Source organism: Amblyomma maculatum, chromosome 6 (assembly GCF_055883805.1).
Source record: "Amblyomma maculatum isolate TAMU_Amacu chromosome 6, ASM5588380v1, whole genome shotgun sequence".
Lineage (NCBI taxonomy): Eukaryota > Metazoa > Arthropoda > Arachnida > Ixodida > Ixodidae > Amblyomma > Amblyomma maculatum.
Window position 1 is genome coordinate 127,820,908 of NC_139349.1, and position 72,089 is coordinate 127,892,996.

Genomic DNA, 72,089 nt, shown 5'->3' on the forward strand with positions numbered 1-72,089 from the left:
TGGAGAAGTTAATTATCACTTCATATCTTTGAGAAGCAAACTAACTGACACAAGAGGTCTCATTTTAGATTTTATTCTATGCAAAAATATATGCCTACTCAACACAGGTAAGCAGACGTACTGCTGTCCTATTTCTGGAAGTATGAGTTCCTTAGATTTGTTCTTCTGTTCATCATCAGTTTTTAGTGATTTTAAACTGGATGTCTTAGATATACCCGAAGGGAAGCGACCATCTCCCTGTATTTATCAGCGTTTCATCTTCGCATGAATTAACTGTTATAAGCCACGTCGATGGAAGCTATACTTACGGACTGGTCTCTGTTTAGTTCGGTAGCGAGTCTGACCAAAATATAACCAGACGACCTCATGTTTGGCCAACTAAATAGACAATTTAGAGCTTGTATCTTTTAGGCTGCCATTTTGCCTTGCCACGAAATCGAGAGTGGTAAAAAAATAACAAATTTTGATACACACAGGAATGCAGGATGACAAAAAAAACTAAAGCCTGCAGTAGCTTCCGCAGATACCAACATACGAGAACTTGTTAGTTTTTAAACAAGCCGGAGCTAAAGCACCGTATATACGCAGCAACGCAGAAAAACGATCATAAAGTTATGTTTGATCGATAACTATCTCAGTCACGTCAAGAAAACGCTGGATGAGGTCCAGAAAATAAACGGCATATTTCGTTCCTTCACAGTGCTTTTTCTCACAGCTCAGGGGTTGCAAGGTATAGAGCAGCAGGCGGATATTAATGGGTAAGCACTTCTACAGACTATCGAAATCTTTACAGTACACGCAATTGTATTTAAATTATAAAAACCACAGCTAAAAGCAACGACTTCCTATAAGTGGCAGTAGCAATGAACCGTTAAATAATAAAATTACAATGGAAGGGATGTGGAAAGTACTTTCGGCTGGCTTAAAAGGGAGGAGCTGGCTTCGACAATATACAATATGAAATGCTGGCTCATCTAACAAACCGTCTGTAGAAGCAATTCTAAACTTTTATCAAGATATGTGTATTGGAAAACAGCTGTTTTCGAAAGATTTCTGAAAGCTTGGAAGTCGCCAACCAATCCAGGCTGCCATAGACCAGTAGCCTTGGCGAGTTGCCTTCGTAAATCATTTGAGAGCATTTTGAACATTAAGAACATTAGAATTCCGAGAAATCCTTGACGTCCACCAATTTGGCTTTGAAGGGATGTTCAACAGTCGATAATCTTATCTGTCTCGAAAATACTGTACGAACCTCATTCATAGATAGGCAGCATTGTGGTGTTTTTCGGACTTGGGAAGGCCTACGACACAAAGTGAAAGCTTGGAATACTACGTGATCTGGCATACTTAGGCATTCGTGGGAGGAGGCTGAACGTTTTGAGCTATTTTGTTGCCAACCGCTCGCACGCACCTTAAAACCCTCTATTCTGGAAAGCGGGTTCCAAAAAACTGCATCTTAAACATCTGTTGTAAAATGAATACCGAAGCAAAATTATTCCTGAGGTCGATTATGTATTCAATAAATGTGGATAACCTGTAAATAGCCTACACATCGTCCAGCATACACGTGTGTGAGAGGCAGATACAAACAACAATAAACAAACTCTTGGATTGGGCTACAGAACCCGGGAACGCAGCGACTTGATATTCGAGTGTCAGCGTATGAGGCCAGATACTCCGACTTCTCAGTCACTTGTCGTCGTGTAGCTCGTTGAACAGTTAACGTAGAAAGACGGGCTAGTTGGTCTTGAAAAGTAGAGTGCATATTTTGTCAGCGTAAAATTAAAGACAGGACTAAAGGAGAAAGACAAGGGACAAACCATTGAACGACTGAACTGAACTGGCCAACAAGAAAACACCAATCACCACATAACTCCAGACGCTGTTAATGCGTATGCGTATGGTGAAGAGAAAAACAATGACGAAGTGGTGCTATGGAGCTTGCGCAGTTCTCCAGCCGAAAGATATCGGTGTTCGTTACCGTACTATCAAATTAGACAGATTTGAGCTTGGGCGAACATTTCACTTGCCTCGTAGTTGATGTTTCTCCCCTGCAACACCAATGAATGGAGCTAGCGTTTTATTACCAAGCAAACTGAAGGGGTTATTTTCTTTTGGCACTTAAGCTAGGAAAGTGGCTTCTCTGTAAAAACGTTTAACAAGTATGCAGTGAATGCTCAGGCACTCATGAACAAATCTGGTGACTGTATTCTTCCTCTGTAATTCATTCAGGAAGTGCTTTGATTTTTCAATCGAGAGCGCACCGTGTAAAAATTGATCTGCTGTTTTGTGCTGCTGGTTCTAGGTAATATATATGGCGACCAAAAAGTACTGTAAGGCGAAAAAGAAACTCTTGAACAAAGAAAGGAATTGAGGCGCACTTCTGAATGAACGCAATGAATTCTGCTATACAGTTCACATTTCATAATAAAATTGTCCGCCTTCTTATTTTAATCAGGCTTCCACACGCATTCGGATGTTATTTTAAATTAGCGCAATGTCTTCAAGAGTTCCGTGATACCCCAAACAACAAAGTCCAACGGATTGAGATCAGGGGAATATGATCGCCAAACACCCTTCCCAGGAAGGCGAGAATGTTTGTTCACGCCGCTTGTGAGTCTTTGCTTCGTGGGCAGGTTGCTGTCTGGTTTCAGCCGCCATTCAATATTTCTTGCATTGTGCTGACCTTAAGAAATGGCTGCACCCTCCAGGAACAGCTTGCGATATGTCTCGGCGTTTTTTGGTGTTTTTGAAACAAATCGAGCTTGGTCTTCCGAAGCCTTGAAATTCCGTTCCAAATCATGACGCTTTTGGTAAAATGGGCTTTTCTACTCTTACGTTTTGAAGAGACCCCATTGCCAGAAATTCTCGATGGCTTTGAGAATTACAGGCTGAGTCAGTTGTGAAAATGTCTTCTGTGAATAAAATCAAATATTGCGGCCCAGATGTTTACTCTTGTGGCGCTTTTCTAGCCAGAAGAGCTTCATTGTGTCCATGAGTAGCCTTCGATAATGCTACAATATGCTAGATGATTGAGTGGATGCCTGGTTACAGAAATGAGAGAGAAAATTTTGCCAGTTTTTGAATGTCTTGGGAAGCGGCCATTTTGTTGTAGGTAGCTTAGAGCGCATACCATGTTATTTAGCGTTCGAACTTTCTTTAAGGTGACGGTTGTGACCTAGATAAAATTATGACAACTCTCTGGTCAGAAATGTAAGCACTCCACAGTCACTTCCCGGAAACATTCTGGTGATTTTTAGCTGCGGCGGAGCTTCGAACTGTAAGTGCCGAGTATTCAATTGTCTTGTAAAATTAAAAAAGGTCTCCAAGGGATGACAGTTACTTCCAACTGAACCATGTCACATTGTTCTGCAACATCAACAACCCGCCAACAAGCCACATGACTGGCGGATTCCATAAACGAAACAGCTATGAGCAAGAAATTAGCCTACGACCTGTCAGTGCCTGGCCACATTACGCGCCAGCTAGCATTTGCTGGAAACATGCTTGTGATATTTCTAGGCTGTAAGACGGCATTCGACGCAGATGGCGCCGGACAAAAAGGGCTACTCACGCTCTTACACTGAAAGCCTGAAATGGCATACTCGGAATTTTTTAGCGTTCTTAGGCTTCAAATGGTCACTCTGCCACTATGTGCGAGGTCTGGAATGTGGCCTACTGCGCCAGCAAACACCACCAGTAATACATAACCAGCCGCTAAAGAGGTGCCTGCACTGAGACACAAATTAAGAGATTCGTGACCAATCTAGCAGTGAAGGGTGGCTACCGTAGAGAGGATTCGATACGGGATTCGCCAAACCGGACCTATCAGCGCTGCCAAGTAATACTGTTAGAGGTGCAACATAAGTGTGTGTGTCCCTCCATTTTGTGACAATCTTTGAAGACGCCATCAGCGTTCACTGGCCCTGTCGATCAGCTTGAGAGTTCAAACCACTCTAACGCTATTTTACAAGAATATCGGTGTGAAGTCAGAGTAGGTGTTCCAGTCAGCCGCGATCAGCTGCAGCCAATAACAACAAAATGGACCACCTAATAAATTAGCGGCCAGAAACCTATAGCAATGTGTCCACACTGGTGCATCTACATTGCTCTGCGGGTCTCTATTTGGCCGCCTACACCCATGACCATCACTCAAATGCAAAAACGATACTATCATCAAGGTCAAGAGCACAAGTATGGACGTACAGCCGCCCAGATCTTTACCTGGCGTGCGTGATGGCCGCCTTTTCTGTTCTCTTGCTTCGTAGGACAGGTAAAACTTGTCGGAAACTGAAGCTGAAGCAATGGATTGGTGAGCCGTCGCTTATACATGTACTTTTCAAAAGGTGGCTCCTCTGCACCACTCACAATCACATAAAATGCGGCCGTCAAGCACCCCCATTAAAGATGTGGATGGCTGTGTGTACATTGCAACCACTTGTTCAACATTCCTCTGCACGGAATTTCCCCATACGAAGTTCACATTCAGCATGACCCACAGTAACGAATGCCGCAGAAAAAATTAGGTAAGGTTTGATTCCATTTAAGTCAATTGAGACGTGCGAAATTTTGTTTGGGAAGGTTTTGCTTGCACAATTCCATTGAGGGTGTGAGAGAGAGTATGGTACAGTGTTCATCTTCAGTCGGGTTGGTTTTGGCGGAAAGGAAGACGAAGCATTTGTCTCACTCAGTTGGGGCGACTACAAAAGAAAGTATTTTGTTAGGCTCTCACAGTGGTATCGGGGCTTTCACACTAAGGAACGCAGACAGCAGAGTGGCGCTGCGTACGTGCGCATGCGCACTTGTGGCTCTGAAGAGCTCGTGCTCGCAATCTGCTGGCCTTTGGCTGGCCTCTGACCAGCTCGTTCTCGGCCGCCGGCGGACCGGAGAGGACGACGACGGCCGGCACGCGGCTTTGGGTCCCGAGAAAGACAACGACGATCAGTGCTCCGCGCTTCCCTTCAGTTTCGTCCACGCAATGGCGTCCTTCAACGAAAAGCTCGTTCAGGAGGTGAAGAAGCACAAACAGCTCTGGGACCAGCACTCTAAGCTGCATAAGGAGGTCGGCTACCGTGAGGCTGCCTGGAGTGACATCGCCGCCGTACTGGCTGTCAGCGGTAAGCCATGGCCACCTTGCACAAATCGCTTCCCGCACACACGACCAGTCCGTACTCTGACCTCGAACATGTATGTATCCGCCAGTCTTCCCCTCAACCTCGCTGCTGGCTTCGTCGTGGACGCTCGGTCCGGACTGCGTCTTACGGATGATCGACAACCGGCATGAATATTTTTACAGCAGCATGCATATATCCACGGTGCCGCGATCATTGAGCTTTCTGGGGTTACATTGACATGGTGAAGCTGGTTTGGTTTCACTTGTAAGGTTTAATGTTCCAAAGCGACTCAGGGAATATGAGACGCTGTAGTGGGGGACTCCGGATAATAATGCCTCAGCATTGTATGGCTATGTCGACAGTTTCAGGTCACTAGAATTTGTCATCATGATTACGTTCGAATGAAACGAGTTATGAAAAGAATGGTTGCATTTGATATAGGATGAAAAACTTCGCTCGTTAATAATTGTGGTGCACGTAGATTAATTAGGTGAATTATTAGAGCCAATTAGGTCAGTCAGGCATTGAAATAGTCTGGATGGTTAATGGCGACGCCCAAACAGGATCACGTGGTACTTGATCGTGTGGCCGGAATTGTGAAATGTTTAAGCGTGAAGGAGTTGGAATAATATTTGGTTCACGGAAACAGAAAGGAGCAGTATCTGTCACGACACCACAGTTGTTATTTTGGACACCTGACCCGCGTCATAAGGGAAGGGGGGAAGGCTGGACTGAACGTGGATAGAGAGAAAGAGGTGCCATGGGGGTGGAGGTTGGTTTGTCGGTTTGTGGAGTTTGACGTACCAAAGCGACTCAGGCTATCAGAGACGCCGTAGTGGAGGACTCCAAAAATTTCGACCACCTGGGGTTCTTTAACGTGCACTGACATCGCACAGCACACAGACGCCACTCTGTTTCGCCTCCACCGAAACGCAGCCGCCGAGGCCGGGATTCGATCCTGCTTCCTTGGGCACAGTAGTCGAGCGCCGTAACCACTGCGCCACCCGGCGGGCGTTAGGGTGGAGGGCTACGGAGAAATTTCGATCACCCGAGGATCTTTAACGTGCGTGTATAAATGATGAGAATGGCTAGAAAGTGTAAAGAGAGAGGTGGTGAACCAACTGCAGTCTGAAAAAATTCCGAGAGCACTGTAGAATCTGCAGTGCGGTAGTACGAAAGCCTGAGCGTTGCTGCTACACGCTGTACATCGCGCGCCCCTTGTCGAACACAACTAGCGTTCCACTCAACGCATCAATGTTCACCATGGTCCTATAATTGGTTTACAGGGAAGAAAAGGCACGGTATACGTATACGCGAAAACCCGCTGACGCATCTCGCGTACAATACAGCAACTCTCAGGTTTACGCATTTCACCAGTGCAGGTTCTGCAGTGTTTGCGGAATTTTTTCTATCACCTGGTGTTCATTAATGTGGAATGACATCTCACAGATAGTGATAGAGCTGATAGTGCGCAAGCAGGACATGTACTCTGGACAAACACTAGTTGTTGCCGTTTGCGCTATAGGAAATGTCATGTTAGGAATCAGTGCAGTACCGGAAATTGCTAACTCGTTGCCGGAGCGCCTTCATATCGTTCTCCCACGTCGTTGTTCACCCTGGTCCACTGCATTCAGGCGTCCTTTTTGATGGCGTAATAATGCCATGTGCTATCTTCTCTGGTGTGATGTTGCTCTTGCCACTTGAGGTCTCTTGTGCTCGAAGTCTGTAAAATATTTCGTTGTGGTCGTAGTTTTTTCTCCTAAGCTGCGCTGTGCTGTGCTGGAAGCTTTTTATTTCCTCACTGCACGCAATGCACTGCGTGCAGTGCAGCGTCAGCGGTGCATTTCCTTCCATCAGGCGGTGTACAATACAGACAAGGGCACAATGGATCCAAAAACTATTTTGTCAGGCAGGTAGCCTATTCCACGTCTCTGGTCTAGACTACCGTGCCTGAGCTAGCCAACACGGCCTCCCACTGCTCGAGAGAAGTATCCCGCTTAATATCTGTAGGCCCCACCTGTAAGGAGCAGTCCCATAAGACATGTTCATAGGTTGCCAGCTAATGGCACCGTCTGCACTTCGACCGAATCTCCTCCGAGTATTTTTTCTCATTGGATAGGGATTGAGGAAAGACGAGTTCTGCAATCTCCTTCAGACGCATTCCTGTGCTTTGGCCAATGACTGGCTCAGGGGCGGATAAATCCTCCGCTCCAATTTACAGGGATTTTTGATGTCGTGCAAGGACACAAGCCCATCTCTCGTGTACCTACTCGGAACCTCTGACTCACCTGTTCGGCTGGAGAAACCTCGATCATTCATGTGAGCCGCCTCGTTCCCAGATTTCCCAAAAAGTACTGGTTACCAAACAATTAAGACCTCTCTTCGCTTTTTTCCCGTGTCCTGATTAAGCACTTGCGTCGCTGTAACAGAGTTTTTTACGCTGCAAATTTCGGATGGTGGTTTTTCATTTATTCATTTCATTTTCATTTCTTGCACCCTAAAGGCTTTCGCATTAAAAAGCGTGGGAGCAATGAAACAAAACAAACTCAAGTACAAGACGAAGCGTGACACAAAACGATACTGTTGAAAATAGCTCAAAACGAAATTCAGCAAATAACAACACAGGTATGCACTAGTCAATAAAAAGCAACCAGCCAAAAACATCCCAAATAAGTTCGTCTGAAACCTTGGGATTAATCAGATTTCAACAGTCCCATTAATGTGACTCTGAAACGAGCAGGGTCGATGATTCAAGTAACTGAAGATGGTTCATGTCATTGCATGTGCTAGGAAGAAAGAAATTCGAGCAGGTCATTGTCCTACAGTGGGGAACAGCAACTTTTTGAATGTGGTCGACGCGAGGCGAGATGAAAGATGGCTCTTTTACACAGGTAGCCTTCAACTGCGCGTTGTGGTAATATAGCTTGTAAAAAGGACAAATGCGTGAATGTTTACGGCGAGTAGATAGTAATTGAAGCTTGAAGTTAGATTTCATACTTGTAACGCTTGCTGCCAGATGATAATTTCTAACTATGAAACGGGCGCTTCGATACTGCACTGCCTCTAGTTCATTTATTAATGTGATATTACAGGTGTTCCAGATGGCGGATGCATACTCGAGTTGGGGACGGATAAGTGTAGTGTACAATAATATTTTCAATAAAGGTGGCGATGAAGAGATATTATGCTGGCATACCCAAGCACTATCACTATCGCTGACTATCGGGTCGGCGTTAAGGTCAAGTATAGCTAATGCTAAAGATGCATCCTTTGCAGTTTCTTATGACCGCCATCTGACTGATCAGGGAGCACAAGAACTGCGAGGGGGGCTTACTTTTGGAAGTGCCCGAGCAACACCACCTAGGCAACACTGGAGAGCTCCCGTCATGACGTCACGCTTAGATGCCCGCGGGGACATGGAAGGAAGAAAGCGCAGAGAATAATTTTAGAGGAGTAAATAGCTTGCTGAAAAATGCGCTATAAATCGCCAAAAAAAATGCATTTTGATAAACTATTCAAAACAAAACTGTTTACAAAAGACGAAAAAATTTATTCACTTTTTTAGATTTCAGCTTCCGTCTTTTTAGATTTGTTGTAGTAATCAAAAGCTTTGTCATTCATTCAGCTAAAATAGTGTTTGAGAAGAATGCTAGTGCTGCACCGAAGAATGTGTTTCAGTACAAATTCGTACGCGTGGCAGCCATCATAGGCTTCAAATACGCATTAGTAATCGTTTTGCATTATATCCATTCCCAGCTACGTGATGAGCAATTTACAAGAGAGCATGAAATCACATCGCTCGTGAAGTCACAGCACTTTAAAAGGTGGGTGTTGCGACGTTCGTCTTAACTGTCATCCATTCCTCTCATGTCAATATTCAACTCTTCGATGTCCGTACAAGGAGGGGTGTGTGGACTAGCTTGAAGCAGTTGACGGGTCCTTGGATTTAACGCGCGATACTGTATAGGATTCAATTGGCAGAAAACCGTCGCATCACCCTAAAATTGGCATATATCCAAATGTGTCTCAAAAAATACGCATGTTGCGGTGGCGCAATATTTAGGATCTCCGACTACTGTGCTGGAGTATTCGGGTTCAATTCCGACCTCTGGCGGCTGCGTTTCGGTAGAGGTGAAATGGATTGACGTCCGTGTCGTGTGCGATGTCAGTGCACCTCCCTTTAGGCGTCTCTCAAAGCCTGAGTTGCTTTGGGACGTTAAGCACCATAAACCTTTTTTATTTATTTGCAGTTTTGAGGTCAAACCTTTATTCCTTCATTGTTGCTGACAGACGGTTATCAGCAGAGGTGTCACGCTGTCGAGAGCGAGAGTTAAAAATAAATAAACCTTGTCTCCACCGAAAATCGAAATCCCCAGCCCAGCGCTTTACGAACAGCGCCACGCCCCAGATCGCGAAACGCTCTTCATAATTCCCCTTGGCTAACGTAAGGGTAATAGCTGGATTCCACGAGTGACAGACACTACGCCTTTCCTCCAAAAAATTATAGAAAGCCGGTATACTTTGATGCCTTCCATGAAATGCTGGTTGTGTTCGACAAGGGGCGCGCGATATACCGTCCGTTGGTTGGTCGGTTGCACAACGGGGAGTTGTGCGCCCGCGGATTAGAGGCTGGCTGTTAGCCTTTGGCTTGTTGCAGCCTCTTCCGCCAGATGGACAGGGCGGTGCTAGATCGCCTGGTCCGCTCTTCGCAGCAGGGTATCCCAGGCTTCTCTATTTGTATTATTTTGTCCTATCCTTGGAGACTGTGGGCACTCCCAAATTATGTGGTCGAGGGTCCCTCTCGCGCCACAGTATTTGCACAGATCATTGTCCCTGAGGTCTGGTAGTACGCGAAACGCCCAGACCGGGTTCATGAACGTGTTAGTTTGTAGACGCATCCACGCGACAGCTTCCCGATTATTTAGGCTAACAATAGGTGGGAGTACCAGTCTACGTCCGTCCCGATTTATAATGGTTGATGATTTCCCCGTAATTTTGCAGACACTCGTCGCATGCCCAGTGTTCGGGGGGCTCGACGGCTAGGCAGCGTTAGCGGGTGTCCAAAATAACGGCATTTTCCTATTTAGGGCTTTTTGGGTGAGGATTTTGGCTGCCACCGGCGTTATTCTATCCTTTGCAAAATTTGGGATGGCAGCTTTGCTGTCGCTAATTATGACCATGGCGTCCGTTCCTGCGCAAGCTAGCGCTATCGCAACAATTCCTCCTCTGTCTCTACGTTGCGGCCTGCCATGGCTGCAGCGGATATCGGCGCACCTCGGCCATCGATTACCGAGGATACCGCCACACCTATTTTGCCACTTGCTGCATCAACATAGACTACTTCCTTCGCTCCCATGTTCTTGAACCGTCGCTGTAGAACTTGGGCTAGTTTGGCCCTTCATTCGACATTACATTCTGGGTGCATGTTTCTAGGGAAGGGGGAGGGGGGGCTACCAAGGCGTTCCTGTTTTCCCTACTAATTGCAACTTTGTTTTGAACTTCTCTGTCTGGCTAGAGGCCTACGTTTGTAAAGATTACCCTTCCCGTCTCGGGCGTGCTTAGTCTCTCTAATTAGGAGACTCATACTGCCTCCGCCAATTCTGCCCACGTGTTATGCACCCTGAGTTTGAGCAGTCGTTCGCTCGAGGTAACAATGGGCAGTCCTGGCACCTTCTTAACGCGTCTTCGGATCAGGCAGTCTAATTTCTCTTTTTTTTTTCCGGCCTTGATATCCAGGTAGGCTTTGGCATAATTTATTCTGCTTATTACGAATGGCTGGATTTGTTTTATTAAAGTCATCTCCTTGAGGTCTCTTCCTTTAGTGGCGACCCTCCTCAAGAGCCCGAGGGTTTGCATCGCGTAACTTTCTAATTTCTTCAGGACCTCTCCGTTATGGCTATAAGATTGGATGACCATTTCCAGAACCCTGATCTGATTCTTTTGGCACCGATTTGCCCTCTACCCAATTATGAAACTCACATGTTATTCGTGCAGCGGGGGTAGTTTGGGTTATATGCGAACAACTCAGATTTTTGCGGGGAGCACGAAAGTCCCCTTTCAGATGCGTAATCGACAATGATGTCGGTCGTTGCCTGTAGGCGTTCCTCCATAATCGCATCGCTCCCCTGTTTAATCCAGAGGCTGATATCGTCCGCATACAAGCTCAAATTTGCTTCCTTGATTGGGTTAAGTTTACCCGGGAGGCCTCTCATCGACATGTTGAATAGGAAAGGCGATTGCACTGAGCCCTGCGTGGGAGATTCTAAATTTTTTAAATATTATGCAGGCTTTTCTGCTCGATAAGAAGTTTTTTATGTAATTGTACGTTCGCTTCCCTGCTCCGAACAACAGATCATGACGTCACCAGGTGGTTCATACATAAATGAAGCTGACCCCGACGGAAGTCCGATCCAGGCGTCCGTGCGGCGCCTCTCATTTGCCGCTTCTTCGAAAGCCGCACAACACAACAAACAGAAGCAGACTCATAAGTCTAGGGGGCGTTAAAGCGATGCGGATAGCCAGTGGATCGCCTTTAGTGGTGGTCGGGGACTTTAACGCGCACAGCTACCAATAGCGATACCATAAAGAGGACGCAAAAGGGAGGAAGTTAGCCGCGGCCATAGCCGACGCGCACTAACCACCCTCGCGGACCCGATGTACCCTGCAAGAATATGAAATAGCGTCTTCCGGGACACGTGCCCGGATCTTTCGCTTGCCCGGAACGCTATCAATTATGAATGGCACAATACAGGAGAAACTCTCGGGAGCAATCCCTGCATCCTAAAAATCAAATATTATATAAACAAAATTCCCAAAAAGAGGGGAGCAGCTTCCGTCATCGATTGGACAAAGTTTAGGAAAGTGGCGACTCCGGCACTCGGTGCCGACGCATCAGAATATAAAAATTGGGCCAAATCGCTATTTCAAACCAAGAACCGTTTAATGCGCAAACTCCAGACCACCGAAGAAACCACGGCAGTAGACAACTACTCCCTACACTTGTGGGAAGCTAGGAGATTTCCTACTAAGCGATGAAAAAAAAAAACAGAAGCGCAACCGTAAGTTTAAAATGAGAATTGGCTACATAAACCAAGCAGGCGGAAACATACGCGAGGTCTCTAGCAAAAACTAACTGGATATGCAGATGCGATTCCTTGGCACTCTCAGCACGAAAAGCACATGGAGCCTTCTCAGGTGCCTCATTGAACCTAATAACTCTAAAGGTGAACAGAGCAGGAACTTGAGGAGAGCACTCAATGACTTCAAGGGCACAGATGAACAGCTCACCGACAAACTAAAAGAGAGATACTTATGTACGACCGTAGAGAAAGATGAATTTAAAACTCACATTGGAGAGCAACACCCAAAACTAGATGCAGAAGTCACCGCCGGGGAAATAAAACCGCATTATTGAATATGAGGCGAGGAACGACACTGGAAGACGACCAGATAGCAGTCGGCCTTCTGGCCAACCTCAACTATCAAACTCTACAAGATTTTACGACCCCCATTAATAATTTCTGGGACTCGGGAGTGCTACCGAATGACTCAAAAACATCCATAATAACGTTCATCTTCAAGCCCGGCAAAAAGGTAAACACAGACAATTTAAGACCAATCTCTCTCACGTCCTGCGCCGGTAAGCACATGGAGACGGTAGTGAGGCAAAGGCTGTCCGACTACTTGTAACAGCACGAGCTGCCGCCCTGTATGTTCGGCTTCCAAACACATATATCACCGCAGGATGTACAGCTCCAAATCAATGGGGAAATCATTGAACCTTTGGGCCTGGATGCGAAGGGGGTCTTTGACAACGTTAACTAGTAGAATTCTGAAAATTTAACGCCATCAGTTGCGGTGAGAAACATTTAGCTGCATTAAAACGTCTTAGAAAGTCACAAGCAGACCAATTCAGGGGAAATCAGGGTGCTCGTTATAACACATGAAGGAAAGAAGCCAACAGTCGGCGAGGCCAAGGAAACGTTGGGGATGGTACTTTGTCTTTTTTTTTTCTTTTTAATGTTTACTTGGGTATTCACAGAAATTAGTAATGTAATCTGTGTAGGGGAAAGATAATTAAACACAAAGTAGAAGAAAAAACAACGTACCGATGGTGGGCTCCGAACCCACGACCTCTGAATATCGCGTCCGGTGCTCTTCCAACTGAGCTACATCGGCCGCTGTCTCCCCTGCTACTTGCTTGGGTATTTAAGTTGTCTGTATACGAACCTTGAGAGTGTTCACCAGCGCCACCCTCAGCCATAGCGGCGGACTTGGAACGTCTTTTGTTACCGCCATTAAAAAGAAAAAAAAAGACAAAGTACCATCCCCAACGTTTCCTTGGCCTCGCCGACTGTTGGCTTCTTTCCTTCATGTATTATAACGAGCACCCTCATTTCCCCTTAATTGATCTGCTTGTAGCTTGCGGGGGTCTCGGTTCTGGCAGTCTTGAAGCCATAGGTAGCGTAAGAGGGTTCTAGCACAGCTTTTGCCCTCGCTCTTGATCACGTTCTACGTGACGCAGGCGGTAACAAAGGACGTTCCACGTCCGCCGCTATGGTTGAGAGTGGCGCTGGTGAACACTCTCAAGGTTCGTATACAGACAACCTAAATACCCAAGCAAGTAGCAGGGGGGACAGCGGCCGATGTAGCTCAGTTGGAAGAGCACCGGACGCGATATATTGAGGTCGTAGATTCACTTCCCACCATCGGCACGTTGTTTTTTCTTCTACTTTGTGTTTAATTATCTTTCCCTAGCTACACAGATTACATTACTAATTTCTGTGGTTATCCAAGTAAACATTCAAAAAAAAAAAAGACAAAGTACCATCCCCAACCTTTCCTTGGACTCGCCGACTGTTGGCTTCTTTCCTTCATGTATTATAACGAGCACCCTCATTTCGCCTTAATTGATATGCTTGTAGCTTACGGAGGTCTCGGTTCTGGCAGTCTTGAAGCCATAGGTAGCGTAAGAGGGTTCTAGCACAGCTTTCGCCCTCGCTCTTGATCACGTTCTACGATACGCTGGCGGTAACAAAGGACGTTCCACGTCCGCCGCTATGGTTCAGGGTGGCGCTGGTGAACACTCTCAAGGTTTGTATACAGACAACTTAAATACCCAAGCAAGTAGCAGGGGGCACAGGGGCCGATGACGCTCAGTTGGAAGAGCACCGGACGCGATATTCGGAGGTCGTGGGTTCGGTTCCCACCATCGGCACGTTGTTTTTTCTTCTACTTTGTGTTTAATTATCTTTCCCCTACACAGATTACATTACTAATTTCTTTGATTATCCAAGTAAACATTAAAAAGAAAAAAAAAGACAAAGTACCATCCCCAACATTTCCTTGGCCTCGCCGACTGTTGCCTTCTTTCCTTCATGTATTATAACGAGCACCCTCATTTCCCCTTAATTGATCTGCTTGTAGCTTATGGGGTTCTCGGTTCTGGCAGTCTTCAAGCCATAGGTAGCGTAAGAGGGTTCTAGCACAGCTTTCGCCCTCGCTCTTGATCGCGCTCTACGTGACGCTGGTAACAAAGGACGTTCCACGTCCGCCGCTATGGTTGAGGGTGGCGCTGGTGAACACTCTCAAGGTTCGTATATAGACAACTTAAATACCCAAGCAAGTAGCAGGGGCCACAGCGGCCGATGTAGCTCAGTTGGAAAAGCACCGGACGCGATATTCGGAGGTCGTGGGTTCGGTTCCCACCATCGGCATATTGTTTTTTCTTCTACTTTGTGTTTAATTATCTTTCCCCTACACAGATTACATTATTAATTTTTGTGATTATCCAAGTAAACATTAAAAAGAAAAAATAAGACAAAGTACCATCCCCAACGTTTCCTTGGCCTCGCCGACTGTTGGCTTCTTTCCTTCTCAGAAAGTCGGAAATCTTATATCATATTGGGCAATAAAACATTCGGACCCATCGATTAGAAAAACCGAGGAACACCTAAGAAGCTGTTCTCTCTCCACTTGTCCTTAACGTTGCCCTCATAGGCCTCGCAGAGAGGCTCAAAGCTTTTGCATAGCGTACACCAAGCCATCTATGCGGACGACATTACATCTGGTCGCCCCGGGGCAACCTCGGGCAGATGGAGGAGGCCCTCCAAGAGGCCACCTCTGTAGTAGAAAACTACGCTCAGGAGTGTGTTCTAGAGTGCGCTCCCAATAGATCTGAACTTTTGAACATTGCAAAGCATAAAAGCCCAGGACAATACATACACATTTACGTTAACAGCATGCCGATACCAGAGGTGAACCCACTTCAGGTATTTGAATTGCGAATTGATAACCGGGGTAACAATGCCACAGCCCTGAAGTCCACCTGCGAACAATTAGTAGGATGATCGGCAGGATATCCGGCAAGCACGGTGGACTTCTTGAAAAAGAAACCGCTCGCCTGGTTCAGCGTTCATCGTCATTTGTGTAGTGTACGTGGCGCGCAACCTCAGGCTGAGAAAAAGCGACCGTGGGAGGCTCGACGCGATGATTTGGGCGGCGGTTAAAAAGGCTCTAAGGCTCCCGGCCAGAGCGACACGGAGCGCATGCTCAAACTTGGGAACCAAATGCAATAGGGGAGCTGATTGAGGCCCACAGAACAAGCCAAATTGCTAGGCTTTCGGTGACCAGCACCGGCAAGCAAGTCCTCCGAGACCTCAATCTCGGGCTTCTTCCCACCACAGAAAGCATACTGGACGTCCCGGAAGTGTGGAAAAATACTTTGATGGTTAAGCCGCTCCCCAAAAACAAGAATTAAGAATAACATCTGGGAAGCGAGGGCAAAAACTTGTACAAAATAACTATGGCAGTTAGACAGGCACATATTACGTGGATGCAGTGGGTCCCATCGAAAATGGCATCTGCCCCATTGCTGATGTGCACGAAGGAAGGTAGGTGAACGGGCTCTCGGTAAAAAGTAACGACTCGCTAATATTGGAGGTAGTGCACTTCCTCCAACAATAGCGCCGTGGCGATTGCCCTGGCCACCCCCCACAGCGATGCAGCCTAGATAATGTCGGACTAGCAACAGGACTGCCGAAATTACGTGCGGGTTAGGATAGCGCCACTCACCCGCAGAATATTAATTGCACATTAGAAATATTCATATTCGGCTGCTAACAAAAACCGGTTATATCGATGCCCGGTCACCAGGGGGTGGAGGGGAACGAGACCGCTCACGCGGCTGCCCGAGCGTTCCTCCCCCGGGGTTCCGCTCAATCCTACGGTTCTGCAGAGGTAACCATACCAATCCCGCCCATAACTTTTGCGGTCATTCTAAATTATTTATGACTCTGCAGGAGGGCACTCTCGGGACTGGCACACGTTGCCCCGACAATCACAATTCTGCGGGCAGCATGCTGACTTATACCACATGGTGTAGGCCTGCCAGCAAAATACAAATATAAAAGTTAAAAAACAGCCAACGAAGGAGGGCTGGGAGGCAGTCCTGTCCAGCTCAAGATTTGGAGGCCCAGCCTGCCCTGGTCCAGAGAGCTCGGGCATACGCGGCGGCCAAAGGCGTCCCGGAACAGGGTCTGGCACTCCAGCTCCACAAACAAACGCCCCTCCCTTTCCAAAATTATTTGACTGTATATAAATGTTTTCTAATCCTCTTTTATATACAATGAAATAAATAGCAGAAAATAAAATGTAAGTAATGGAAAAAAATTCTAGAGCACCGCAAAATTTGCTCTGGAGAATATTCATTTTTACTTGCCACTGTAGAATGAAGGAAAAGAAAGTGCACGGGCTAAATGCTTTCTCCTCCTCTTTTCACTTTTCACTGCCTTGCCTTACGGCGCGGTTCAGGTGTCCAAAAAACACGTGTGATAGATACTGCGCCTTTCCGTTCCTGTGAACCAATTATTATTAATTATTTTCTCCTCATCCCAGTGCAGCAGTCATCAGCGGCTTTCGAATTTGATTCACAGGATAGAAAAGGGGCATTATCTGGCACAATTTTTCGCGGGCACATGTAACACGCCGTAAAGAAAGGGAGGAAGGTGTGAGTGAAAGAAGAAAGGGAGATAGAAGTGCCGTAATGGAGGGCTACGGTCCATCGCGCCATATGGTTTTCGCCTCATCGCACTTAAGGGGTCCAAGGTGCCATCTAGAATTTTTTATTGCGAAAGTAATACTGCTAGCAATTTTCTGCTGTCGGTGGAGGTCGTTCCTTCGCTCCGGCTACCACGTGACAGCGTGACGTCACGACCAGAGGAGAGCAGGGGCCCCAACTCGTCTCTTCGGCCGTAGTCGTTCCTTCGTTCGGCGCGGCGGCTGCCACGTGACGGCCTCCTCGGCCCGCCGCCTGAAGGTGCTCGCTAGGAGAGAATAAACGGGGCGCCGCAGGCACGCTCCGCTTAGTCGTGTAATTACTAGTGTTAAGACCAAGAGTCACTTATTTACGGACCACCAAAGCGTGTTCATTGGAATAAACAAACAGTAGAAACCATGTTGTGTCCAGAGTAAATCCTTTAGTTGCACAAAAGACGAAGCCATGCCAAACCACCAGCAGAGCCAAGCGCAGCCAAGGGAGGTATTGCTTTCGCAATCACACGGGCTTAACCAGAGCTAAGCCACAGCTAAATTTTTTTTTCATTTTCATTAGTCGTATATATTTCTATTTTTTTATATTTTTGCATTTTGTATTTTTGTACGGCGTTTAGCTACTCAGAACCTAATGTTTGGCACTTCAAGTATTTTAGCTATTGTTGGCTTTTTATGCGCTGGATTGGCTATGGATCTAACTCGTTTGACTCATTCCTTATAAGGACATTATAACCAAATATGACTCGAATCAGTATTTTATCTTCTTTGGCATGTTATGTAGATTGCATTGGACTGGCTTTGGATCTGTCTCCTGGTCACACTATTCGCGTACCATCACTTACCGATGGACCAAGAAAGGCCTTCCCCTTAACACAACTAGCATGCCTACGAATGTTGGTAGTCTGCAGTTGAGGGGCTGGGCAGTGACTTGGCCGGACTCTGATTGATTGGCCTGTTTTGTGAACTCATGAGCCCACATGACGTTGCCGTGTTGGCAGGAGCAAGAAGTCGGGCAGTTATTTTGACACAGGAGGTTGAGATGAGAATTGAGCTCCACGAAGGGCGCAGCCACGTTCGTACAGTATGATAAAGCAGGGCCTTGCACCTTTGTGGCATGGTCTGTCAAATTATACGGTCGCTCGCGACTGCATGGTTATGTGTATGCGTGAAATATATTAGAGCACTCATAAAGAGATTCGAGCCTATGCGAGCAGCAAAATCGGTCTACTCGAACTAGAATCTGTGGCTCCATACTGAACGCGAAAGACGCCAGCTAAGAAAGAAAAAGTTCTGTGAAGAATGGGGACACCCCGTGATATTTTTCAAGGAAGACAATGGAAACATCGAAGTGAGATTCCATAAGATTTGCTCGCGTCAGGCTTTGACCCGCCGGGGTGGGGCGTACGTGGTGCACTTGCACTGCGACCTCGCCCCGGCGGGTATAAGCCAGATTGCATGAGCCCCTCTGCTGTCCAAATCTCGCTCCACGGAACACTCTCCCCCTCCCTACACCCTTGTGGTGCGGGAGGCCTTGCCTGGGGTGCGTGTAGGATGATGATGGTCGCTGGTTTAGGTGTTTATCCTCACAGGAGGACTGTACCTGGTGCAACCTCCCTTCCATCTGACAAGGCAAGGGAGCGGCAGCATTGTTGTGAGTGGCGTTCTTCTGCTTTTACATCCGCGCTTTTATTCAGCAGTACGAAATGAAGTTGCGTTCTGAACATCCCGCCTATTCATGTTATCTGGTCGTTTATCGATACCATTTTCGTCGACAGACTGTCTTTCTACTTCATGCCTGTTAGAGGCATAGTCATCACCCGTGATATAAATTAAGCCCACACTCTTGGTTGTTGCTGCATATGCAATTAGCACTAACGAACGCCTGATGAGCCTCTTACTTTCGGTGAACATATCGAAAACACAGTAACAATGGCGACTTGTCTCCGAAGTGATATGCTACGTGATTTCAACGTACACAAGAGTCGCGAGCGCTGACGCCGACAAATAGCATATGTAAATCGATTTGCAGTAAGGTTCAATGTGAAATAGCGTTACCCTATTGAGCGTTTTAAAGAAACAAGAAATATGCTCGCATGGCTACATTATTCTGGCACTACATTCCGCAGCCTGAAAAAATTAGAGCATTTATTTATTATTTATTTATTTCATAAATACTGCCGACTGCCCTTTGGCGGTCAAGGCAGGAGTGCACAAAGAAAAAAAGAAGAAAAAAATTACAAAGTAGTAACAACTAAATAACAGCAGCACAGGGCGATTACAGTACGAGAACAAAATTCAATAAGACCAACGGGAAGCAAAAAAGTACAGGCAAATCATCCGACGTCATCTGCATTGGAGTAATGCGAAAGCACGGATGCTGCGGTTGGTTGCTTGTGGTTTCTTCTAGTTGCCTAATTAACTTGTTGCTTACCCATTTTAGTGTTTGGTACTTTCACATTGCGCACCAATCCCTTCATACGCCCTTTCTTGGCTCTACTTCCGGTTGTGTGACGACACATTCTTGACGTTATGCGGTTTGACTGAATTAATTAACTATTTTAGTCTTTGGTATTCAAATTGCGCGCCAATCCCTTCACGTCCTAGCCACGCCACTGCCCGCTTCTTCGTCTATATCGAATGGTTACGATCACGGACGTGGCGTAGTTGGTTACAGCTCTAGGCTGGGGTATGAGGGATGGAGGTTCGATTCCGGTGTAGTCTGTCTTTTTTAATGAGGAGGAGTCGTACACCTCTTGAGCGTTGCTAGGCAAAGCTGGCAGAGCTTGGCGAGCGGGCTGCGCAGCGGACCTTGGCTGTGAGGTCACGCGCATGCGCCGATCTAGGTTATGTGGAGCCACGCGAAGCTGTGGTCCCACAAGGGTGGCGAAGCCTTCGCTTCAAAACTCACATCTGACTCATCGCAGCTTTGTTGGTTTGCAAGGAGCCACTGAGCGTACATGACACGGTGGGCAACGTCACGTCGGCGAAGAATGTATTGTTGTCGCGGCGTGAGCGGTTTCCTTTCCCAGCGAAGATAATCAAGGAGCCGCTTATAGTCCTCACCCAGCAGAGATTTCTCTTGCAGTGGATGAGTGCCAGACCCGGTGGCGCACAATCAGAGACACGTACCTCAAGCGCAAGAAACAGCGCCGGGCAGACGCCAAAGGACAATGGAACGTGCTTGACAGAGAACTCAGCTTTCTTGACGAATACCTGCGGCCGAGAACGTGAGTGTTGCACTCGTCATCTCTGCACATGAGCACCTCTTTGGCGAGTTTGTCACGGCTCAGAGGCTGATTTTAGGCTTTCACTAGTATCACATATTTGTATGCATGCTGTGCGAGGAGAGTTTTACGACGCGCGATCAATAAAAACACATTTAATTGGTGTGTCGCATGGTGGCAAAATACAACCGCGACTGCATCTATTTTGCGAGTTGTCGAATGCTGGTCTGGAAACGCCCGCTTGTTTTTTTTTTTTTTTCGTTTGTGTGTATGGTGCACGATAAGCGAATCTCTCTGATAATGCGCCACAAAATTAATGGCATCCTAACAAACAAGCAACGTTTTCATGCTTCGAACTTGAGGCCGACAATTTATTCTTTCGTAAATGGACGCATCATGTGTGGTATGAAGAGTAGGTAGAATCGATTTTTCTTTCCTGGACTACTAGCTGGCAAGTCTCGTTTTCAACTCTGACAGAAAGTAGCATTACGTTGCCATGACCTTGGACGCTGCCTCCGTAGTTTGCTTTTAAGAGACGATGTCAATATTCACTCATTATGACGCAGTTGTCTTGCAGTGACGAGCGAGCATTTGTATCTTGTGGCATGTGGGGTATAAGAAGACAAAAAAAGCTGGTAAAAAAGCATTCAAGAAGGGTTGAGGGGAAGCCTCAGTTCGCAAACCGAGCCAACGTTTCGACAAGTGGACTTGTCTTCATCTGGGCAGTGCGACGGTCACTGGCAGTGGTTCAAATACGCTCTTGCTTCAGAAGCAAAAAGCGAGGAAGAAAGGGAGGAATAAACGTGAAGGAAAGATAAGTAGGGCAATGAGTCAAACAATGTTTCTTTCGTATGAATTTATGAGACAGCAATTGCTGACTTTACGGCCTGATAAAAGCAAAAGGCGGTAGCAGCAGCGTGAATGATGAATCATTGTCAAGAAAGGAGTGTCAGCATCAAACCTGATTTAGATAATGATTCATCATCCACACTGCACAGGCATTACTAAGGGTGCAGGTAAAGAATAAAGCTGCAGGGAAACTGTTATTAAAAGCATTCCGCGAGGAGAGAACTACAAAGAAAAAGATTAATGACAGATCAAGTGAACCACACCTCCAAGCTCATTATTTGAACCAAAGGATATGAAAGGGAACAACAGTCTACAGTGATAAGGAAGAAACAAATTGAAAACACAAGTGCTGCTTATGCTACTGCTGAGAGAGAGGGGATGGAACTACACGTGCTGTGAAGAAACTGTACAAATAAAACTATATGGGGTTGTTTTCCCGAATATTTCTTATCTCAGCCTGGACCCAATAATCTTATCTTGGATTAAATGCTTCCTCACCCACCGCTTTCAGTTCACTGTCATAGGATGATATCCTTCAGCCTCAACCAAGGTTCGTTCTGGCACTCCACAAGGCTCAGTTCTTGGCCCGCTTCTTTTTCTCATTTTTATTAACGACCTCCTCTGTGGCATTTCATCATCAATACGCCTCTTCGCAGATGTCTGTGTCCTATACCGCCGTGTGTCATCTCATACTGACAAGCCCATGGTTCAGGATGACTTAACTTTAATAGAAGACTGGTGTAATAAGTGGCTGAAGCAGATTAATATTTCAAAATGTAAGTTTATGGAAGTTTCGAGCAAACGCTCTAACATCACACACGTCTACACTTTATTCTCAGTCAGTATTTCAAAAGTACTAACGTATTGTTACCTCAGTGTATTAATCTCAAGCAATTTAAATTGGTCCAAATATATATTTAAAATAGTCGCTGAGAGCTCTAAAACAGTGGAATTTATTAGAAGAACATTATCATTGTACCCCGTCCGTCTGCAAACTGGCATATGAAACCTTCGTACGACCCAAACTTGAATATACCCATGCGCAATCTGTTGTCCACACCAGATTTACCTCATCAATTCTTTGGAATCAGTGCAGACCCGCACCGATTGTTTTATATCTTCAATGTAGAACAACAAAATCAGTATCAGCAGTATAAAATCGTCACTGGATCTTCCGCTATTTTTCTTCCGCCGCAAGATATCACCTCTGTGCCTCTTCCACAAGATATTCTATCATTTTACGCCTCTACGCCAACCTCTCCTTCACCCACCAACACTTTCATCTCGACGTTTATTAAATTTCGTAAGTGCACAGGGCCTACATAGATCAACATCTGCTTTTAATAAATAATTTTCGCCAACAGCAATATAGGAATGGAATGAATTGCCAGATCCTACTGTCGTGGTAAGTGACCCTGTCAAATTCAAAGAATGGTTACTGTTTGACTATGAACAATAAATTTGTGTAAAGTTTATTATCAAACCCATAGTTTCATTATATCACTTGCTCTCCTTGATTGCAATTTTTGAGTTTACTGGTTGTATTGGTTGTACTCCTTGCTGTCATTGTACGCTTATCTATATATCTGTTTTACAAGATTTTTTATGTTTTAACATCTTTGACGTTCCGCATGTACTGTTTTATAATGTAGAGGTACGTCGCCTCCCCCTCCTTATGTAATATCCTGTAAAGGGTCCTTAAGGGTTCAATAAATGATGATGATGATGATGAATAGTTATGGCGCCGAGGGTATAGATTTAAGGGATTCTATTGTTCCCCTATTGCAAAAAACCAGCGTCTCCCAGCGTCTTCCAGTGCGAAACCAGTAAGATTTTCTCCCTGGTTTTGCACTAGATCCGCTGGGCACGCTGAAGGTCTGCGATATTCACTGAAGCAGTAACGGGAAGACACTGGTTGCACTGATACGATGGGAGGAAAACGCTGGGATTAGCTTTTTGACGCTGGGTGTGTCGCTGGCATCCGCGATGCACTGGGAGAAGCGCTGTATGTGCGCTGGGGCCGCACTGGTGAGCTAGTGAGCGTGGTGTGCTAGTGATTAAATAGGTACCTAGGGACCAAGTTCGAAGCGCGCTTGGTGCAACCTTTTTTCCTTTTTTACTTTCTTTAAGCTTTTTTATGTACCTAACTTGTTTCGTTACTCTTTACTTTTTAATTTTTATTCCACGCCTTTTTTTCTCCGGGCGAACAGTGCCGCTAGTGCGGATCGTGCCAGTATACCGCGTCCCAGTGCGCCCAGTTTCCAACGCCATACTGGGACCATAATCAAATATGGCGCTGGGGCGCTAGGAACCTGTGGCACCTGCTTTTGCAATGGGGTCCCTTCGGATAATTTATTCCTGTTGGTTCTAATATTATAAATTTATGAATTAGATATACCTGCCTCTATTTTCTGTCTGCAATATTATGCTACAACCACAATATTCACATTATTATTATTATATTGTAACAGTTGTGACATAGAAAGACTACTGTGGCCGCTGAGCGAGGGCACCGAGACAGCTGAACCAGCGAACGAGGTCACCAGGAACGACCCACACTTCAACGTTGTCTACTTCGCCCGATTTTGCCCCTTTTTCCTCTCCCTCTAATGCGCGTGTCACGGCCCCCTCCTCTGCAGCATTGCCTCGATGCGGTGTTACCGTCAGACAGAACAGCTAGGAGAAAAAGTATTGAAGAGTATACACGACGAGTTTGACATCACGGAATAAATACATGCAGCCTGAAAGTCAGTCGGGGGTTCGTTCGTAGTATGGCTTAATTTGTATCACATGCACAACGTCACTGCGCTTGCTGCTATGTGATGAATGAGCTGGCGAGGCTGGTGCAACTTCATACGTTACGTCGCTGAGGCAACACAAAACACGGTAAGGGCGGAAGTAGCGGCGCAGTAACTTTCCGGACAGCTCGCGGCGACGAACGGGCGTCCAGATCCACACATAGTCGCCCGGGTGTAGGTAACGTAGCAGCGTCCAAGGTTGTTGCGTTCAGTATCGATCTACTGCTGACTGTGAATACGGTGTCTGGCCAGTTGCGGCGCTTCTTGCGCGCGCTGAACATAAGTGGCGACGGCGACGTCATAGAGAAAGAGATTGGTAAAGAGCGGTCACTCGGTGAAAACTGGCCCCAGGAAATGACGCGCGACTTTTTGCGCTGCCGCCGATTGATGGATGGCGGCACCAACATGCGCATGCGCGGACGCGCGCGCGACGGCACTCGCCGCAGCGGTAGCCCGGTAGCCCGCCGGAGCAGACGACAACAAGTTGTCAAAGGGCGCGGTAGTGCGCTCGTGCCTCGCCGCGCTTGTGCGGCACAGACCTCTCGTGGACTGCTGCGCAGAACGACAGCGGTTGGAAATGACGGCAAGGTGAGCAACGTTTTTTGCTTAACTACGCTGCATTTCGAACAGTTTACGCTGACCATGTCGGCCGGTGCCAATAAGTTTCGCAGCTCGTGAACAGGCGCGCCGGCTGTTCAGGCGCAGTTCGTTACGCCGTAACTCTGGCGGTTCCCAACCACGGCGAGGTGTAATATGTTGTGTTCCCGGGAAGCAGCTTCATTTCGAACAGTTTAGCTCGTCACGCTTGACAAAGTGGCATGTGAAGGCACCAAGGCACGCCGTTGCGCCAAAATGGCGTGTTCGCCGGCCGGTGCGGCCATGCTGACGCAGTTTGCCGAACGGCTATAGTTTTGCTAAGTGTCCCGTTTAGCAGAGCAACGGTAAAGTGAGAAACGTTTCATTCTTGACTTTCTTGTTAAACTACGCAGTATTTCAGGCAGTGTAGCTCAGTGCGGTGATCTGCGCTTCACAAAGACGCACGTGAAGGGCAGACAACAGACATGACAATGCGCTCGCCAATATGGCTCGCCGGCCGCGATGACGTGACCTGGCGTGATGTTTTGCGTGGTGTCGCGTTTAACAGGGCAACCGCAAGGTGAAAAATGTTTCATTCTTGTAAAACTGCGAGGCATTTCGGGCAGTTTAGCTCAGCGCGGTGGTCTGCGCTTCACAAAGTCTCGTATGAAAGGCAAGCCAACATGACGTGCTCGCCGGCCGCGGTGAGGCCAGGCCGCGGTTTTGCGAACGGCTACTTTTGCGTGGTGTCGCGTTACATTTAACGGGACAACGTTAAAGTGAAAAATGTTTTATGCGGCAAGCTTCATTGCTTCAGCTGTTCAGTGCTCTTGAGGAATATTGTTAGATTAGTGGCTGTTATTTCACGCTCTGTAGAAATGCATTTTCAGATAGGTTAGGTTAGCCTGCATTTCCTGACATCTACGTCGCAAGAGTAGCTTTTGTATCAATTTTACGAATGACAGCGTTTCTGTTCTGGACCATAACTGCTGCTCACCAAGTTTTCAGTACCCACCCACATGCACAGATGTGTGCGCGGTGCAGTGGCCTTACATTTCATTGCAACCTTCTGCATCATGTTCATTCCTTTTCCAACAGCACTGCATGGACCCACGGACTGCAGCCGAAGCACGGCAGATGCGACGAGCGAATGGTGTTGCCTTCCCTCAAGCGTCAGTGCTCCTCTCTGCCCTGGACAATACAAGTTACCCTTGCTAAGGTAGCCACTAATGGGACTGTGTAGTTTATGTATAATGCCCGTTTTGTTAAATATCATTTGCAATAATTCGGAAATCAACGTTATGCTATTTTTTTACTCTACCCAAGTGCTGTTTTTCACGTTGTGTATTTTTATTTTTCCTTATTGTGCACATCGCCTAATGTGTGTGTCAAGTATTGTCAATGCATCCGTCTACATCTGTTGCATCTCGTGTTTTATATGCAGCAAAATAAATTCATTTCACAAAGCACTTGGCGTCTTTTCTACAATACTGTTTTGCAAAGGCTGTGGCGCAGCTGCGTTGATGGCCAGTTTAGAGAACTGGGAATCTATTTTTCCTGTTGTTATGCATCTGAAAATAAACACTAGCAGATTATTTAAAACCGAAATAATGCGCCGAAAGGGCAGGGAAGGGCGCAGCGCATGGCTAGCATTCAAATCGCGCGCCTTTCAGCAAGACCGGAAGTAGTTGCCGCCGGCCGCTTGGTGCACTACAGTCAAATGGGCCGCTGGGCCCTATGGGAGTGTCCGCTCTTTACCAATCTCTTTCTCTATGGCGACGTCAAGTTCAGTCTCACTGTCAGAGGGGTACACGGGTAGCATAGCATCCAGGGGGGTGGTGACCTGGCGACCGAAGACTAATTCAAACGGAGTGAACCGCGTCCTTTCTTGTTGCATGGTATACTGTCACGTAGTGGTGACGAGGTCGACGACACAAATGAGGGGGGTCGATGATTGCACTAAAGAAACTCTTTATTTGGGCTGACTTGCGCCCGCCAAAGAACTAAGCAACTCGGCGGCGGCGATAGAAACAAAAGTGCTCGTCGATCGTCGAACAACGAATGCCCGTCACACTCGGCAACGCTCAATTTAAAGGCTGCACAGAACAATCTAGATAACGTCGCAAACAGCTACCAGCACGGGCTGGAACATTGTGGAAAGACACCCGAGTGGCCGGAACCTTCGAGACAGATCTCGGTGCATCTTGTGCTACAACAAAACTGATAAAGGTGTGACTCGCGACATCGAGCATTAACAAACAAAGATTACGGAACTGATACGCGGTCCAGAATCAGAGTGATAAGCCTGTATGCCGGCGGCCGTTAAAAAACAACAAATACTGTTTTGAAGGTTTCGCGGCATTACTCCCCCCTTAAAAAAACATCGCCTCGATGTTCCAAAACAAAGCAACTTAAACATAAACACTGCGAAGTTTAAACACCACAGATAGTTTAACGTGCGTAATAAGGCTTCAGTCGTACAACATGTACAATTTCTGGGCGTGCGCGTCGCCGTTGTGATGCTGACGTTCCGTCGGGAATGACTTCATAGTCCAGCGGTCCGACGCGGCGAATGATTTTGTACGGCCCTAGGTATCGACGCAACTTTTCACTTAATCCGCGACGGCGAATTGGTGTCCAAACCCACACTTGGTCTCCTGGATTGTACTCTGCGTGGCGTCGTCGTAAGTTGTATCGTCGGCTGTCGGTGCGCTTCCTCGTCGGGCTTCCTCTGCACGTTGCAGGTAGGCGGCGACGTCCGCTTGCACTCTGGTCGTGTTGTCGTCGATGACGTCGTGTGGAGCGGCGGTGAAATGGCTGAGTCGTCGTTAGTGGTCGTCGGCGGCGGAGGATGTTCGTCTTCTCGCCGTTGAGCAACCTCACCTCCAAAGGTTGCTGCATTTAGTTTCCCCTACGGGGGCTAGGAGACCGTCCTTGCACGTAAACGCGGCCCGGCGATGCAAATCGGGCATTGTACGGTGATGGGGAGCGTGACAGACGCCTTGGCGACGAGTGCTCTCCGCTGCGCAGGAAGTCGTTGATTTCCTGTGGTCGCTCGCCAGGACGGGGTCGTGGGGCGTCGACAGCGAAACCACGGAGGCCGATCCTCCTGTACGGGCAGTGACGGAGGATGTGTCCTGCCTCACCAATATGGAAGCAGAGCGGTCGGTTGTTTGCTGTCCTCCAGGCGTCGCACTTTCTTTGGCTTGGGGGTCGTTGGTAGGCATGGCGGGCGGGGACCAAGGGGCGGCTTTCGGAAGCAGGATGGTAGCGACGAGGGCTTGAGAGGTCGCGTCGGGGTGCAGGATGACATAATGCACCAGCGTAGTTCATCGCTGTTAACTCTTGTGCTGGAACAGTCGCCGCCGTCGCTTGAGGAACGCCCAGTGCCTGCTGGACTTCTTCACGGACGACGTCCGCGAGCGTCGCCACCTGCGGTTGTTGCGATGATGGCATCAGTCGGCGGAGCTCCTCTCGCACGATCTCACGGATGAGGTCCCGAAGGTTCTCTCCGCTTGTAGATGCGCTGGGGTAGTGGATTGAGCAGTCCGGCTGAAGTGGTCGCTCGTAGTGGCGCATCCGGGTGGCCAACGTCTTCTCAATAGTAGACGCCTCCGATTCAAATTCGGCCACAGTTCTTGGCGGATTTCGCACAAGACCCGCAAAGAGCGACTCTTTAACGCCTCGCAATAAAAGTTTGACTTGCTCACTTTCGGTCATATTAGGGTCGGCGCGCCGAAAGAGGCGCTTCATCTCCTCAACATACGCCAGGACAGGCTCGTTAGGGAGTTGAAGTCTTGACTGAAGGAGGGCCTGGGCTTTTTCCTTTTGGACGACGCTTGAAAAGGCAGTCAGAAACGCTTCCTTGAAAGTCTCCCAATCCTTCATAGTTGCCTCATGATTTTCGAACCAAACTCGGGCATGTCCTTGAAGAGCAAAGTAGACCTGCCTGAGTTTCGCAGCGTCGTTCCAGCCGTTGAAATCTGCCACACGGTCTAAAAGGTCCATCCAGTCACCCACATCTTCATCCGATCGTCCATGGAAGCAGGGGGGCTCACGGGGTTGGACGAAAACAACCGGTGCTGTAGGCTGGGCCATTGTCAGCGTCGATGCCTTCCAAAATCGAATGGAGTCAGGCAGCAGACCGTGCTCGGGCTGTAGGCCTTGAAGTCGGCGGCTGGCTCGGTGACCTGTAGGCTGGTCTGCCAGGGCGTCAGGAACACGGCTTGGGTCTTCGCTTGAAGGATCAAAGGCAGCACCTCCACCAGATGTCACGTAGTGGTGACGAGGTCGACGACACAAATGAGGGGGGTCGATGATTGCACTAAAGAAACTCTTTATTTGGGCTGACTTGCGCCCGCCAAAGAACTAAGCAACTCGGCGGCGGCGATAGAAACAAAAGTGCTCGTCGATCGTCGTACAAAGAATGCCCGTCACACTCGGCAATGCTCAATTTAAAGGCTGCACAGAACAATCTAGATAACGTCGCAAACAGCTACCAGCACGGGCTGGAACATTGTGGAAAGACACCCGAGTGGCCGGAACCTTCGAGACAGATCTCGGTGCATCTTGTGCTACAACAATACTGATAAAGGTGTGACTCGCGACATCGAGCATTAACAAACAAAGATTACGGAACTGATACGCGGTCCAGAATCAGAGTGATAAGCCTGTATGCCGGTGGCCGTTAAAAAACAACAAATACTGTTTTGAAGGTTTCGAGGCAATACGCGAATGGTGCGTATGGAAAAATGTCTCATGTTTTCTGCTCGACATCAACATACATGGAAACATGTCGATCAAGGTCCTGTTGAAGGTAGGCTGTTGTACGTCTATGGCTGGTGTGCGTGAGGTTCAGTACAGCCTGAGTGAGTGGGCCGTAAATGAAGCTTCACGGTCGGTAACAATAGCTGCAAGAGTGCCATGACGTAGGACGATGACATGGAGAAAGAACTCGGCGATTTCAGCAGCAGTGCCGCTTGAGGGTGACGCGGTGTCAGCGTATCGTGTCAGATAATTCGTTGCGACCACAATCCACCATTTTCCACGGGACGACGTCGGAAAAGGGCCGAGGAAGCCATTGCCAATATGCTCAAAAGGGGTCTTTGGGGGTGCTATGGGCTGTAAAAAGCCAGCTGGTCACAGAGGAGGGGCTTTGCGCCATTGGCAATTGCGGCATGTTGCTACTTATTTACGCACTGATGGTAATAAATTGGGCCAGTAGTACTTCAGCCGAATCTTTGCCAGTGTGCGACTGACCCCCAAGTAGCCGGCGGACGCTTCATTATGACAAGTGCTCAAGGTTTCGGACCGTAACTGGGATGGCATAACACGCAGAAACGTCTCCCTGGTGTTGTCAAAGTTGCGCTTGTAGAGTACGCCACGCCGCAGAGTGAAGGACCGCAGCCCACGAGGAAACAAACGAGATACACTAGCCTAAACACCCTCCAGGTACTCAATGAGTGGCGATAACGGGAGACGCTAACGGCACAACGAATGGGGCACTCGTCGGTGATGTCTTGTCGGTGATGTAGCCAGGTCAACGGGCGCTCGTGATAACCAGTCTGCGTCTTTGTGCGGCCGGCCCGACTTACAGACGACTGTCACGTCATACTCCTGTAACCACAGGCTCCACCTTGCCGACCGCCCAAAAAGATCTTTAATGCTGGCCAGCGAGCATAGCGAGTGATGATCACTGACGCCAGATGACGGGAAGACACTCTTTTTCTGTCCTCGAATAGTTCATTTCCGAGCGAGAAAATGTACGGCTCACGTAGGCGATGACTCGTCCTGCGTCGTTCTGCCACTGTATAAGGATCGCTCCGAGGCTGACATTGAGGGCGTCAGTGTGAATATCTGTGTCTGCATTCTCGTCAAAGTGAGCTATTATTGGTGGACTTTGCAGGCGGCAGCGGAGTTCCTTGAAGGCTTTATTTTGAGCACTCAACAATAAAGAGGGTGCGTCAACTCGCGTCAAGGCTGTTTAATGGCTCAGTTAGGCGAGAAAAATATTTAACAAAGCAGCGGTAATAGGAGCAGAGACCCAGAAAACGTCGCAGGGCCTTTTTATCGGTTGGACGTGGGAAAATGTAGACGGCAGAAGTCCTGTCCGGGTCAGGGAAAACACCTTGTACGCTGACCACGTGTCCCAAGAAACAGAGCCCCTCGAAAGCGAAATGACATTTCCTTGGCTTGATAGTTGCACCGACTGGAGAGCTTCTAAGACAATGCGCAATCGCTGTAAGTGTTGTTCGAAGTTAGACGAAAAGATGACCACGTCGACCAGGTACACAAGACACGACTGCCACTTTAGACCAGCTAAACCAGTGTCCATCATGCGTTGAAACGTGCCCGGCGTTGAGCAAAGCCCAAGTGGGAGCACGTTAAATTGGTACAGACCGTCGGCCGTCACGAAAGCCGTTTTCTCATGGTCTCGCTTGTCCACCTCGATCTGCCAATAGCTGGTTTTCAGATCTAAGGAAGAGAAGAACCTGGCGTCGCGAACTCGGTCAAGCGCATCATCGATCCTGGGGAGTGGGTGCACGTCCTTGTTATTAACATTATTGAGTTTCCTGTAATCAACGCAGAATCGTAATGTGTTGTCTTTCTTTTTCACCAGGATTACCAGCAACACCCACGGACTTTTTGACGGCTGTATAACATCGTCTGCAAGCATTTCATTGACTTGCGTTTTAATGGCTTCTCGCTCTATAGGCGAAACACGGTATGGACGCTGACAAACTGGTGGCGTGGCCGAATTCATGACGATGTGATGCTTGGCTACCGGCGTACAACCGACCTTGGAGCTCGTCGCGAAGCAATCTTTAAAATCAAGTAGCAAGGACAAAAGGTTCTTCTGATGAGGTGACAAACCCGGGTTAATTTTAAATTTCTGAAGGGCATTACGTGGGGGGCCTCGTCGTGAAGATTCATCTCCACGGGGCACAGATTCGGCAACCTATCCACATCATGAAGAAGGCGGCAGCCGTTCCCTTGGCGAGGTTCTGAATTTCATTGATGAAATTCGTTAGAAAAACTGTCACACAGCCGTCATTCAGGTTGATACGACCGCGCGCAAAAAACACTCCCTTCTCGAGCAGCAGCGAAGGGTTACTGTCCGCAGTATCTTCGTAGTCGTGAAACCAGTCAACCCTCACTAGCACCAGCACACTGGACCATGATGGCAGCATTACGTCGTCTTCGACAATACGCAGAGCGTTGACTCCTGGGTCTTCTGTGACACTGTGCGCCATGGCTCGCTTTCTCGAAAATGTAACTCGCGCCTAATGGAGGTCGATCACAGCACCGTTTGCCTGTAGAACGTCGAGGCCCAGGATTGATTCTCTCGAACACTCGCGTAAGACGACGGATTCACCGATGTATATGAAACAGCGGATGCCGATTCGGGCTGTGCATCTTCCGGCCGGGCTAATAAGGTGACCGCCAGCCGTGCGAATGCTAGGGCCCAACCATGGCGTCAATACTTTGCTCAAGTCCTGGGCGAGGGAGTAGCTCATCATCGAATAATCTGCACCAGTATCAAGTAAAGCGATAGCGTCAGTACCATCAATTGTCACAGACAAATCAAAGGTAGCGCGTCGGATACGGTCGCTACCCTGCCCCTGTGAGAAAGCAGCGTTTCGGTGTATCGGCAGCGGAGGATCTTCTGTTTTCCCGACAGCAGCGGCCTTGCCTCCGGAGACCACTGGAATTAGTTTTGCCGACGTTGGCTGGGAGAACGCCGCTCAGCATATCCGGCGTCTCGATGAGTACTTGGGGAACGGTAACGCGGAGGAGACGACGATCTATAGTCATAGCGACCGTACGTCCCAGGCCTCTGACGGGCCAACAGGTGAGCTCCGATTCCGTCGTTCGCCGTTCCGTGGGCAAGGGTCGCCGGGAGCGGAACCACGCATGCCCACTTGGCGATATGCGCAGGCCCTGTAAAGATGACCCGCCTTACCACAGTGGTAGCAGACGGGCCGCCGGTCTGGTGCACGCCACTTCACATTTCCGTGGCCGCTGATAGGCTGGTCGAGCAGGCACATGGACAAAACCAGACTGCTGCGCTGCTTGGGTCGTGGTTGTAGCGGTATTGACGTCGTAGCCAGGTGCTAGCGACCGGCAGAGGATGGATGCGTAGGTAGGTCTGACCTCAGGCTGTCAGGACCCTCAGGGAGTTGTTGCTGCGCTGCTAGGTGCACCTCGTCGCGGACATCTTCCGACAGCGATGTAATAGAAGGTGCACTGTAAGGTAGCTGGAGCGCCTGTAGTTCCTCCCTGACTATCGACCTGATTAGGTCACGTAATGCAGCCACAAGCTCTCTAGTGACATCAAAGAAACAGCGGGGCTAAACGTGCTCTCATGACGATTTTCTTGTCGGGCTCGTTGAAAGAGCGTTGTTTCCATGGTGGTCGCCTCAGTGACGAATTCGGCAACAGTACGCGGTGGACTGCGCACAAGACCGGCAAAAAGCTCCTGCTTGAGCCCACGCATGAGATGGCGAAGCTTCCTCGTCTCCGCCATGACGGGGTCGGCATGCTTGAAAAGGCGCGTCATAATATCCACATACATGCGGACGCTTTCGTTAGTCAGCTGGTTGTGGGAGTGAAGCGCAGCTTCCGCTTTCTCTCGGCGGTCTGCGTTTGGGAATGTAGATAAGATATTTTTGACGAAATGTCGCCCAGGTGAACAGATTGCTCTCGTCGTTCTCGAACCATGTCCTAGCGGAGTCTTCAAGCGGAAAAACACGTTATGGAGCTTACGGTCGTCGCTCCAGCCGTTTTAGCGGGCGACCCACTCAAAGGTATCCAGCCAGTCCTTCGCATCTTTGTATACATCGCCGTGAAAAGATGGTGGTGTTCGCGGTGTGTGGTAGAGGATGGGCGCTGGGGACCTAGTATCTGTGATCATTTCAGGTGGGACCGTTGGTCGAGGATGCGTTGTCCTTGTCGGGGTGAGATGAAGTCCGAATTCAGGTGGCTGGCTGCGGAGACGGTGGCTAGGGCGCTGATGAACTGGTGTGAGCTGCGTGTTCTTATCTCGTGGGCGTACGCAGGTCGGGAAGCGTATATCGAGCGCCTCCACCAGATGTGTAACAGTTGATACACTGAAAGACTACTCTGGCCATTGAGCGAAGGCACCGAGACAGCTGAAGCAGCGAACGAGGGCACCAGGGGACCAAGTATCAGTGGCCATTTCTGGTGGGACCGTCGGTCGAGGATGCGTTGGCCTTGTCGGGGTGGCAAGAAGTCCGAATTCAGGTGGCTGGCTGCGGAGACAGTGGCTAGGGCGCTGATGAACCGGTGAGAGCTCCGTGTTCTTATCTCGTGGGCGTACGCAGGTCGGGAAGCGTATATCGAGCACCTCCACCAGATGTGTAACAGATGATACACAGAAAGACTACTCTGGCCATTGAGCGAAGGCACCGAGACAGCTGAAGCAGCGAACGAGGGCACCAGGGGACCTAGTATCTGTGGCCATTTCTGGTGGGACCGTCGGTCGAGGATGCTTTGGCCTTGTCGGGGTGGCAAGAAGTCCGAATTCAAGTGACTGGCTGCGGAGGCGGCGGCTAGGGCGCTGATGAACCGGTGTGAGCTCCGTGTTCTTATCTCGTGGGCGTGCGCAGGTCGGGAAGCGTACATCGAGCACCTCCACCAGATGTGTAACAGTTTTTTTTTTGTACGCTAACTTGCCATAAGACATATTATATAAACTCATGTAAATGGTTTTCCGTGAGGAACCGGAGCAGGCTCCCGCTCTTAGCGTTGTCGGTGAGCCATTTAGAAAAGTCATCTTCCCTTGTTGTGGTTAGACCCACTTCGCGCAGAATCTTTGTCCTTGATTCCCTTGTCCCTGCACAAGTCCATAGCAGGTGACGAACATCCACTTCTGCAGCTGGTGTGGAACACTTTGGGCATGTTGTTGGTCCGATTTCAGCTTGCGATTCCCATCGGCATTTTACCGACGGGGTAAGGGCCGCCCCAGCTCTTATCCTTCTAAGGGAAACCTCCTCCAATCTCGTTAAGTTACGAGGGAGTGGGAATGTACACGGGGGAATGAGGGCACGTGTACTTTTCCTTAAAGAGGATGCTAAAATGGAAACAGCGGAGCGGGCATCGAAAGGGAGCCTGGTGGGGGGCGCATTAGTGTGTGGAACTTCGTGTGTGAGGTGGTCAACTTTTCTCCGCTCAGCGTTCTCAGCATTGTCTTGTGTCCAATGTATCTGGATGCTTATCTTTGTTTTTTTATTGAGTGCGTGGATTTCCTGGGTAACAAATAGCGTCTTCGTCACTTTCTTTAGTTGTTTTATGGCGGCTAAAGAGTCTGTATAGATGTGGGCTTCTGTTATCGAATCTATTTTATTTATGGCCTCCATAGCATCGCGGATTGCATAGAGTTCCATCACAAGCGGGTCCGGGTATTCTAAAAGATATTCTTTATGTACCTTTAGTTCGCTGTGTGTTGGACTAGTAGCTGCTGTTCTACCGCCATTTTCTATAATTGATGCGTCCGTATATGCAATTAAGGTACCTGGAAGTGCATCAACCAGAGGTCGAGATGCCAGCTTTCCTTTGCGACGAAGCCGAGTGGTCTTGTTTGTCGTGATAGTAGTGAATTCCCAAGGAGGGGGGTCAGCCATTGGTGGTGTTCGAACTGCCACTTCGTTGTACAAGGATGCTATGGGCGTAACGTACTTTCGCTTCATATCCCTTGTTGCCTCTCGTTGCTCAATTAATTCTGTCAACGTATTTATCTGTGCAAACTCTTGGAGAATAGGGATAGGGGTAAGTTTTGGTAAGACCGTGATAGTGCGCATTGCGTTTCTATTTATTGTTTCCAATTTTGCCCATTGCCGCCTCGTGAGTCTTTGGAATTGGGCCTGGTATAGTATCCTCGGCTGTAACACTGATTGTACAAGACGTCTTGCCATGTCCGCTCGAGCTCCTCCTCCCCTAGACGAAATGCGTTTTATCAAGTTTAAGGAAGTCGCAGCTACTTTTTTCACTTTATGAAGCCATTGTGTTCCTTTGCCGGATTTGTGAATTTCTAGGCCAAGAACTCTCAACTCGTCCACCTCTTCCAGTGCCTGATTTCCAATCTTTAGGGAGACTCTTTGCGTTGCCAATTGTTTTCTTCCATTCTTGTTGGCAACATGAATGTAACTGGACTTTTGAGGTGATAATTCCAGGCCTGCACTTTGCACGTACTCATCTATGGTATTTAAAGCCTCTTGCAGATGCCGAATCTGTCTGTCAATTTGTTTATGAACAGACCAAATCGTGACATCATCTGCGTATATCATGAACCCCACTTCTGGTATTTAGCTAATTTCCACGCCAATGGGATCAGTGCGATATTAAATAATAAAGGTGCTAACACTGACCCTTGTGGCACGCCTCTGTTCGAGGTGTAATTGCCAATTTGTTTTCCGTTTATCCGGATAGAAAACGTCCTGTCCTTAAGCAGATTATGTACTGCTTTTATGACCTGCAAGGGAATGCCCATACATTCCATGTTGCGAAGAATCTTGGCATGTAACACGTTGTCGTATGCCTTCGCCATGTCGGTAGCCACTACAGTGCGCACTAGGTGGCTATAAGGCGACACGTGTATGACCTCTTCAGCGAGCACAGCCAGTCCATTTTCTGTCCCAAGGTTTGTTCGGAACCCAATTTGTCGAGCATGGTATTTTTTATTACTTTCCAACCACCATGACAGGCGGGTGGCTATCATCTTTTCATAGATTTTGCAAATTGTGGGTGTTAGCGAGATAGGCCGCAAAGATTCTAGACTTGTGGGAGGTTTCCCAGCCTTTGGTATTGTTACCACCACCGAGTGTTTCCAGCCGAGTGGAATGTCTCCTCCTTGCCATACCTCATTTACCACATCCAACAAGCCGTCAACTGCGGCTCCTTCTAAATTCTTGAATACTTCATAAGGAATATCGTCATGTCCAGGCGCAGTTTTACCATTCGCTTCTTCTATAGCAGCCAATAACTCCAATTTTGTAAATGGTAATGTTATTCCTGTTTTATCAACCGCATCCACTGTCGGTGAAGGCGCCGGATAATGTGCGTGGTTCGGGAAGAAAAGGGCAGCAGCCTGATCTGCAAACTCTTCTGGTGTAAGCTGTAATGCGAGTCTAATACTTTCTGCATGATCTTTAACCTGCCGCCTCTTTTCCATGCCATGGAAAGTCCTCCAGAGGGCCTTGTTATTCGTTCCTGAGCCCAAACGACTGCACCACTCATCCCATCTCCTATGAGCCAGCTGTTTTTCATATCGGCGTGCCTGTGCCGTCACTCTGTTTACCTCAATTCTTCTTTGCACGTCTTCAGGATGGCGACCAGCCTGTATCTCGGCCCGCTTTCGGCGTGCCCAAAGTTTTAGTAGGTGCAGGTCGGGAGTTGGCTGATCTTCGTTCACTGTAGTTGTAATGGTGTGATCCTTGAGTACCTTTTGAAGGGTAGTAACGAGAGTATTCGGGCTAACTGAATGCGTTCGAGTATCCTGCCGTACACCATCCCAATGTGTAACAGACGCTTTCTTTCGAATTTTCTTCATATGTCCCAAATTAAGACCAATACCAATGGGGACATGATCACTACCCCACGCATCTAATTCCGCCTGCCATAGTGGTGCACCAGGGCCCTTCCACCACGTCAAGTCTGGTGAGCGTGTTTGTGTTGCAGGTAGTGTTGCGACTCCTGGATGATTTAGCAGTGTAAATTCCATTTCTGTGAAGGCAGTATGAACTTGATCACCCCTTTTAGAATCATAATCATATCCCCATACGGTGTGCGGAGCGTTAAAATCTCCACCGATTAGTATCGCAATTCCAGGGTATGAATGGCGAATATGCTTAACCCATCCAAGATTAAGCACTGTGTTTCTTGGTCTAGCGTACATGGACACTAATATAAGGGGCGTTTTGTTCGGACGCGTGAGTACAGCAACTACTTCCTGCTGAGTGTTGCACCACTTGCTCAAGTCAAGTGGCGTTTGGGGAATGTTGGCCCTAATGTAAACGGCAGCTTTTCCTGGTGTTTCGGCCTCTGCTCTTGCTCGTTTATCAGGGATAGAAGGACAATGGTACCCTATATATCCTGTTATTGAATATAACCTATTGTGCTCCTGTATCAAGAACGCCCATGATTGTAGCTTACCGTACAATAATTTTGTATTTATTTCCCCAACTTTATTACAGAGCCCTCTGCAGTTCCATTGTGTAATCTGTTGCCACTTGTTTCGGCTACTTCTATCCATGATGTAAGCTGCTCTGAATGAGGTGTGTCAGTTGCGTAAGCGTGTCCAGTACCGCCTTCCAAATAGGTATGTTATCGGCAGGTTTACAATTCGGAGCATCCACTAACCTTGCTGTCGTACTGCCTGCAAGCGTTTCTTTCTGTTTTTCTGAGCTCTCCTTTCGTCGTTGCGCTATATGTGCTTTCTTTTGTCGCAGCTGTGCAATTTGTGCTGAAAGCATCGCAATTTCTTTTTCTATTGCATCCTGCTGGCTTGTGCAGTCTTTAAGGTCCGGAAAATCATCAGTAGTGAATGCCACTGTGCTCCGTTTTGTGCGTCGTCCATGTTTTAGCGTAGAAGCAAAAGATGCACTGTTCTGTGCAACCACCTCAACAGGCTCTTCTTCTTCTAGCGGGTCATCAAACAGCTCTTCGGCCAGAGTTGCAAATCTGTTTTTAACCATTAACGGTGCATATTGTTTGTCGTCCAGCCCTTGCTAACTCGAGCTTTCGCTTTTTTGTCGGACACTGAGATGAAGTGATATCGTGATCATCAGATTTGCATAGGCCGCATTTGAATTTCGCTTCTCCAGATTCAGTTATGTATTCGGGGTTAACTCCATATGGACAAAATTTCTGCATATGACCTTCTCTGTAGCACCTGTAACAGTGAACCGGTCTAGGTTTGTACGTTTTGGGTCGCACTATGCGGCCATTGTAGTAGAATCTGTCCGGAAGAGTATCTGGTCCCTGTAATGTGATGAGAAAAGTGCCTCTGTTCCCCATACGACGTGCGGCTAACACAGTATGTGTTCCTGATATTAGGTCTCTGGCCACCGTCTCCGGGGAATCTTGTAGGTCTAGGTCATAGAGGACACATCGCTGAGTATTTGGACCTGACGCAAAATACGTCTGGACAGGAAGATACTCCTCTGTCGTGATTGGAATCTGTGTTACTGTGGTCATTTTGCGTGCATCCTCAATGGTGGCTAAATGTACTGTGACAGTATTAGATGCCCTGTGGCTTACAAACCCCTGGTAACCTGTGGTACCAAGCGCTGCGTCTATTACTCTCTGCATTGTTCTGGTGGGTATCTTAGTGATATCAAACTGCACTGTAGGTCTGATATGCACTCTGAAGGATTTCTGCAAGGCTGGTGTTGGATAAGCGGATGCTAGCTTATCAGGGGCGGCCCTTACCTTCTTTGCCGGTTGTGTTTTGACTGGTGGCCCAGGTAGTTTGACCAGCCGGGGTGTCCGTTGAGAAGCGTTAGTGACGACTTCCTGTTGCACATCCATAGCCTGATGTGTATCGTTTAGCTCGGGTAGCGGCCCGAGCGTTGTCCTCGTATTCGAAGTAATGTCTACGTTGCTCTGTGGCCAAGTGCTAGCTCCAGGTAAAGGCTCGTTACCGCAGCCTGCCGTTGTGCTTGCAGAAGTCACAGCGACTACCGGAGGGTCCATTGGCGTCCCCATTCTTGCCATATTATCAGAGCTGCGGCTCCGCCGAGTCCCAGTAGGCCTAGCAGCATGGCCGCGTCGGCATTCTGCAGCGTCTACCCGGAGGGCTGTGTCCTTGATGCTCTTCTTGCCACGCACGGGTTGTTTGGCCTTTATGCTCTTCTTCAAGAGTTTGATTGCCGCTGTGTGGGCGCGGACTGCAGACGTAGTTCGAAATCTTACTGGACACGATGTAGCCACGGTGCTCAGCGACACGTCTTCTCTGGCCGCTGAGCGAAGGCATCGAGACAGCTGAAGCAGCGAACGAGGGCAGCAGGAACGGCCCATGCTTCAACTTTGAATACTTCGTCCTATGCGCTCCTCCTTCCTCTGCCTCTAATGCAGGTGTCAGTATCATCATTCTATTACAAAGCGTGTACAACTTTAGTGCAGTGCTTTTCCATATCACTACAGTACCCCGAGTAAACGGGATAGCTGCGCCATCTGTCGGAAGTTTCCGTACGCTTTCGCAATGTGCTTTTTCGGCAAAGTATTTAGCGGGTCACATTCATTTGCCCCAAATTTACCTTCACTTATGCCCAAAGTATTCTAAAGAAATTCGTTTTTGTGTCGTTTGCGGCTCCAAAAGTATCATTCAAAGCAAAGGCTGAACTGAACCGTAACTGAAGCCAGATATGTCAGAACCACAGAACTACGCGGTATAACACTTCAATGGAAACTCCGCCTCCATAGGCTAGGCTAGATAACCAGAAAAAAAGTTGAGCGAGAGTTTAGGTGACAAGCGCTGTTCTTTTGTCTGGCCCGAGTGGATCACAAGGTGAATCAGGTTACACAAATAGGGAGAGGAGATGGTTGGAACTTCGGCGCACGCGACTGCGCACTACACAGCTGTTGCGGCGGCTAGTCTCGTGATGCGTCATGTACCATATCTGGCAAGAGGATGTGGGCAATGCGACGGTTCGCAGTGCGCGGACGTGGCTGCGACGAGAACAGGTGTACTTGAAGCCCACCTCTCGTTCAAAGGCCTTTACAATAAACGCCTGATGTGACATCCAGCTTTGAATACGTGATCTGGAGCTTCACTCGCAAAATGAGTTTTGGGAGGCATCTCCTAACCTATTTTCCTATGAATTCAACTGTCACCCTGAGCTAAGCTCCAAACCCGAGATTTTCGTCTATATCACCTCCACGGAAACGTAGCCGCCCAGGTCGGGCTTGAACCCGGGTACTCCGGCACAGTAGTCGGGTGTCTTGTTACTGCACCACCCCGGCGGGAAAGAAGGCGACGTAAAGTGTATGCTTGAAGAGCATGTTAGCGTGATTAGTGGTCCGAAGTGTCGCGCCTATGAGTATACACTAATATGCTTTCCTTTGCTAAGCCGCTAGATCAGTTTCGAGACAGCAAACTGTAATAATGATATTGTCACGCTAATGACGACGATGAAGGATGGTGATGGTGGGACAGAAGAGGAAGAAGAAGCGTTGGTGCCTGGGTCTAGTAGGCTTCACCTTATCCCACTGCCATATCACTGTAAATAAACACCCCTTTGCTATTTCATCGTAACAACTTGGTGGAAGGTGCTCCGTTCGATCCCCAAGTACGGCGCAACAAGAACAACTGGATTTTCGACGTAGTCGCCGCCTTGCTGGACTGCCAACGCTCCAAATATCATGGACCACACTGATTCTAACCGTGCCAGCCGCGACGCTGCAAGCCAGGCTGGTCACAGGCCTGCCCCCTCCAGCTCTATTCCCTGCCAGCCTTACCGGGAACCACGACCGTTTGCAGGAGAGGAAGGTGAGGACGTTGAGAAGTGGCTACTTCATTATGAACGAGTTAGTCGGTACAACCGGTGGGACCCTATCACCATGCTCACAAATGTCGTCTTCTTTCTAACTCACACGGCGATGACATGGTTCGAGAATAACGAGGACAATTTGACAACTTGGGAACGGTTTGCCACCGAAATCAAACAGCGTTTTGGTGACTCTGTACCGAGCAAAAAGCGGGCTGAGCAGACCCTTGCCCAAAGAGCTCAATTGCCGGATGAAACTTGTACCACTTATACAGAAGAGATAATCAGATTGTGCAGATGTGTCAATTCCAACATGCCCGAAGAAGACAGAGTCGGCCACATTTTGAAGGGTATCGCAGCTGACGTGTACAACTTTTTAATCGCCAAAGACAGCCTTGAAACCGTCTCCAATGTCATTAAACACATCCGCGCTTTTCAAGCTCTGAAAACGCGTCGTATTGTGCCAAAATTTGGGCGGCTGGCCAACGTGCCTACCGTGGCCAGCCTTGATGACCACGCCCAACTAGATCTTCCGTCGACGATCCGGCAAATCGTGAGAGAAGAACTCCTGCGGCTCAACCCACTTCCCCTGCGCGAATCTGCTGAGGTCTCTGTCCAGAGGGTATCTAGACGGCCGGCTTCACCAACACAAGCGATTACCGTTCAGCCTTTCCCACAAGCTCCTGAAGTTGCAGCTTCCATTGACTATCCTCCTATGCATTTCGCCAACCGGAATGCGTCGGTGCCTGACGCCCCAAGGTATGACGTCGCCTCAAGTGCACATAGATCTTCCATTCGATCTACCAGGATTCCTGAGCAGTATGAGCATTAAGACAGACCTACGACGCACCCAGCTGTTCCCTGCTCTTATTCGCAACAGCATTTTCTACCTTCCCCGCCGATATGCTACCGCTGCGGCGTCGAAGGTCACATCGCCAGATACTGCCCCAGTAGGTTCCCACCTCACTTTAACCGTCCGGCGCTTCCAACAGTACCCAACAATCGGCAATACAATCCCGTTTTTCAACAATCAAATACTCAGAGTGGGTATTGCCGCAACATCCATAACCAGAATATCCGCGACCACTCCCCTGCATCTGATAGAAGTGTTACTCCACCACCCGCCTTCCATGCGCGTCGTTCTCCATCACCACGACGGCGCTCCATGTCGCCTCAGCATCCTCAGCAGGAAAACTAACCAGCGCGACCAATGGGGGTGAGGCCGCTGGAAATGTGCTGTGTGCCAACATCCCTCCAACTATAATGCTCAAAAACAAAATTCGTGTGTTTATTGATGGTGTGTATACATTAGCTTTGGTAGATACGGGTGCGACTGTGTCTGTGATGAGTAATCAGTTTAGGCGCTTGTTGGGACGCAAAGTGATCTGTAGAAGAACGGCTGATTGGGCGAGTTGGTGAACCATGATGGACAGTAATGTATATTGCGCAAAAAGACGAGACAAAGAGGAGAAGTGGACAACGACGGCGCAGATCTGCGCCGTCGTTGTCCACTTCTCCTCTTTGTCTCGTCTTTTTGCGCAATATACATTACTGTCCGCAAAGTGATGTTTGAATATGACCGTGCTTCAACCTTTTGTGTTGTGAGTGGAGAGGCGTTGCGGCCACTGGGTGTGTGTAGTGCGCAAGTGTCTGTGGGTGGTGCAATTTTTCAAGCCGAATTCGTAGTCTTACCCCACTCTACGCATGACATCATTTTAGGAATGGACTTCTTGAAGTTTTGTGGCGCTACTGTGGACTGCCGAAGTCAAGAGGTTCATTTTGATGGCTCGCATCTGCCGACACTTTTTGAAAGTGGCCGTGATGAAGAAACAGTTTTTAGTATTACCGAAGACACAGTAGTTCCACCCTTGTCTGCCATGTTCGTCCCCGTGTCCGTTCCACTTCTTGAGAAGGTTTCATTCCAGGCCATGGTGTACCCAGTTCACTCAGCATGCCTGAAGAAAAATGTAATCATCCCTCACTCTATGATATCCGTGCATCATGATAGTGCCTCGTTATGGACCATCAATCCATCGTCCGAGCCCGCAGTTTTACCAACGGGATTGAAGCTTGCCTCCTGTGGACCCGATGCGCCCCACGTCGTTGCTTTGGTCACAGATGCTACGAGTGCCACCGTACCTCTGCCTGCTGATGAAACCTCGATCTTCCGCATGATCAGCGCCGATCTCAGCTCACCTCAACGCCGTACTCTTGTGGATATTCTTCTACCTTTTTCGCCTATGTTTGACTTTTCTGAAACAGATGGACCAACCTCTCGCCCTGCACATCGGACCCATCATAGCATCGACGCAGCGGTGGCGTAGCGGTAGAACATCCGCCTCGCATGCAAGAGGACCGGGGTTCAAATCCCGGTGCTGCGCAATTCTCCACCGGATGAAAAAAAAAATCCGCGTGTCGATGGAATTGCATAAACAGGTTTGGGGTGCGACCTGATGCCGGTGAACACCTCCGGCAACGCACTCCCTCACCAGAACAGGAGTTGGCCACCCTGGTGCAGTAATTGGCCGCAACCTCCTATGATAAGCTCCACAAAACCCCGGCCCTAGGTCACCAGCGGCTGCGGAACAACTGACCACGGCGGCGGTCAGACCTGTGACGCAGCAGGGGGTGCTAAGAAAGCCTGACTCCGCTGGACAGGCCGCCATTGGAAACTGACCCTGGCAACGCTTAATGCTAGAACCCTAGCTAGTGAAGCTAGCTTAGCAGTGCTGTTAGAGGAACTAGAGGGCATGAAATGGGATGTCATAGGGCTTAGTGAGGCTAGGAGGCCGAATGAGGCATATACTGTACTGAAGGATGGGCATGTACTGTGTTATCGAGGCTTACCAGAGAGGCGACAACTAGGAGTAGGTTTCCTTGTCAATAAGTATATAGCGGGTAATATAGATGAATTCTATAGTATTAATGAGAGGGCTGCAGGCATCGTAATTAGGCTTAATAAGCGGTATAAATTGAAGGTTGTACAGGCCTATGCACCTACATGTAGTTATGATGACCAGGCAGTTGAAAGCTTCTATGAAGATGTAGAATCGGCAATGCGAAAAGTAAAGACGCAGTATACTGTACTAATGGGCGATTTCAATACCAAGGTAGGGAAAAAACAGGCAGGAGACAAGGCAGTAGGTGACTATGGCATTGGTTCTAGGAATAGCAGGGGGGAGTTACTAGTTGAGTTTGCAGAGCGCAATAACTTACGAATCATGAATACCTTCTTTAGCAAACGGAAGAACCGGAAATGGACATGGAAAAGTCCTAACGGAGAGACTAAAAATGAAATCGACTTCATAATGTGTTCAGCCCCCGCCATTGTGCAGGATGTAGAGGTAATCGGGAAAGTGCGATGCAGTGACCACAGGATGGTGAGGTCCCGAATTAGCCTAAATCTGAAGAAGGAACGCAACAGATTAGTAAGAAAGAAACCCATCAACGAATTAGCGGTGAGGGGGAGAGCAGAAGAGTTCAGGATCTCGCTACAGAATAGGTTTTCAGATCTAACTGAGGATGACGACATTACCCTAGAGGGAAGGAACAATAATTTCAGAGATATCATTACTGAGTGTGCAGTAGAAGTAGGTGGTAGGATAGTTAGAGAGGATACCGGCAAGCTGTCTAAGGAGACGAAAGATTTGATTAAGAAACGCCAGAGTATGAAAGCTTCCAATCCAACAGACCAGGTCGAATTGGCCGAGATATCAAAGCTAATCAATAAGCGCAAGGTGGCCGATATAAGGAAGTATAACATGGAGAAAATTGAGCATGCTGTAAAGAACGGGGGAAGCCTTAAAGCGGTAAAGAAGAAATTGGGCATAGGCAAAAACCAGATGTATGCGATAAGGGACAAGGCGGGCAACGTCATCACTAATATGGAAAAGATAGTCAATGTAGCCGAGGAGTTCTATACAGATCTCTACAGTAGCCAAAGTAGTCAGGACCGTAATGAGATTGGCGGTAGGGAAAAACAGTCAGACGTTCCACCAGTGACGAAGGACGAGGTCAAGAAAGCACTAGAGACTATGAAAAGGGGGAAATCAGCTGGAGAGGATCAGATAACTACAGATTTGCTGAAGGACGGGGGGGATATCGTGCTAGAAAAATTGGCCACCCTGTATATGCAGTGCCTGGTGTCATCGACGGTACCGGAACCATGGAAAAATGCAAACATTATCCTCATTCACAAGAAAGGGGACTCTAAGGACCTTAAAAATTACAGACCAATCAGCTTACTGTCTGTTACGTATAAGGTATTTACTAAGGTAATCGCTAATCGAATCAGGACAACCTTAGACTGCAATCAAGCAAAGGATCAAGCAGGGTTTCGGAAACGGTACTCTACTATCGATCATATCCATACCATCAATCAGGTGATAGAAAAATGCTCGGAATATAACCAGCCCTTATACATAGCATTCATTGATTACGAAAAAATATTTGACTCAGTTGAAACCTCGGCGGTGATGCAGGCATTGCGAAATCAGGGGGTAGACGAGCCGTACGTGAAAGTGCTGGAAGATATATATATAGTGGCTGCACAGCAACCATAGTTCTGCATAAAGAAAGTAACAAAATTCCCATATATATATATAGTGGCTGCACAGCAACCATAGTTCTGCATAAAGAAAGTAACAAAATTCCCATAAAGAAAGGTGTTAGGCAAGGAGACACAATCTCCCCAGTACTATTCACAGCTTGTTTAGAGGAAGTATTCAGAGACTTGGAATGGGAGCAGTTAGGGATAAGGGTAGATGGAGAATACCTCAGTAATCTGCGATTTGCTGGTGACATTGCCTTGCTAAGCAACTCGGGGGATGAACTGCAAATAATGATTGGTGACCTAGACAGGAAAAGTAGAAAGGTAGGCTTGAAAATCAATATGCAGAAGACTAAGGTAATGTTCAACAGCCTCGGGAAGGAACAGCAGTTTACATTAGGTAGCGAAATACTGGAAGTAGTAAGCGAATATGTCTACTTAGGACAGGTAGTAACGGCAGATCCGGACCACGAAAAGGAAATAACAAGAAGAATACGATTGGGATGAAGCGCATTTGGCAAGCACTCGCAGATTATGACTAGCAGCTTACCGGTATCGCTCAAGAGGAAAGTATACAACAGTTGCATCTTGCCTGTACTCACCTATGGGGCTGAAACGTGGAGGCTAACGAAGAGAGTTCTACTTAAGTTGAGGACAACCCAGAGGGCTATGGAACGAAAAATGGTAGGGGTAACATTAAGAGATAGAAAGCGTGCAGAGTTGGTCAGAGAAATAACTCAAGTTACCGACATTCTAATAGAAATTAAGAAGAAGAAATGGACATGGGCAGGACATGTAGTGCGAAGAGAGGATAACCGATGGTCGCTGAGGGTAACAAACTGGATTCCAAGGGAAGGAAAGCGTAGCAGGGGGCGGAAGAAAGTTAGGTGGGCGGATGAGATTAAGAAGTTCGCAGGGGTCAAGTGGATGCAGCTAGCACAGAACCGGGTTAAGTGGAGAAATATGGGAGAGGCCTTCGCCCTGCAGTGGGTATAATCAGGCTGATGATGATGATAGCATCGACACTGGTTCGGCTCGTCCCATTCGTCAAACGCCATATCGCGTGTCCCCATCTGAGCGCAGTCATTCATGAGCAAGTGGAGGACATGCTACAGAAGAAGGTGATACAGGAGTCATCTAGCCCCTGGGCTGCCCCTGTTATTCTTGTACGCAAGAAAGACGGTTCGTGGCGATTCTGCGTAGATTATCGGCGTGTAAATTCTGTTACGAAAAAGGACGTCTATCCTCTTCCTCGCATAGACGATGCCCTCGACTGCCTCTCTTGTGCGTCCTATTTTTCTTGTCTTGATCTCAGATCTGGCTACTGGCAAATTCCAATGGACCCTGCGGATAAGAAACAAACAGCCTTCGTAACTCCAGATGGCCTTTATGAGCTTAATGTTATGCCATTCGGGCTGTGTAATGCGCCAGCTACATTTGAACGCTTTATGGACACAGTTTTGCGCGGCTTAAAATGGGACATTTGTCTTTGCTATCTGGACGATGTCGTCATATTTGGGAAATCCTTCCAAGAACACAATGACCGTCTAGTACGTGTCTTGAATTGTCTGCACAACGCCGCCCTAATTCTGAACTCCAAAAAGTGCCGCTTTGGAGAGCGCCAAGCGCTGGTGCTAGGACACCTTGTCAATTGTGATGGTGTAATGCCGGATCCCCAGAAAACTGCCGCTGTTGAGTCTTTTAAACCCCCGCAGACAGTGAAGGAGTTGCGCAGTTTTCTAGGGTTGTGCTCGTATTTTAGACGCTTTATACATCGCTTGCTGACGTTGCTTACCCATTGACGTGCCTTCTCCACAAAAACTCTACCTTTAACTGGAAACCAGACTGCGACGCGTCATTCCGTCAACTGAAGTTTCTTTTAATATCGAAACCCATCCTACGCCACTTCGATCCTACTGCAATGACAGAAGTACACACGGACGCTAGTGGAATCGGTCTTGGTGCAGTCCTTGTCCAACGGCACAATGAACGAGAGCATGTTATCGCGTACGCAAGTCGTACCCTGAGCAAGCCGGAGCGAAACTACACAGTCACCGAACAGGAATGCCTGGCTGCAGTTTTCGCTGTGCAGCGTTTCCGTTCATACTTGTACGGACGTTCGTTTACTATCGTAACTGACCATCATTCACTCTGTTGGTTGCGGAACCTTCGAGACCCATGTGGTCGCCTCGCACGTTGGGCCCTCCGGTTACAGGAATATGACTTTGCCGTGGTTTACAAAAGCGGGAGGCGTCATGCAGACGCAGATTGTCTTTCTAGGATGCCAATGGCCACGACTGGACCTGAAAGCGACGATTTCGACAATTATATATCGACCCTCGAGCCAGCGTTCCCCGACACGAATGTTTTCAAAACGAAACAGCAAAATGATACCAGTCTGTAGCCTCTCTTTGCCCAAGCCAACGTACCTACAAGCCGTTTTTGTGGACATGATGGCCTCCTATGGAAAAAGAGTTATTCGCCTGTCGGCCAGCGATACCTACTCGTAGTTCCCAATACGTTGGGCACGGAAGTATTGCGTGTTATGCATGATGATCCAACTTCTGGGCATTTGGGATCGGTTCGAACACTCCACCGTGCTCAAGAAAGATTTTACTGGCCCAGAATGCGCTCGACGGTTGAACAATACGTTGCCAGTTGCAAGCAATGTCAACGCCACAAACGTCCAACTGCAACTCCGTCTGGCTTGCTGCACCCTGTGAAGACCCCGACAGCACCGTTTGATCAAGTAGGCATTGACCTCGTAGGTCCGTTTCCGAAGTTCGTGGATGGAAATCGCTGGATTGTAATCTGCGTGGACTATCTCACACGTTACTATGAAACCGCCGCTCTTCCATCTGCTACGGCGCATCAGGTGTCGCTTTTCTTGCTGCACTCAGTCATCTTACGACACGGGCCGCCACGAATTGTCATCACTGACCGAGGCCGACAATTCACTGCTGATGTTGTTGAAGAGCTCATGCGTTTATGCGCCGTAACTTTCCGACACTCGACGCCATACCATATCCAGACAAATGGCTTGACTGAGCGCGTCAACAGAACGCTTATCAACATGCTAGCCATGTATGTGGACGCAGGGCATAAGAACTGGGACACCATACTGCCCTTCATCACGTATGCGTTTAATACCGCCACGCATGAGACGACTGGGTACAGTACATTTTTTCTGCTCTATGCCAGACCGCCACGCTACTCTCTGGATACTATCCTGCCCTTCACAAGCCGCGAAGACCCCTGCCTGGCTGAGACCCTCTGTCTCGCCGAAGAAGCTCGGAGAATCGCCCGATTACGGTCTGGTGCTTCACAAGAACGTTCTAAAGTGCGATACGATGCCAGTCACCGGCGGGTCACGTACTCTGTAGGTGATTTAGTCTGGCTATGGCGTCCAATTCGGCGCCGTGGCCTACATCAAAAACTCTTGGCCCATTATGACGGCCCATATGTGGTTATCAAACGCCTTAGTGATTTAACTTATGGAATAGCCCGCCTGACAGCATCGGGTCGCCGGTCTGCCAAAACCGAACTGTGTCATGTTGCCCGCTTGAAGCCGTGTCAGCCTCGCACGACTCACGAACACGCCCAGAGGGCTTCGTCTGAATAGGGGGGAAATGTCACGCTAATGACGACGATGAAGGATGGTGATGGTGGGACAGAAGAGGAAGAAGCGTTGGTGCCTGGGACTAGTAGGCTTCACCTTATCCCACTGCCATATCACTGTAAATAAACACCCCTTTGCTATTTCATCGTAACAATATTAATAATATTAATAATAATAATAATAATAATAATAATAATAATAATTTTTGGTTCACAGGGAGGGAAATGCGCGGTATCTGTCACACTTGCTTTGTGGACACCTGAACCGCACCGTGAGGGAAGGAAGGTAGGTGGGAGTGAAAGTGAAAGAGAAAGAGGAGCCGTAGTGAAGTTCTACAGAGTAATTTCGAACATCTGTGGATCTTTAACGTGCGCTGACATTGCACAGTACACGGACGCCACATCGTTTCGCCTCCATCGAAACGCAGCTTCCGCGGTCGGGTTCGAACACGGGAACTCCGGCACAGTAGTCGGGTGTCTAACCACTGAACCACAGATTTTTGTTTTTCGAAACTCTGAATGAAGCATGGAAATCCCACTCGGAACTTTTGTTATCAATTTTTTTCGCTCACCAGAAGAGAACGATCTTAGGTCAGAACGAAATACGCAGTTTCTTGATTACTTGACGTTCTGTCTCTTGATAAATTTATCCACTGCGCTACGTTAAAGAACCTCAGGTGTTCGAAATTTCCGGAGTCCTCCACTACGGCGTCTCTTATAGCCTGAGTTGGTTTGGGACGCTAAACCCCACAAACCAACCAACAAGTACTTTGTCTTTGGGAAAGTGGTGGCACGCATCACGGCCAAATGTGTTCATGCTGCCTTAGGCCGCACAGAAAGTGGCTGAGCCGAGAGCAAAGCTTTCCTACGCTACCGCAGGTCACTTGTTAAAGGAACATTTAATTGAGAATTCGAATCACAAAAAAGATTGGGAAGACACTTAAGCTTTGCCTTAAGTGTACATGAGATAGCGTTGTTTAGTTTGATTCATCAGCTTTCTAACTACGACTGATTGCGACGCCATGATGGAGCACGTTTAGTACGACGGACACTGTTACGACTAATCTCACTAATTTCTTTAGTTATGATGGACTGTTACACGAATCACCAATGATATTTACTGCTTACTTTTTATTTTTATTTTACATTGTTTTATTTGAGAGTATTATTTCTATTTTGTTTACTTTATTTCGTAAAACTTATTTTCTATTATTGACAACGAATATTGGTTTTATTATTTACCACTATTGACACATCATATTTCAAATTTATTAACTATCACTTAACGGAAAACTACAATCCTCGATTTTCATGTTTCTTTCCGAACGCTTGTGTCAACACCCGACACCATCCGAGCCAGTACCTCCGTACCCGCCGCAAACAGGAGCCGTATGGGGCTCCAGGGTACGGCGACGGCGTTTCGCGCGATAACGTTCAAAGTTTTTGCAGCGGCGTTCGCCGTATCAAAACACAGCTAAGAAGCGGGCTGCACTTATCTAGAGGCAACGATACACGTCGTTTCCGGTCCCTCCCGCTTCGCACTCACCACATCCCCCGCATGCCGTGCGTTGCGACAGGTTGCGTATCAGGGAAATTTTATTCAGTAAGTTGTAATTCCTACGCTGAAAAAGGGTACAAAAAATCTATGACATAAAATGTGCTATTGTTCAGAACTGTCAATTATTTTCATAACGTGTAGCCTCATCAGGTTTCCTTTAGTTAAGGTCCCTAAATTTTTTATTTATTTCGGTTTATTTCGTTTAGACGTTTACGTACACCGTTTAGCGCTCGCGGCAATCGCAACTAAGCACGCGTTGCGGTCAGATGGAGCAGTTGTATGTAGTTTATGCAATAAACAGGTGGTTATAGCTTTTACTGCTTTCACGAACAAATTGACACGTTGGCCACAAACCTTCGACCCATTCTGGACTAACAGCAAAAGCTTCCACCTTTTACCTCGGTGAATTGGCCCGTGAGTCAAATCAAAAGTCTGCAGTTGCGGATTAAGCTCACTATGTTGCCCCGAGTCTCACTCTCTGCTAACGGCCTTTTTTTTCACGCCCTGTTCTTTACGGCAGGAGGCGCTGGACTCTGAAGGCGGCGGCTTCGACGGCTCCTCCGGCCGAGATGGAAATCAAGCGCGAGCAGCCCGATGAAGACGCCGATGTGCGCGAGTCTGCCGCGGTGGTCGAGCCTGCAGCTGTGGTGGCAGCGCCGCTAGCACCTGAACCCTGGGCTCTATCCGTGCGGCCGGCCGCCGTGCTCCCACACCACCTGGCGGTGGGAGATGCGGTGACGCAGGAACTTGCATCGGACGCCGAGGAACTCTTCTGTCTCAGTCTGGCGCCGCTTCTCAAGAAACTACAGCCCCGAGAACAGAACATAGCTAAGATGCAGATTCTGAAAACGCTGTACGACCTTGAGTTTGGCGAAAACAGCTGAGAAGGCGTGCTAATTTAAACGTAGACTATTAGGAGTAGAAAGAAGACATCAAGAGCGAGCACCCTTTGTCGTCTGGCACGGAGTTGAACTTTTTGTTTCAGTTTTAAAGCTACTGAAGAAATGTTGCTATTATCTCGCACGGGCAATGTTCGTGAACACGTGATTTGCTTCCACACTCAGAGATAAAGGGCTAAAATGCTACATGTTTTATAACTGCAGTATTACTGCCATATAAACAAGGTGAGGGTTTGGGTAGTGGGTACACACTACGTACCATAGCGCAAGAAAATCAATCATTATAGCTAATGCATTTGATCACTAAACCTCGATGACATCTGACCTCGAAAAAATTTAGTGATGTCATCCATTGTTAATAAAAACAGAGCGAACAGGAAGTCACAAGACAAGATAAAAGGAAGCAACAGGACAAACACTGACTCACAACACAGCCTCAGCTTTTACTCCAAGGCCCAAATGAGACGAAAACGAAACTTTACTAACACGATGCTACAGGAACACAGAAACTACTTAGAAAGTGCAAGGAAATAACATAATGGTCTCCCATTGCCATTCCTGCGAGATAATGACGGAAAATAAGTGCGCTCCTCTTTCACCAGGTAAGAATTTTGCCCAAAGAAAAGTTGACGAGAGAAGTGGTTGGAGCATATATTATTTCAAGGAACATTAAATGCGTCAGCAAGACTTCTCCTGCTCATTCAAGCAAAAAGATTTCTTTTTCGAGTGACTTTTTGTTTATGAGATGAACCCAGGATTATTTCACGCGAAAGCTTCGTTTTCGTCACATTTCTTTTCGTCTCGGACCTGGAGTAAAAGCCGAGGCTGAGTTGTAAGTCAGCGCTTGTCCTGTAGCTTCATTTTATCTTGTCTTGTGTCTTCCTGTTCGCGTTGTTTTTATTAGCAATGGATGTTTGCCAATTTGGCTAACAAAGTATCTTAGTAAGGACAGTCGACTTCGGCAGCTGAGCTTGAAGTTCTGTGCCTCAAGTGAACCCAACTCTCTTTCCCAGCGACCTTACTGAACCTCAGTTCAAATCCAAAATATGGCATTACATATACAATGCATTAAATTGTCAGGTGCTTTGGGGCCTCGTGGGAAGGAAGAAGAGGAAGCTAGAATATAAAGAGGAAGAAAAAGAGCTGGCGTGCCGTGGGAACTCTCAGTGCCGGAATTAAAAATAACATCCCAGTTACGTACCGCGTACGCAACAGTTGTGGCGCAGCTTGCTGGGTAGATCAACACGGATCCCTGTTTTCTTTGACGAAGCCGCCGACTCGCTGGCTTACCGCCCCTACCATCCAATATGGCTACAGACGGTGACGCCGGCCAAGCAACACCTGCGGTAGGAAACTGATAGCATTATCACGAGCCGCGCACCTTTGGCGCGAAATTTGACGAGGGCGTAAGTCGACGAGTGATTTACCAACTACGAACGCGTAAGCCAATACAACATTTGTGATGCAACCGTGAAACTTGCGAACGTAGTCTTCTTCATGAAAGGCACAGCGCAAATTTGGTTCCACAATGAGGGTTCACTGACCAGCTGGGATAGTTTCCCAGAAGAAATCAAGAAGTGATTTGGTGATGTATCCGCGAAAAGGAAACGCGCAGAGCAAACGTTACTGCAGCGAGCCCAGGTAGCTGACGAGACGTGCACTACATCGAGGAGACTGTGAAGTTGTGCAAGATCGTAAACCCGCGGTTCTCCGAAGATGAAGTGGGACACTTACTTAAAGGGATCGCTAAAAACGTAAACACTTCCTTATTTTGTAAAGATAATTTGAACTACAATGCTGACATCATCAGGCACTGCCACACTTTCAAAAGCTTGAAGTTACGTCGATACACATCTAAGTTTGGGCAACTGGCCAACGTCAGATCCGTCGCAATTGCTTTGATATACGTGCTCCGGAGTCGACGCCTGATCTGATACGCCGGCGCGTTCGAGAACTGCTGCGTAACAAATATCTAGCGGGCCGGAAGGAACGCCAATATGACTGTTGCGCGCTGCAGTCAGAACCAGCGATGCCATTAGCTTCTTGGACTCTGGCTTGAAATGCGCCATGCTATGACGGCCGCAGACAATAGGCGGACTTAGTCTATTCCCAGCAGCGAACTGGTCGAACAACCGCTTACACAGGCTAAGTGGTTCGTCAGCAACGCAGTCCTGATTACAATTACCAGCCAGAACAAGTTTTCCCCCACTTTTACACTGACCGGTGGCGCCAGCAACCTGTGTGTTGCAGCTGTTGCATGACTGGACACATCTCCCGATACTGTCGTCGACGACGCCTGCTGCCCAGCGTGTCTGATCGCCTTAATACAAATTTTATCCACTGACTCCTACGCCGACCTATGATACCTACTACTCGGTACAGCACGCAATTCCTCGCGTGCTTCTGACAGCAGCCTGACGCCGCCAACTCAAAGACTGCGACGCGCACCTTCTCCTCGGCGCCGTTCTTCACTTCGGAAAACTAATTTGCGCGGCAGATGGAGGTGAGGTCGCCAGAGAATCAATGTTACCAATAGCTCTGCCTCTATTTACGTTAAAGACCAAACTCGAAGTATTCATTAACGGCATCCGCACCATAGCATTAATTGACACTGGAGCAACAGTCTCTGTTATGAGTTTTGTATTCTAGACTTGTTTGAGACGAAAAATTATGTTCAGCGTGAATCAAGCTGCGGTATTCCGTGGTGTTGGCGATGCATCATTGGTGCCTCTGGGTGTGTGCAACGCGAACGTTGCAATTGGCGGCCAAACATTTCGAACCAAATTCACAGTGTTGCCGTATTCCACACATGAAGTAATTCTAGGTATATGTTGTTTGCAACAGTGCGGTGCAACGTTAGACTACCGGAGTTGATAAATCTCACTGAATACTACGTTGATTTCATGTCTCGTAGAAGTCTCGTCACCCGATTTCGGAGCGTTTTTTGCGTCAAAATATACAGTTGTACCCGCGATGTCTGGAGAATTCATCAAAGGTATTTGTGCGAGCATTTGTGGACCCATAACTAGCCTATGGCTAGGGGTCCAAACAGTGTTGGACACATCTTTATTGTATTTTCAAGAAAAATAAAGAAAAAAAAACCTACAACATTTATTACGAAGAAGAATGTCTTGGTGCCTCGTTTCATAGTTTGTTATCAGACGACACTTCTTGCGGTTGACAATGAACAATTTGGACGAGTTTTCTGTGTTACCTCGTGGCATGAAACTCGCTTGTTTCGAGGAAGGTGTGTCGAATTCCGTGGCGGCACTACGTGACTGTGCCCTTGCAGATAAAACACACCCTTTTGAACAGTCTTGAATCCTGATAATAATAAACACATCTTTGGCATCAAATGAGCGCCGAATTTTGACTGACCTGCTTTCCAAGCATGTATCCGTTTTCGACTTCGCAAGGTTCATCCACCTCCGATTCCAACTTCTCGCATCCATCATTCGAATGATACTGGCACCTCTCGCCCGATCATACAGAATTAAGCCCTACCGTGTGTGGCCGAGCGAACATCAGCTTATTGACGAACAAGTTCACGGCATGCTCCAACGGGTCATGATCCAGGTATCTTCAAGTCCTTGGACAGCTCCGGTTATCCTCGTTAAAACGAAAGACAACACATGGCGCTTCTGTATGGACTGTCTTCGGCTTAATGCCGTAAACAAAAAGAGGTGTACCCGCTCCCAAGTATTGATGACACAATCGACTGTCTTTACTCAGCGTCACACTTCTGCTCGCTGGACATGAGATCGGGGTAGATGGCAGATACCAATTAACCCGAGCGAAAACAAAAGACGGCATTTCTGACACCCGACCGCGTCTATGATTTTAACATAATGCCCTTTGGATTGTGTAATGCGCCTGCCATGTTTGAACGATTCATGGACACCATTCTGCGCGGACTCAGTGGGAAATATGTTTGTGCTATTTGCAAGACATTGTGATCTTCGCCTCCCCATCGTTCTTGACTACACTGACAGAGCAGGCGTCGTCCTAAACTCTAAGAAATTTCACTTTGGCGAGCACCAGACAATTGTCCTTGTTCACTTGGTTTATAAGGACGGTGTTTGGCCGGATCCTGGGCAGATTGAGGCTGTAACCAACTTTACAGCACCGAAATCTGTGAAGGAGCTCAGGAGATTCTTAAGGCTATGTTCCTACTTTCGGCGTTATGTGCACAGATTTGCTGACATCACCTACCCTCTCACTTGTCTTTTGCACAAAAATGTCCCGTTCATTCGGGCCGGTAACTGTGATTCTGCATTTCGCAATCTAAAACTTCTTTTAACATCGGGACCTATTCTAAGCCACTTCTGCCCTCCTGCTGTTCCGAGCCCTGGCGTTGTGCCGAACTAGCGCCATCGCCGCGATCAGCATGTGCTAGATTGCGCTAGTCGTTCGTTGAGCAAGTCGGAACGTGAAGTACACCGTTACTGAACGCCAGTCCCTCGCAGTCATTCTCGAGGTACGATTTAGTTTCTATCTCTATGGAGATGCTTTTACTGTCGTCACAGGCCGATGAGTTTTGCGTTTGCAAGAGTTTAACTTCACTGTGGCATACAAAACCTACCGTCATCGCGGACGCTGAATGTCTCTCACGTTTGCCGTTTTCGTCAAATGGTAGTGACAGTGACAACTTTTATTATTGCCTGGTGCTTATTTCAGCAACGTTTCCTGACACACAGCTGTTCCAGAGAGAACAACACAACAATAAGAGTTTGGAGCTGCTATTCGCTGCGGCTCATGCTTCAAGAGATGTGCGTTTCTGTGTTCGTGCCGTCCTACTTTACAAAAAGAATTTCAACTTCGGAGGTGCACGCTTTCTTCTCGCCGCGGCAGAAACTCTCCGTATTCCTGTTCTCAAAATTATGGATGACGATGCGACGCCTAGCCACTTGTGTGTATTCTGGACCCTTCACCGCACAAGGAACGAATTTACTGCCTGAAAATGCTTCAAACTATTCAGTGCTATGTAGTCAGTTGTGTCAAGTGCCAGAAGTACAAGCTCCCAACTTCCCTTCCACCAGGACCACTACACCATATCGTACCTTCGACCGCACCCTTTGAGCAGCTGGGCATCGAAGTTTTTTATCCCTTTCCGGGATCTTCGAGTGGTAACCGATGGATAGTGATATGTGTTGACCATTCAGAGACAGCCGCCATACCCTCAGCCACATGCTTCCGAAGTATCCCTATTTCTTCTGCGATTTCTCGTTCTGCGACATGGCCCTTGTCGAGGTCTCCTCAATGACTATGGGAACCAATTTACAGCTGAAGAAATTGAATAACTCATTCGTCTCTGTGCCTTCGACTACCGCCATTCAACGCTGTACCACCCTCAAACGAATGGGCTGGTTGAACGCACCAAGCGCACTCTGACCACTATGTTGACAATGTACGTCGATTCTCATTCCAAGCACTGGGATAACATCCTCCCTATTATTACATATGCGTATAACACAGCACAGCATTAAACGACTGGCTACAGACCGTTTTATCTCCTTTATGGTCGGGTTACTCGCAGCTGTCTCGATGCCATCCTTCCTTTCTCCCTACACAACGAGCCTTCTATCGCCGTCACTCTATGTAGAACCGTAGAAGCTCGCCGCATTGAACGCCTACGCATACTGGACTCACAAGAGCGTTTTAAGGAGCCTTATGACAACAAACGCCTTTTTATGACAACTGAGGACTTTTAATATTAATGAACATTGTATAGCAGCCAAGGAGAATAAATGTAGAAACAATAGCAACACGTTTAGTAAATTGAGAGATCGCACATTAAAGAACCCCAGGTGGTCGGAATTTCCTGCGTCCTCCATTACGGCGTCTCTCATAGCCTGAGTCGCTTTGGGACGTTAAACCCCACAAATCAAATCAAATTGAGAGATAAATTAAAATGAAAACGAAGAATGCTGTGGCTGATGTAGGGCCGACAAGGTCGATCTGCTGCCCCGTCTCCCCTGCTTAATTTCTCATAAGGCGACTGTGATGGCGACTTCAACGTCACCGGATTTCTTCGATATTTCGTAGATCCCGAAGAACATTGTAATACTAGAGTGTGGACTCCGAAATCGTCGCTTGGTGGCGCTGCTGCTCCTGACGGACAGCTCTATTTATGGCAGCAGAATAGAAACTGGGAACATGGGTGCCGCGCCGGCCACTACACTGCCACTTTCCTGCTCCCTTCCATGCACGTGCAGAGCGCTCGCGCCGTATTCTGCAACGAGTCGAATTGTACAGTCAGCGCCGTGGCATCAGAGAAAAACCTGCTTGCTTGACTATTATTTGCCGTAAATCGAACATGAATTAGATTGAAAAGTTTTTTGACAACCTCTGCTGTTTGAAGTAGAACGTAGACAACCCCGATACACGATTGGAAGGATGAGCGCGCTTCTGAAGTCAACATTCACATTGCATAAACCGCTTACACAGTCTTAGGAAAGCACGTGAAGGACAAAAAATTTCGAATCTAATTTTTTATGCAAAAAAATACTTCAGTAGTGTGGTTATTAACAGATTGAACTGTGTGCGCAGACATATTTAGAACCGGAATGGCACTCTTTCTGAATGCTATGCTATTCACTTTCTTGTTTATAGAGCACTGTTCTTTATTGTTGTCGTATTTGGCACCGTATTGATGCTATATTGCTTTTCTCATAGCTGTACAAAGTTTATGTATGTAGAGTATTGTTTGTCTTTAATATTTTTCATGTAGAAGAAAAACCCGCCGTAGCTCAATGATTAAATGTTTCGCTACTGAGCCCTAGTGCTATGATTAGAACCTCATCAGTTCGAATGCACTATGGCCTTATGCTTTTTTTTTGTTTAGTGTTAATGGCGCACACACGGAGGCGCCTACCATAGCTTCTGAAATGAAGGTTTATTACCGTTACCTTTTCAACGCGATTACATGCATAGGTAGGGCATTAAAAATGCTGCAACGAGCCAGAGAGTAGATTCGGTGGTGTCTTGCGGTGCTGGCTGTCAAGGCTTGAGCGAATGTTCTTCAGTAAGCAGCTGTACATGCCATGCCAGTAGTAGCGCTGGTGAAGTCTCGTATAAGGTTTTAAAAGACCGCGATGAGCAGCTCAACTTGAGGGTGGGCGTGGAAATAAGCACAGACTACAGAGCATAGGTGACGAGGAATGACCAGCAGTTTTTGCTGCTGTCTAGAATGTAATATCGATAAAGAAGACCATCTAGAAGAGTGAAGTGGCGGGCGTCGCGCCTAAGTGACCGGGATGGTGCTGGCGTGATGCGACGGGATAGAAGGTCAACCTGAGAAGTAATCCAGCTGTACTTGATTTATTCTACGAGAATGTCGAGCGGTCTGAATGATTAAAGCAAGGATTCAATGCTAGACAAAGTCGCAGAGTCGGAGATGCGTCTGCATCAGTGTTTGCATCCAGAGCGGTAGACGACACGAATGTCGGGCTAATAAATGCTGTAAGGCCCAGCGGGCAAGGCGACTCGATGAATCCTTCAAGGTCAACAGCCAGCATAAAGTATGGCGGCCAGTGACAGCATCAAATGGGTGGCCCTAAATGCAAAGGAAGGATTTGGGTATGGCCCACTTAATGGCAAGCATTCTTTTCCTGGGAACGGATGAATGAAACCTAAACCTGCCGTTTTTCTATTCATAGCTCTCTACATTGTCCTCAGCTTAAGTCGAACCCTTTCCTTAGCCGCCATGCTTTAGCGCCATAGGTGATTACAGGTGAGGTGCAACTTTTATATAATTTTCTCTTGAGCGATACCGGTAAACTGCTGGTCAAAATCAGTGGGTAATTTCTTAATGCGCTTTATGCTAAAATTATTTTATCAGGTATTTCCTTTTCAAGGCCAGGATTTGCGAAGTGTCTTAATTAGACAATCGTCTACTACTTTCAGTGCCTCGCCACATATTGTAAGCTGCTGTTCCCTCTCGAGGCTGTTGAGCATTAAATTAGTATTCTGTGTATTACCTTTAGGCCTTTGTTTCTTTTTTTTTTGTCTAGATCATCAATCATTCTTTGTGCTTCAGCCCCTGAGTTACTTAGCAAAGCAATAGAATCGGCAAATTGCAGATTATTGAGGTGCTCATCATCAGCCCTTATTCATAACTTCTCTCATTTCGATTATTTGAATAGTTTCTCTAAGCGAACTGTGAATAGTACTAGATAGATCACTTCTTTGCCGAAGACCTTTCATTACGGCAATTTATCATTTTCTTTGGTTAGGAACTATGGCCACTGTGCAGCGACTGTAGATATCTTCCAGCACTTTCATGTAGGGCTTATACACACCCTTATTTCGAAATGCCTCAATGACTGCGAAGGTTTCGACTGATTAAGATGGTATTTCGCACTTCAATGAATGCAGTGTATTGGAATTGGTCATATGCCGAGCATTTTCCTTTCACCTAATTGATAATATGGATATTACCGGTAGTAGATTATGCTTTCCGAAAACCTGCTTTGTTATTTTGTTGATTGAGATCTAAGAAACCCCTGATTTTATTAGTAAGTACCTTATTAAATACCTTGTGCGCAGCAGATAGCGATATCAGGGGCCTGTAATTTTTCAAGTCCTTAGCATACCCTTTCCTACCAATTAAGATAATGTTAGCGTTCGTCCACGATTCTGGTACCATATATATCACCAAGCTTTGCGTGTATATGCAGCCAGTTTTTCTAGCACAATATCCCTGCCTGCTTTTAACAAATCTCTAGTTGCCTTATCCTGCCCAGCTTTCGCCAGCTTCTGAAGCTTTCTTAACTCCGTCAGTCGTAACTGGTAGAACGTGTGACTGACCTTCACTACTGTAATGTAATTGTTCTGACTAATCTGACTACTGCATAGGTCGGTAAGGAACTTCTGGCCTACTTTGACTTCTCTTTCGTAATACTGACGCCGTTGGCCGCCTATTCCCTATGTGCATAGCACTTATTTTTGCTTGTGGCTAGTTTTCACGCTCCTGATTTAAGGCTTCCGCCTGTTTTTTAGAGCATTCTCAATTTATGTTGGTGTTATACTTTTTTATACCGGTCACTTTGCACTTACTGCTTACTTTTCATAGCTCTGCCACCTATACTCTGCCCTCAGCGTTGGCGGCTTTCATACTTTACGTTTCGTAACGAAATCTCATTTCATTTGTTAATACTGTCAGCCACCATAAGGGGCTGTAACAGGAGTGGAAAATACAAGACTAAAAAATGAGAAATACAGTACACGATCAAAAATCAATAGTAAATCAGGAATCTTCTCTGAATACACACATAAACAAAACAAAAATGCATCACACAGAAATCGGAACAACATCCATCTTACACAACAGCAATATGACCTCATCGCCCTGTGCTAGTGCCATAGATGAAATTTTCTAAATTGCGTACAAATTCACATAATGATGAAGATCGAACAGCATAATCTGGAAGAGAGTTCCAGTCTTTATAAGTTCGCGGAAAATGACTAAACTTAAAGCAATTATCTTTTATAGCCGGAAATGCGATGAACCTACTATGACGACGCCTTGATGTGTGATTAGTTTTGATCTCAACGTAATCTGATTCAGAAATGTGGCGCAACAAACACAAACACAAGAGAAGACACACAACAACACGCGCGTGTGTTGTGTATCTTCTCTTGTGTTTGTGTTTGTTGCGCCACACTTCTGAATACGAAGTAATCTGATCTTTTAATTAAGCATCCCCCTCGCATTCGGGAGGTACGTAGTTCGATCCACAGTGCCACAGGGTACTCACCGGTTTCGAATGGGTACAAGAGTTCCCCCGGCCTGGTGCGCGGCTCTTCTGGGGTGAAATGCTTGAGAAAAAAGGGCCACATGATGGGCTTTTGCCGCGTAATCTTTCGTAGACTCCAATAATTTACGTATCCTCTCCAACTATTCTACCAGCTACATCCACAGTGCACTCACTAATGATACTTCTGAAGCTATTTTTTATTACTTCTACGCTAAGGTACTTTTTATCGATTGAACCTCAATATCTGTCCCGCAACGAGATCCTTAATTCTTCTACCTTCCATCTCACCGCTAATTCGTTGATGAAATTCTTGCTTACTAATCTCATTCATCCCCTCATCAAATCTAACCGATTTCAAGGCTTTCCATTTTTCCATTACCGCTACATATGTCCTGCACTATGGCGGGATTAGAACTATGAAGTTAATTTCATTTTAGTCGCCACATTAGGGCTCTTCCATGTCCATTTACGGTTGTTATTTGCTGAAAAGGTGTTTAAAAATAGTGCTCCACACGAGTGTCTATCTCGGCGCAGCGCCTGCGTGTTATAAGTGCGCCGGCTGTGACCGAATTAGTAGTATTGAGGTATCAGGCATCCGCCTCGCAATCGCGAGGTACTAGTTTTGATCCCTGGTGCCGCTCGGCACTCACCGGTTTTGCGATGGGTACAAGATTTCTATCGGCCTGGTTCTGGTCTCTTATGAAGAGAAATGCTTGGGTTAGTAACGACAAAGTTAAGCTGATAGGTCAGGGAAATGTTTCGCCATCCGACAACCATACATTCGCGTTGTTCGGGTAGAAGACCGTATGAGACCCTTCTCCAAAGCATTAGGCGCGTCGAAGTAAACTAGTCTTTACGTCACTATGGTCACGCATTGAACGCAATGGCCAGCATCCTTTGATCTCGGCGCCTATTTCCGGGATTGGACAATATAAGAGGCCATGGACAAGCTTTACACAATACTGCTAAATATTATCTCACTATAAAAATTCTGCTAAGAACCGCTAAAACCTACTTATGTGCATGGGGTAGTCCGATAATTACGCAGTCGGTTAGCATAGTTCCAGCAGAAAATTTCTCCCGGTCAGCGGCCGCGCTAGCATGCACGCACACCTTGTGGTTACTATAACTGGAACAGGCATCTTAACATTTTAAAAACCTAGGGCCATAAAGGAGAAAGATCATGGAACATATCAGCTTCGCACATAACAGTGTGGTTCGATATCTGTAACGGCTATCGCCAGCGGCTCCCTTGCATTTCCTCTTCGCGTGCATATATGTAACCTCAGCTCGGCTAATTATGAATGTCCTAATCTGTTGCTTAATTATCTCAAAAATTCTTACTATATGCCTAAACGTTTTAGAGCTCCTGATTTTTAGCGATTATCTGACTGATGTAATGCCCCAATTTAACCAATTGGAGCATTGGCGCTGTAAGAACATTGTCATCTTTTCCTGGAGTTATCGTGCTTGAGTGAACATTATGAGCCCTCCCCACCTTAAATAAGCATAGTTGGCAGGTCCTCCCAGTTTTCTGATAGTGGCCTTTTTACATCACAAAGCCCATATAAGAATCAATGCTTGGCCATGTCATCTGCCAATTACACTGTGTGAGTGATTTCTCGTTCACAACGGGTGATCGCCAATCTTTTGGAGAACAAAGCAAATAACGCTATTCCATTATATACGCAAATGCTAGACAAGAGAGAAAAGTGAATATGTTCTTTTATTTGACCACACTGTTTGCACTTGTAAGAACCAGCCCGTTCGAAACACTTGCGTTACTGTGCCACTTATAACGTGATAGCGTTGGAGGCTTGCTCTCCATGTAATCCCGTGTCGGCTTTGTCCGCATTGAGAGCAAAAACAATTACAGTACTGCGCTTAACTCTGCCGAATAGCGGAAATGGTGAAAGCCATTTGCAAGACAGTTTTTTTTTTTTAATTTGCAGCGTAACTATCATCGCTACTACCTTCATCATTATCACTAACTGTGGCGTTATTATTTATTTATTTGAATTATTTATACTGCATACTGCTAATCTCATTTGCGACTCTCGCAGAAGGGCTTATTATTGTTAATAGGATAACGAACTACAATTGGCAACGTTTGACATAAGATAATGGTGTATAAGTGGAAGAACAATGGACACATCAAGATGTTAGTGTACAGTAAAATATAGCACAAGGCAAAGCCAACAAAGCTAAAACGTAACGAAATACAACGTAGATAAGGCAGTCATAAGGCCGGGTCCAAATATGGTCTGTAATGTTGCCTAATAAAGTATACAGGTGGATTGTACGCAGTAAAAATTACCTAGTGAGTTGAAAATTGCATTGATGGTTGATTGTGTATTATGGTAGGGGTGGAAATACAGGCCTGTGTGACAAATGGAATAAACATCATAATAAAAGCGAAAAGGAAGCGCAAATTAACAAGAAGTGACTGAGTAATGATAAGATACCTTATCAAATGCAGTTAAATATTTTTTCAGTGATTGAACTATCAGCAGCAGATGGGCTCAGGTATCTCCATTGTCTAGTCGCTAATGGAAAACAAGAATGTCATTAAAGCAGTCAATATGAAAACTTATTGACTTAGTATGTGCGTGAGCCTTTCGCGTTTCTCTTGTTACAAAAACAGCTTTTTACTTATCAGTTTCCAGTTCTAGGTGGTGTTTTTTAATTGGGAAATGTGAGAAGTCGCGCGATTTTAGCGCGTGACTGTAGCGAGTTTAGTCCTTCTATTTCCACTATTTTTTTGCGACTTGGTGGTCTTATCTGGGCTAAATATAAAGCTTAGTGCTTTCATCTCAACTGCTTCCAGGTTCATTATATTTTGATTAAAGTAAGGGAACCAAACAACCTCTGCATATTCAAGGATAGATCTAACCAATATGTTGTAGGCTAATAGTTTACGTTTATAAGGGGCTAGTCTGAGGCGTCGTCTGATAAACAAAAGTAGTTTTAAAGCTATTCAAGTGATATCATTCACGTAAGTACTCCATCTCAGGTCAGGGGTAATTAGTAGGCTAAGGTGTCTATATTCGGTGATTACAGGGAACGATACTACGTTAATACAGTACTGGGAGATTGATTTCTGCTTCTTTCTAGCTATTGTCATTACAGCAGATTTAGCGGCGTTAAGAGTGATCGCACGAATTATTTATATCTTCTAGTGCTTTGTTAGGAAATTTGTGGCAGTCTGTTGTATTAATTTCCCGATAAATGATGTAGTCGTCTGCAAAACGTCGTATATTAACATCAAGGTTAGAATGAAAATTAGAAAGAGGTCGGGCGCCAATATGCACCCTGTAGCACACCAGACACGACATGAGCTACTTGGAAGGCTTGCTGTTTAATTTCTACAAACTGTGTTTTGTCAATAAGTAGTTGTTAATGCAATTAATTATGCATCCATGCCCTAATACAAGCTCTAGTTTTTTTAAATTAGTTTGGTATGTACAGCTCCCTTTTTACCCTACGATTAGTCGTCTGCCGGGTCTGTGAACGTTGTCTGTGGATATAGGATTAGGTTCTGAAACATTTGTCTATATTACATTACGAACAGTTGGGAAAGTTTGCAGCTGACTGCTGCAGAGCTGAAAGGCGCCGCGCATAGTGTTCACCGTGAACAAGATATTGGTAAGCGAAAGGAGAATAGAGCCGCGTCTTGCGCTGGTGACGGCCTAAAGGTTAGGCGAAACTATGAAGGCCAGTGCGTAGGCAGGAAGAACTCGATGCTTGCAAGCTGCAAGATTCTTTGGTGCTTTATAAGAAGGCCTCCCAGGCACTGCTCCGCTTTATGAAGAACACAGGACTGATTGAAAGGCTATGATTTTTTTATGTTACGTGATATGACTTTGGCGTGATGTGATGTGACACGTCTGTGATGTGACTGTACTGTCATTACCCATCCCTCTCTCACTCACAACTTTTATATCTACTTACCCCCTTCCCCCAGTGCAGGGTAGCAAACCATATCCCTTTACCGGTTAACCTCCCTGCCTTTCCTCCTCATCTTCCTCCTCCTCCTCCTTATAAAAAGCGGCAGGCGCGGGATCTTCAATTTTCTGCTACTCACGTGTGGGGGCTCACATTACGGAGTTAACTCTTCGAAGAGGCGGTACGATGCAAGGAAAAGATGTCCTTGCTGATCTCACCCTCTCTCTCTCTCCCTCTATTCTTCCTCCCCTTTTTTTTTTCATACCCCTTCTGTGCCGACTTCCTCTAAGTGCATGCTTTTTATTTTTGCGTTCTGATTTGTGTCCTTTATCTTCCTGTCTTCTGCTTTAGGTTGCCGTGATTGGAACAGAGCGCGCGAAGCAGCGTTTTTTTTTTTTTTGGTGAAGGCTGACAGCAAAGCCAGCCAGGCTATCGCTATTCGTTCGTAACTTATCTTTAACACTTCAGTTTACTTTGATGTATTAACCTAACGCTGCGTTTTTATCATGGTTTTTACCACATTTGCGCAACCTCCAGCCATCCGCCAGCCATAGTTACTGAAGCCAGAAGGTGTCAAAAGAGCTCTTTTTCAATAGACCTAGCGTCAAAAAATGCTTTGCCATTGGTTCTTTGCATTAGGCATGCTTCTTAGCATCTGCTGTGGAGCCGCCAAATTTATCCTCTAAGTATTTATTTTTTTATTTATTTATTTACAATACTGTAAGCCCTTACGGGCTGTCACAGGGTGAAAAAAAGGAAAAATCTAGAAGAAAGGCAGGCACATAACAAGAAATACAATACTAGTTTAGTATGTTATTTCTTTATTATTTTTATTATAATTAGTATTTTCAGTGCGCTGGTTGGGGGAGAAAAATTTGGAGGACGCTTAAGCGTCGCCTTGAAGAATGGAACGCGATAGCAAAAGAGACACCGTAGTGCACCCTGCACTGGTAGACGCAACCGCTTTCATTACACGTCTCTCAAGAGCGAGCTCATGTTCCGACGCTTCATGCCCTAGCGATGACGTCATCGCTTCTCCTAGCGGCCTCTGCGACAGAACCTTTCGGCTCCATTTCGCGCATACAAGCGTTCCTTCGCTTACAATGCACCTGAGGCGTGCACTGAGAATAGAGGCTCTGTTTCGAATTCGTACATAGAGCAACTTGCTATACTCATTTTTATTTATTAATCCTTCCGGGATGTAAAAGCGCTGCCAGCCACCTTGCCGAAACGCGCGGGCCTCAAGTTGCAGTCGTAGTTCGTCCGAGCCGGCGCGATGAAGATCTCGGAGCCCATGCCCTGTCTATCTTATTCCGTGCGCCACACGCATGATGGCGCTACGTGCACGCCAAGCGAAGAGGAAGTACAGCGCAAGAGTAATTTGCCACTCGCTTAACTTGCTGTTCAGTAATTCTGTAATTTACATGCTCATAAACATTATTATACGGCACAATAAACTTCTCTAAGGGACATTTCTGAGACAACACCGAAATCAATAGACGCGCCTTTGTCAAATTCAAGGATTTGACTGGCAAATGTGGAAGTTAAACTCAAAATTATTATCGGATGACAGGTTCCAAGCCGACGTTGAAAGGCATATAGCAAATATGAATGACAAAGGCGTAACAAAGTTAGGGGCTAAATGGGAGGTTTTTAAACAGAATGTCAAAATGACAGCATTGGAAAGATCGGGCGCTATAACCAGACAAGAAAGGCCGAAGAAAGGTCCCTTCACGTGAATCTACAGCATCTAATCGATGTGGAAAGCAATAACCCCGGTTTGTTCATAGACGACATACGAGCCCTTAAGGGCAAGCTTGAACTACTCGACGCTGACCGATATCGCGGTGCCCTTGTCAGAGCTAGAGCCGAACGGCTGATAAGGGGGGAAGGTCCGACAAAAAGGGCGTTAGGCAAAGAAATGTGGCACGCTCGAAGGAATTAGATAGATGAAATTGAATACCAAGGGACCATTACCAACGAAAAGAAAGAAATCCAGCAAGCTTTCTTCGAGCATTATCGTCAGCAGTTCGCACGGCGTGCAGTTGATATCGAGAGTTTCAAGAGAGTTTATTTACCTTTAATGCCACAACTCGACGAAAAGACAACACGTGTGCTAGAGACCCCCATCACGGAGGACGAAGTGAAATGCGCTATTGGGAATTTGAACCCCGGCAAATCGCCTGGGCCTGATGGACTTAGCGCCGCATTTTATAAAGCTTTCCAGGATTTTCTCTCGCCGGTACTGGAAAAAGTGTATAATGAAGCATATGAGCTTAATGTGCTGCCGCAGTCCTTTGCATCTTCTCATACTGTGCTAATTCCCAAAACGGAGGACCGAGGTCAATTACGCAGTGTTACCTCTTACCGGCCGATTAGTTTAACCAATGTTGACTATAAAATTTTTATGAAAATACTAGCTAAAAGACTGCAAACAGTTATTAAAGATATTGTTGGAGACCACCAAACATGCGGTATTAAAGACAGGTCCATTTTTACGAACATTCACATCGCGAGGGCCATTCTTGAATGTTGCGATGCTGGTGGACTTGGAGTAGCAATGCTCCAAATAGATCTTGAAAAGGCTTTTGATAGAGTGCCCCACGACTTGCTTTTGTGTATATTAGACTATGTCAAGGTTGGATGCGTCATCAGAGAAGGAGTGGCTATGGCTTACAGTGCTTGTACAACTAGGCTAATTGTGCACAAATCTGTCGGTGACAGTATTGCTGTCCAACGCTCAGTTCGTCAAGGTTGCCCCCTTTCACCTCTTCTCTTTTGTATCTATCTTGAACCTTTATGTTTAAGCATTATCAAGCATGAGAAAATGCGGGGCTTCAAGCTGCATCAAGCAGAAGTGAAGCTTTTGGCTTATGCCGATGATGTCGCGATGTTTTGTGTAGACTACGAAAGCATCGTAGAAGTTGTGAAAACTGTAAGAGATTTTTGCGCTGTAAGCGGCAGTGCTGTTAACTGGGGCAAGTGCCTGGGCTTCTGGCACGGTGACTGGCCAGCGACCCCAGGCATTTTTGCTAACATGAAGTTTGTTACCAACCCTGTCAGCTACCTTGGTGCCCCTCTTGAATCGTATCGGGACAGTGACCCATACTGGAAAAACCAAGTCGGTAAATTGAAAGATAGAGTGGACAAATGGAATGGATGGCAGTGGTCGGTGTTTGCTAAGGCCACGATATGTAATTTGTTTTTAGTGACAAAAGTTTGGTATGTGCTTCAAGTGTTATAGTGTTCAAGAGCTAATGTCCAAAAGATGCATAGTATCTTTGCCGTCTTTGTGTGGGGGTCTTCGTGGGAACGGACAAGTAGGACAAATCTCTTCCGCCGGGTGAAGGACGGCGGGCTTGGTTTGGCACATCTGTTTCTGCGCCAGTTAGTCAATCGTTTCATGTTTTTGAGGAATGTGAAAAATCCATTTCTTCGTACGGTCTGTCAGTTACGCCTGGGTCAAGCTCTCCCGGGAATTGTCGTTTCTTCTGACCGCATGTCAGGAGGTGTCCACGGGTATCTAAGGGAAGTGGTCTTGGCGTACAGGTTCTTGATGGTGCGGTTTACTTTACACTATTTGTGGAGTGTAAACCGGAAAAAACTGTATAAAGACTTGTGCGATGTGGTGCTTCCAGAACCGTTGTACAGAGCTGTGTACTCGTCCACAGGGGGCAAAAATGTTCTCAAAAAAGTGAAGAGGATGATGGTGCCGGCAGGGGTGAAAACGTTCTTTTTTAGCTGCACACTGGAACATTGGAGGTAAAGAAATAGAAGGAACAGAAAGGGCTTTTTGTATCCTAAGGTGTCCACTGCATAATATGCAGGAAAGAGGAGACGATTGAACACGTGTTTCTCGAATGCTGGGATGCCGTATTTTTATGGGACGTGCTCCAGAGGACGCTTAAAAAGGAACTACCCATAAGCCCACATGGTATCCAATTCTTGCCAGTAGAAGCGAACAATGATACACCTTTGGATCTTTTGATGCTACTGGCTCTCCACAGCATATGGAAAAGCAGAATGGCTGTAGAGCACGGTGACGTCGATGCACGTTCAGCGTGACAGCTTTTTAGAGAGAGCATACGGGCATATGTGGACGAACAGAAAGCTTTAAAACTAGAGCCAGAATGGTTAGTCAGTTTTGAAGGGTTGTCACATACGAGGGATTTTTAATCCGACAACTTCAGCTAAGGAAGGCTGAAGCTTTAAGTCAATGTTTGATCTTTTATTTTGTCATGTTATTGATGTCACATGTGTCTTTTTTTCTGTACGCTCTCGGTCAGGAAATAAAGAAAAAAAAAAGCTGGCGTGACCGAGTGGTTAGCGTGCCAGTCTCGGACCCCGGAGGCTCACGTTCGATTCCTCAGGTCGGCGATTTTTCCTACTCGTTTTTATTTATTAATGCTTCTGGGATTTTTCGCTAACGGTCAACGCCGGACGACGCGGGACGACGGCCGCCGATGACGACACCGACGTTTCCGCGACGCGGGGTCCTTCTGCCGCGTTAAAACAATTCACGAGCGGAATGTTGAGGACAGAGACAAAGTGTTTCTTTTTTGTTCGTTTGTGAGGTTTAACGTCCCAAAGCGACTCAGGCTATGAGTGACGCCGTAGTGGAGGACTCCGGAAATTTCGACCACCTGGGGCTCTTTAACGTGCACTGACATCGCACAGCACACGGACACCTTGCGTTTCGGTCTCGAAAGACGAGCCCTTTTATTCACAAAGTGAATATCATGCTACACTTCTTTCTGAAACAAAATCTTGTATATTTGGCATTATATAGAGTTTAAAAAGAATGTTTTAGGCGATATGAGCTGTTCTTTTCTGAATCACATTATTGCTTGTTGTTAATTTTTTGTTTCTAATCTGACGCATAATTTCTTCACAGGACGTCTTTGTTTACTATTAGGTATATAGGTCAGCGCATATGGTTCAATGCACACAACTTCTTCAGCCTCCATTCTTTTTTGCTCATTTCTTTCTTTCAAGCAATGCTTCAGCGGTCACAATTATTTAAGTGGCTGCTTCATGTCCGTTGCATAAGCTGTTTGATATGCTTTGATGTTCACGGTGTGTTACTCAAGGAAACAACAGAATCCAAGCAACATCGAAATAAGCAGATACAGTCGGGAGACACTCGCACTGAGGACTATGATCTTCTAGATGAATATAATGTCATGTCCTCGAAAGAGCCAATCAAGATGTCTAGTAAAATGTCTGCTCTGCAGTTCATAGGGGCTTTCATTTTACGTTACGGTGACCATGGTTCAGGGCTCCGCTGAGGCCCATATTGTGCTGTCTCTGTACACTACCCCTAAAGCAATGCTCTCTACTGCAGAAGTGCAGCCTTTGTACTTGTTTTTTTTTTCTGTTCGCTTGTTCTCCGAGCAAGAAAAATAAACAAAACATTACAAGGGTTCAACGCTGCTGAACCAACTATTGAGCGAAAGCATTATCTGCGGATGACCGAGCGTGCTTCTTCTTTTTTTCTTCTTCCTCAGCCCACATATAAAGCCCCGCTTTAACCAAGCGGTATGAACGTGCTTTAGTGGCCTATAGGGGTAACGTGAATGCCAAGGTTCTGGCAGGTTGATTCTGACATAACCGTCCCATGTGAAACGAGAGACCCAAGTTGGCAACTCCTGCCAGCCCCCGTGTGGGGTGACGTCACAGCGTCATGTGGGTAAGACGTGGCTACCAGCCGCGCTACGCCGAAGGCTCAAAACCTAGAGTAGTATTTCTTTCGCAGTAAATTTCCTTTCCTTACGTTGCATTTCTTTCAGCATAAATCATTCACCTCTGCGCATCCTACCTTTCTTTTTAAGTTTCTGTCTACGCACTAAGGGTTGTCAGGGCTCTTTCAACGGGTTGTGTTCGCATTTTCAACCCGGTGGCTTCATTTATCGATGGACTACTAAGTGTCCAGAAATGTGGCGCAACAAACACAATCACATGCACATTGTTGCGCCACATTTCTGGGTACTATGTAGCAACAACTTGCCCCTCAGGCTGTTATTTTGAGATACTAAGTGTCCACCGAGAAGGGAACGCAGGTTCACGCCGAAAACATGAACGGGAGTCTCTACGCCGTCTCTCAGTTTTCCTATACTCCGGGTGTTGTGAAGAGCCGTCGACAGTTTTCGACCAGTAGAGAAAGTGCGGCCAGTAGAAGAAGAGTGTGGAAGCTTTCCTGGTTTGTGTGCCCATGAAACTGATTTCTACATCTTAACCGTACTTCTGGCTACCCGTGCTCAATAGCCGAAAAGTAAATAATTGGGCAGAAAAGGTCGGACATAAGAAGTAAACAAACGGAACTGTTGGACAGGTACAAAGCGAAATGCTTACCAAGGTTAACGGCATGCGTGCCCTAACAGGGAGATTATGAAACGATGAGCTGGATAAGTCAACTGTCCCGAGTATCGAAATAGAGGCGAGTGGGAAGGGGTAGCAGTGATTGGTTTCCAAACTCTCAATGCTCTTCTACCGAGCGCAGTGTATAAAAAAGAGACGTTGTGTCGGCTTTGTTTTAGGACACCTTTATGCCTTCGTCGGCAGCTTGTACGACCGGCGGCTACTCATTGGCAAAATCTATCGTTTTGATACCAGTTCGCCGACCTTATGGCGACGGGGATCCGGTCA

General features: G+C 47.1%; 1 protein-coding gene across 1 annotated transcript; it reads left to right on the forward strand.

The window, feature by feature from the left end:
- The first annotated feature begins 4,975 nt into the window (after positions 1-4,975).
- Positions 4,976-51,726, forward strand: LOC146186726 (uncharacterized). The gene is made up of 3 exons (XM_084608100.1): positions 4,976-5,117; positions 20,251-20,392; positions 51,363-51,726. The coding sequence occupies exons 1-3, from the start codon at positions 4,979-4,981 to the stop codon at positions 51,724-51,726; spliced, it is 645 nt and encodes a 214-aa protein (XP_084464226.1). The 5' UTR covers positions 4,976-4,978.
- The last annotated feature ends 20,363 nt before the right edge of the window (positions 51,727-72,089 follow it).

What these genes read in the sequence shown, in the direction of transcription:
- LOC146186726 (XM_084608100.1), top strand. Translation starts at nt 4,979, where the DNA reads ATGGCGTCCTTCAACGAAAAGCTCGTTCAGGAGGTGAAGAAGCACAAA. An exon ending in CGCCGTACTGGCTGTCAGCG is followed by an intron (nt 5,118 to 20,250) that starts GTAAGCCATGGC and finishes TTTCTCTTGCAG; the next exon opens with TGGATGAGTGCCAGACCCGG. An exon ending in GAATACCTGCGGCCGAGAAC is followed by an intron (nt 20,393 to 51,362) that starts GTGAGTGTTGCA and finishes TCTTTACGGCAG; the next exon opens with GAGGCGCTGGACTCTGAAGG.